The sequence below is a fragment of the Coturnix japonica genome, unplaced genomic scaffold (genome assembly GCF_054131305.1).
Source record: "Coturnix japonica strain WE unplaced genomic scaffold, WE-NBRP24 Scf066, whole genome shotgun sequence".
Classification (NCBI taxonomy): domain Eukaryota; kingdom Metazoa; phylum Chordata; class Aves; order Galliformes; family Phasianidae; genus Coturnix; species Coturnix japonica.
Window position 1 is genome coordinate 290,163 of NW_028188969.1, and position 72,089 is coordinate 362,251.

The following is a 72,089-nucleotide window of genomic DNA, read 5'->3' on the forward strand; positions in this document are numbered from 1 at the left end:
GGCGAGCCGCATAGGCAGCGACCTCAAGCAGCCGCCGCCGAGCACCACGGCCCGCTCGGAGCCGGGTAGACCGTGCCGACCTAGTCGAGCCGCATAGGCAGCGACCTCTAGCAGCCGCCGCCGAGCAGCACGGCACGCCCTGAGCCGGGTAGACCGTGCCGACCTAGGCGAGCCGCATAGGCAGCGACCTCTAGCAGCCGCCGCCGAGCACCACGGTTCGCTCGGAGCCGGGTAGACCGTGCCGACCTAGTCGAGCCGCATAGGCAGCGACATCTAGCAGCCGCCGCCGAGCACCACGGCCCGCTCGGAGCCGGGTAGACCGTGCCGACCTAGTCGAGCCGCATAGGCAGCGACCTCTAGCAGCCGCCGCCGAGCAGCACGGCACGCCCAGAGCCGGGTAGACCGTGCCGACTTAGGCGAGCCGCATAGGCAGCGACCTCTAGCAGCCGCCGCCGAGCAGCTCCTGCCCCATAGATCTGACACACATCATATGTAAAGCAGCTGCTTCCCAATAGATATGACCCACAGCAGCTTCAGCCCCAAGGATGTGACCCACATCAGACCCACAGCAACTCCTGCCCCAAAGATCTGACTAAAAACTGCCCCTTAGCATCTCCTGCCCCATAGATCTGACCCACATCAGCCCCACAGCAGCTCCTACAACATAGATCTGACCCACATCTGCCACACAGCAGCTCCTGCCCCATAGCTCTGACCCACATCTGCACCACAGCAGCTCCTCCCCATAGATCTAACACCCATCAGCCTCACAGCAGCTCCTGCCCCATAGATATGCCCTATATCTGCCCCACAGCAGCTCCTGCACCATAGATCTGACCCACATCTGCAACACAGCAGCTCCTGCTCCATAAATCTGACCAACATCAGGCCCACATCTGTTCCTGCCCCATAGATCTGACCCACAGCAGCTCCTGCCCCATAGATCTGACCCACATTTGCCACACAGCAGCTCCTGCCCCATAGATCTGACACACATCATATGTAAAGCAGCTGCTGCCCAATAGATATGACCCACAGCAGCTTCAGCCCCAAGGATCTGACCCACATGTGCCCCACAGCAACTCCTGCCCCATAGATCTGACTAAAATCTGCCCCAAAGCATCTCCTGCCCCTGAGGTCTGACCCACATCAGCCCCACAGCAGCTCCTACACCATAGATCTGACCCACATCTGCCACACTGCAGCTCCTGCCCCATAGCTCTGACCCACATCTGCACCACAGCAGCTCCTCCCCATAGATCTAACACCCATCAGCCTCACAGCAGCTCCTGCCCCATAGATAAGCCCTACATCTGCCCCACAGCAGCTCCTGCACCATAGATCTGACCCACATCTGCAACACAGCAGCTCCTGCTCCATAAATCTGACCAACATCAGGCCCACATCTGTTCCTGCCCCATAGATCTGACCCACAGCAGCTCCTGCCCCATAGATCTGACCCAAATCAGCCCCGCAGCAGCTCCTGGCCCATAGATCTGACCCACATGTGCCCCACAGCAGCTCTAAACTCATAGATCTGACCCACATCAGTCCAACAGCAGATTTTGCACCATAGATATGTCCCTCATCTGCCCCACAACCACTCCTGCCCCATAGATCTGACCTACATCATCCCCTCTGCAGCTTCTGCCCCATAGGTCTGACCCACATGTGCCCCACAGTAGCTCCTGCCCCATAGATCTGACCCCCATCAGCCCCACAACAGCTCCTGCCCCATAGATCTAACCCACATCAGCCCCACAGCAGCTCCGGCCCCATAGATCTGACACACATCATATGTAAAGCAGCTGCTGCCCAATAGATATGACCCACAGCAGCTTCAGCCCCAAGGATCTGACACACATCAGCCCCACAGCAGCTCCTGCCCCATAGATCTGACCCACATCTGTCGCACAGCAGCACCTGCCCCATAGATCTGACCCACATCAGCCTCACAGCAGCTCCTACACCATAGATCTGACCCACATCTGCCACACAGCAGCTCCTGCCCCATAGCTCTTACCCACATCTGCACCACAGCAGCTCCTCCCCATAGATCTAACACCCATCAGCCTCACAGCAGCTCCTGCCCAATAGATAAGCCCTACATCTGCCCCACAGCAGCTCCTGCACCATAGATCTGACCCACATCTGCAACACAGCAGCTCCTGCTCCATAAATCTGACCAACATCAGGCCCACATCTGTTCCTGCCCCATAGATCTGACCCACAGCAGCTCCTGCCCCATAGATCTGACCAACATTTGCCACACAGCAGCTCCTGCCCCATAGATCTGACCCAAATCTGCCCCACAGCAGATCCTGCCAAATAGATCTTAACCACAGCAGCTCCTGCCCCATAGATCTGACCCACATGTGCCCCACAGCAGCTCCAAACTCATAGATCTGACCCACATCAGTCCAACAGCAGATTTTGCACCATAGATATGTCCCTCATCTGCCCCACAGCAACTCCTGCCCCATAGATCTGACCTACATCATCCCCTCTGCATCTTCTGCCCCATAGGTCTGACCCACATGTGCCCCACAGTAGCTCCTGCCCCAGAGATCTGACCCACATATGCCCCACAACAGCTCCTGCCCCATAGATCTAACCCACATCAGCCCTACAGCAGCTCCTGCCCCATAGATCTGACACACATCATATGTAAAGCAGCTCCTGCGCCATAGCTCTGACCCACATCTGCACCACAGCAGCTCCTCCCCATAGATCTAACACCCATCAGCCTCACAGCAGCTCCTGCCCCATAGATGTGCCCTACATCTGCCCCACAGCAGCTCCTGCACCATAGATCTGACCCACATCTGCAACACAGCAGCTCCTGCTCCATAAATCTGACCAACATCAGGCCCACATCTGTTCCTGCCCCATAGATCTGACCCACAGCAGCTCCTGCCCCATAGATCTGACCCACATCAGCCCCACAGCAGCTCCTGCCTCATAGATCTGACCCAAATCCGCCCCACAGCAGCTCCTGCCCATAGATCTGACCCACATGTGCCCCACAGCAGCTCCAAACTCATAGATCTGACCCACTACAGTCCAACAGCAGATTTTGCACCATAGATATGTCCCTCATCTGCCCCACAGCAACTCCTGCCCCATAGATCTGACCTACATCATCCCCTCTGCAGCTTCTGCCCCATAGGTCTGACCCACATGTGCCCCACAGTAGCTCCTGCCCCATAGATCTGACCCCCATCAGCCCCACAACAGCTCCTGCCCCATAGCTCTAACCCACATCAGCCCCACAGCAGCTCCTGCCCCATAGATCTGTCACACATCATATGTAAAGCAGCTGCTGCACAATAGACATGACCCACAGCAGCTTCAGCCCCAAGGATCTGATCCACATAAGCCCCACAGCAGCTCCTACACCATAGATCTGACCCACATCTGCCACACAGCAGCTCCTGCCCCATAGCTCTGACCCACATCAGCCCCACAGCAGCTCCTCCCTATAGATCTAACACCCATCAGCCTCACAGCAGCTCCTGCCCCATAGATAAGCCCTACATCTGCCCCACAGCAGCTCCTGCACCATAGATCTGACCCACATCTGCAACACAGCAGCTCCTGCTCCATAAATCTGACCAACATCAGGCCCACATCTGTTCCTGCCCCAGAGATCTGACCCACAGCAGCTCCTGCCCCATAGATCTGACCCACATTTGCCACACAGCAGCTCCTGCCCCATAGATCTGACCCAAATCTGCCCCACAGCAGATCTTGCCAAATAGATCTTAACCACAGAAGCTCCTGCCCCATAAATCTGACCCACATCAGCCCCACAGCAGCTCCTACACCATAGATCTGACCCACATCTGCCACACACCATCTCCTACCCCATAGATCTTACCCACTTCTGCCCCACATCAGCTCCTGCCCCATAGCTCTGACCCACATGTGCCCCACAGCAGCTCCAAACTCATAGATCTGACCAACATCAGTCCAACAGCAGATATTGCACCATAGATATGTCCCTCATCTGCCCCACAGCAACTCCTGCCCCATAGATCTGACCTACATCATCCCCTCTGCAGCTTCTGCCCCATAGGTCTGACCCACATGTGCCCCACAGTAGCTCCTGCCCCATAGATCTGACCCCCATCAGCCCCACAACAGCTCCTGCCCCATAGATCTAACCCACATCAGCCCCACAGCAGCTCCTGCCCCATAGATCTGACCCACATCAGACCCACAGCAGCTGCTGACGCATAGATCTGACCCACATCTGCCCAACAGCAGCTCCTGCCCCATAGACCTGACCCACATGTTCCCCACAGCAGCTCCTGCCCTATAGATCTGACCCACAGCATCTCCTGCCCCATAGATCTAACCCACATCAGCCCCACAGCAGCTCCTGCCCCATAGATCTGACACACATCATATGTAAAGCAGCTGCTGCCCAATAGATATGACCCACAGCAGCTTCAGCCCCAAGGATCTGACCCACATCAGCCCCACAGCAGCTCCTGCCCCATAGATCTGACTCACATCTGTCGCACAGCAGCTCCTGCCCTATAGATCTGACCCGCATCAGCCCCACAGCAGCTCCTGCCCCATAGATCTGACCCACATGTTCCCAAGAGCAGCTCTGCCCCATTGATTTGACCCACATCAGCCCCACAGTAGCTCCTCCCCATAGATCTGACCCCCATCAGCCCCACTGCAGCTCCGGCCCCATAGATCTGACACACATCATATGTAAAGCAGCTGCTGCCCAATAGATATGACCCAAAACAGCTCCTGCCCCATAGATCTAACCCACAGCAGCCCCACAGCAGCTCCTACCCCATAGATCTGACGTACATCATCTCCACTGCAGCTCCTGCCCCATAGATCTGACCCAAATCTGCCCCACAGCAGATCCTGCCAAATAGATCTTAACCACAGCAGCTCCTGCCCCATAGATCTGACCCACATCAGCCCCACAGCAGATCCTACACCATAGATCTGACCCACATCTGCCCCACAGCAGCTCCTGCCCCATAGCTCTGACCCACATCTGCACCACAGCAGCTCCTCCCAATAGATCTAACACCCATCAGCCTCACAGCAGCTCCTGCCCCATAGAAATGCCCTACATCTGCCCCACAGCAGCTCCTGCACCATAGATCTGACCCACATCTGCAACACAGCAGCTCCTGCTCCATAAATCTGACCAACATCAGGCCCACATCTGTTCCTGCCCCATAGATCTGACCCACAGCAGCTTCTGCCCCATAGATCTGCTCACATCTGCCCCACAGCAGCTCCTGCCCCTTAGACCTGACCCACATGTTCCCCACAGCAGCTCCTGCCCCAGAGATCTGACCCACAGCATCTCCTGCCCCATAGATCTGACCCCCATCAGCTCCACAACAGCTCCTGCCCCTTAGATCTAACGCACATCAGCCCCACAGCAGCTCCTGCCCCATAGATCTTACCCAAATCAGCCCCGCAGCAGCTCCTGCCCCATAGATCCGACCCCATCAGCCCCACAACTGCTCCTACCACATAGATCTAACCCACATAAGCCCCACAGGAGCTCCTGACTCATAAATCTGACCCACAGTAGCTCCTGCCCCATAGATCTGACCCCCATCAGCCCCACAACAGCTCCTGCCCCATAGATCTAACCCACATCAGCCCCACAGCAGCTCCTGCCCCATAGATCTGACCCAAATCAGCCCCGCAGCAGCTCCTGCCCCATAGATCAGACCAACATCAGCCCCACAGTAGCTCCTGCCCCATAGATCTGACCCACATCAGCCCCACAGCAGCTCCTGCCCCATAGATCTGACCCACAGCATCTCCTGCCCCATAGATCTGACCCACATCAGCCCCACAACAGCTCCTGCCCCATAGATCTGACCCACATCAGCCCCACAGCAGCTCCTGCCCCATAGATCTGACCCCCATCAGCCCCGCAGCAGCTCCTGCCCCAAAGATCAGACCAACATCAGCCCCACAGCAGCTCCTGCCCCATAGATCTGACCCACATCAGCCCCACAACAGCTCCTGCCCCATAGATCTGACCCACATCAGCCCCACAGCAGCTCCTGCCCCATAGATCTGACACACATCATATGTAAAGCAGCTGCTGCCCAATAGATATGACCCACAGGAGCTTCAGACCCAAGGACCTGACCCACATCAGCCCCACAGCAGCTCCTGCCCCATAGATCTGAACCACATCTGTCGCACAGCAGCTCCTGCCCTATAGATCTGACCCACATCATCCCCACAGCAGCTCCTGCCCCATAGATCTGACCCACATGTTCCCTAGAGCAGCTCTGCCCCATTGATTTGACCCACATCACCCCCACAGTAGCTCCTGCCCCAGAGATCTGACCCCCATCAGCCCCACTACAGCTCCGGCCCCATAGATCTGACACACATCATATGTAAAGCAGCTGCTGCCCAATAGATATGACCCACAACAGCTCCTGCCCCATAGATCTAACCCACAGCAGCCCCACAGCAGCTCCTGCCCCATAGATCTGACGTACATCATCTCCACTGCAGCTCCTGCCCCATAGATCTGACCCAAATCTGCCCCACAGCAGATCCTGCCAAATAGATCTTAACCACAGCAGCTCCTGCCCCATAGATCTGACCCACATCAGCCCCACAGCAGCTCCTACACCATAGATCTGACCCACATCTGCCACACACCATCTCCTACCCCATAGATCTTACCCACTTCTGCCCCACAGCAGCTCCTGCCCCATAGCTCTGACCCACATCTGCAACACAGCAGCTCCTGCTCCATAAATCTGACCAACATCAGGCCCACATCTGTTCCTGCCCCATAGATCTGACCCACAGCATCTCCTGCCCCATAGATCTGACCCACATGTTCCCAAGAGCAGCTCTGCCCCATTGATTTGACCCACATCAGCCCCAGAGTAGCTCCTGCCCCATAGATCTGACCCCCATCAGCCCCACTGCAGCTCCGGCCCCATAGATCTGACACACATCATATGTAAAGCAGCTGCTGCCCAATAGATATGACCCACAACAGCTCCTGCCCCATAGATCTAACCCACAGCAGCCCCACAGCAGCTCCTGCCCCATAGATCTGTCCCACATCAGACCCACAGCAGCTCCTGGCCCATTGATCTGACCCACATGTGCCCCACAGCAGCTCCAAACTCATAGATCTGACCCACATCAGTCCAACAGCAGATTTTGCACCATAGATATGTCCCTCATCTGCCCCACAGCAACTCCTGCCCCATAGGTCTGACCCACATGTGCCCCACAGCAGCTCCTGCCATATAGATCTGACCCACATATGCCCCACAGCAGCTCCTGCCCCATAGATCTGACCCACATCAGCCACACAGCAGCTCCTGACTCATAAATCTGACCCACAGTAGCTCCTGCCCCATAGATCTGACCCACATCAGCCCCACAGCAGCTCCTGCCCCATAGATCTGACCCACATGTTCCCAAGAGCAGCTCTGCCCCATTGATTTGACCCACTTCAGACCCACAGTAGCTCCTGCCCCATAGATCTGACCCCCATCAGCCCCACTGCAGCTCCGGCCCCATAGATCTGACACACATCATATGTAAAGCAGCTGCTGCCCAATAGATATGACCCACAACAGCTCCTGCCCCATAGATCTAACCCACAGCAGCCCCACAGCAGCTCCTGCCCCATAGATCTGACGTACATCATCTCCACTGCAGCTCCTGCCCCATAGATCTGACCCAAATCTGTCGCACAGCAGATCCTACCAAATAGATCTTAACCACAGCAGCTCCTGCCCCATAGATCTGACCCACGACAGCCCCACAGCAGCTCCTGACTCATAAATCTGACCCACAGTAGCTCCTGCCCCATAGATCTGACCCCCATCAGCCCCACAACAGCTCCTGCCCCATAGATCTAACCCACATCAGCCCCACAGCAGCTCCTGCCCCATAGATCTGACCCAAATCAGCCCCGCAGCAGCTCCTGCCCCATAGATCAGACCAACATCAGCCCTACAGTAGCTCCTGCCCCATAGATCTGACCCACATCAGCCCCACAGCAGCTCCTGCCCCATAGATCAGACCAACATCAGCCCCACAGCAGCTCCTGCCCCATAGATCTGACCCACATCAGCCCCACAGCAGCTCCTGCCCCATAGATCTGACCCAAATCAGCCCCGCAGCAGCTCCTGCCCCATAGATCAGACCAACATCAGCCCCACAGCAGCTCCTGCCCCATAGATCTGACCCACATGTTCCCAACAGCAGCTCTGCCCCTTTGATTTGACCCACTTCAGACCCACAGTAGCTCCTGCCCCATAGGTCTGACCCCCATCAGCCCCACTGCAGCTCCGGCCCCATAGATCTGACACACATCATATGTAAAGCAGCTGCTGCCCAATAGATATGACCCACAACAGCTCCTGCCCCATAGATCTAACCCACAGCAGCCCCACAGCAGCTCCTGCCCCATAGATCTGACGTACATCATCTCCACTGCAGCTCCTGCCCCATAGATCTGACCCAAATCTGTCGCACAGCAGATCCTACCAAATAGATCTTAACCACAGCAGCTCCTGCCCCATAGATCTGACCCACGACAGCCCCACAGCAGCTCCTACACCATAGATCTGACCCACATCTGCCACACACCATCTCCTACCCCATAGATTTTACCCACTTCTGACCCACAGCTGCTCCTGCCCCATAGCTCTGACCCACAACTGCACCACAGCAGCTCCTCCCCATAGATCTAACACCCATCAGCCTCACAGCAGCTCCTGCCCCATAGATATGCCCTACATCTGCCCCACAGCAGCTCCTGCACCATAGATCTGACCCACATCTGCAACACAGCAGCTCCTGCTCCATAAATCTGACCAACATCAGGCCCACATCTGTTCCTGCCCCATAGATCTGACCCACAGCAGCTCCTGCCCCATAGATCTGACCCACATCTGCCCCACAGCAGCTCCTGCCCCATAGATCTGACCCACAGCATCTCCTGCCCCATAGATCTGACCTCCATCAGCCCCACAACAGCTCCTGCCCCATAGATCTGACCCACATCAGCCCCACAGCAGCTCCTGCCCCATAGATCTGACCCACATGTGCCCCGCAGCAGCTCCTGCCCCATAGATCAGACCAACATCAGCCCCACAGCAGCTCCTGCCCCATAGATCTGACACACATCATATGTAATGCAGCTGCTGCCCATTAGATATGACCCACAGCAGCTTCAGCCCCAAGGATCTGACCCACATCAGCCCCACAGCAGCTCCTGCCCCATAGATCTGACCCACATCTGCCCCAAAGCATCTCCTGCCTCATAGATCTTTCCCACATCAGCCCCACAGCAGATCCTGCCCCATAGATCTGACACACATCTGTCGCACAGCAGCTCCTGCCCCATAGATGAGACCAACATCAGCCCCACAGTAGCTCCTGCCCCATAGATCTGACCCCCATCAGCCCCACAGTAGCTCCTGCCCCATAGATCTGACCCCCATCAGCCCCACAACAGCTCCTGCCCCATTGATCTGACACACATCATATGTAAAGCAGCTGCTGCCCAATAGATATGACCCACAGCAGCTTCAGCCCCAAGGATATGACCCACATCAGCCCCACAGCAGCTCCTGCCCCATAGATCTGACCCACATGTTCCCAAGAGCAGCTCTGCCCCATTGATTTGACCCACATCAGCCCCACAGTAGCTCCTGCCCCATAGATCTGACCCCCATCGGCCCCACTGCAGCTCCGGCCCCATAGCTCTGACCCACATCAGCGCCACAGCAGCTCCTCCCCATAGATCTAACACCCATCAGCCTCACAGCAGCTCCTGCCCCATAGATAAGCCCTACATCTGCCCCACAGCAGCTCCTGCACCATAGATCTGACCCACATCTGCAACACAGCAGCTCCTGCTCCATAAATCTGACCAACATCAGGCCCACATCTGTTCCTGCCCCATAGATCTGACCCACAGCAGCTCCTGCCCCATAGATCTGACCCAAATATTCCCCACAGCAGATCCTGCCAAATAGATCTTATCCACAGCAGCTCCTGCCCCATAGATCTGACCCACATCAGCCCCACAGCAGCTCCTACACCATAGATCTGACCCACATCTGCCCCACAGCAGCTCCTGCACCATAGATCTTACCCACATCTGCAACACAGCAGCTCCTGCTCCATAAATCTGACCAACATCAGGCCCACATCTGTTCCTGCCCCATAGATATTACCCACATCAGACCCACAGCAGCTCCTGCCCCATAGATCTGACCCACATCAGCCCCACAGCAGCTCCTGCCCCATAGATCTGACCCACATCAGCCCCACAGCAGCTCCTGCCCCATAGATATGACCCACATGTTCCCAAGAGCAGCTCTGCCCCATAGGTCTGACCCACATATGCCCCACAGCAGCTCCTGCTCCATAGATCTGACCCACATCAGCCACACAGCAGCTCCTGACTCATAAATCTTACCCACAGTAGCTCCTGCCCCATAGATCTGACCCCCATCAGACCCACAACAGCTCCTGCCCCATAGATCTAACCCACATCAGCCCCACAGCAGATCCTGCCCCATAGATCTAACCCACATCAGCCCCACAGCAGCTCCTGCCCCATATATCTGACCCACATGTTCCCAAGAGCAGCTCTGCCCCATTGATTTGACCCACATCAGCCCCACAGTAGCTCCTGCCCCAGAGATCTGACCCCCATCAGCCCCACTACAGCTCCGGCCCCATAGATCTGACACACATCATATGTAAAGCAGCTGCTGCCCAATAGATATGACCCACAACAGCTCCTGCCCCATAGATCTAACCCACAGCAGCCCCACAGCAGCTCCTGCCCCATAGATCTGACGTACATCATCTCCACTGCAGCTCCTGCCCCATAGATCTGACCCAAATCTGCCCCACAGCAGATCCTGCCAAATAGATCTTAACCACAGCAGCTCCTGCCCCATAGATCTGACCCACATCAGCCCCACAGCAGCTCCTACACCATAGATCTGACCCACATCTGCCACACACCATCTCCTACCCCATAGATCTTACCCACTTCTGCCCCACAGCAGCTCCTGCCCCATAGCTCTGACCCACATCTGCAACACAGCAGCTCCTGCTCCATAAATCTGACCAACATCAGGCCCACATCTGTTCCTGCCCCATAGATCTGACCCACAGCAGCTCCTGCCCCATAGATCTGACCCACATCTGACCCACAGCAGCTCCTGCCCCATAGATCTGACCCACAGCATCTCCTGCCCCATAGATCTGACCCCCATCAGCCCCACAACAGCTGCTGCCCCATAGATCTGACCCACATGTGCCCCACAGCTGCTCCTGCCCCATAGATCTGAACCACAGCAGTTCCTAACCCATAGATCAGACCCAAATCTTCCCTACATCAGCTCCTGCCCATAGATCTGACCCACATCAGCCGCACAGCAGCTCCTACCCCATAGATCTCACCCACATCAGCCCCACAGCTGCTCCACGGCACGGTTTCCCCGGCTCGGTGCGGCTCGCGAGCTTTGCGGCGCCGGCTATGCGTTTTTGCCTGCGGAGACGCCACGGGAGCGACATTTGGCTGATTCCGAGGAACGTCCGAGCCGAGCGGTGCCCGCCGGGAGCGGTTGGACCGTGCCGGCGCACTTGAGCGGGGTCCGTTCGAGCCGGAAATCCGGACTGCGGGCAGGCCGCGTAGCGAGGGATGGCGAAAGAGCGGCGGGAAGCCGCAACCGAAAAAATCCACAGCCCGGCGCTCAACCGCGCTCGCCTGCGCCCGCTCGTTGCCGCCTCTGGAGACGAGCACGCGCTCGCTCCTGCAGACGAAAACGGAAGGCGTAAGAAAAAACGGCTTCGGAAAAGAACGGCGCCGACTACCGGCACCGGCGCCGAGGGTAAGCGGCGCTCTACGTCGACGTAGCGGTAGGTAAGAAACTACAGCGACCCCCCAGCAAGCTCCGAAGCTTTAGCGCCCCCCCATCTCACAGGGCTGCAAAGCCTAGCCGAAAGCGGGTAGACCTGGCAGCTACACGCAAGAGGCACGGGCAGCGACCCCTAGCCGCCGCCGCCGAGCACCACGGTCCGCTCGGAGCCGGGTAGACCGTGCCGACCTAGTCGAGCCGCATAGGCAGCGACCTCTAGCAGCCGCCGCCGAGCAGCACGGCACGCCCTGAGCCGGGTAGACCGTGCCGACCTAGGCGAGCCGCATAGGCAGCGACCTCTAGCAGCCGCCGCCGAGCAGCTCCTGCCCCATAGATCTGACACACATCATATGTAAAGCAGCTGCTTCCCAATAGATATGACCCACAGCAGCTTCAGCCCCAAGGATGTGACCCACATCAGACCCACAGCAACTCCTGCCCCAAAGATCTGACTAAAAACTGCCCCTTAGCATCTCCTGCCCCATAGATCTGACCCACATCAGCCCCACAGCAGCTCCTACAACATAGATCTGACCCACATCTGCCACACAGCAGCTCCTGCCCCATAGCTCTGACCCACATCTGCACCACAGCAGCTCCTCCCCATAGATCTAACACCCATCAGCCTCACAGCAGCTCCTGCCCCATAGATATGCCCTATATCTGCCCCACAGCAGCTCCTGCACCATAGATCTGACCCACATCTGCAACACAGCAGCTCCTGCTCCATAAATCTGACCAACATCAGGCCCACATCTGTTCCTGCCCCATAGATCTGACCCACAGCAGCTCCTGCCCCATAGATCTGACCCACATTTGCCACACAGCAGCTCCTGCCCCATAGATCTGACACACATCATATGTAAAGCAGCTGCTGCCCAATAGATATGACCCACAGCAGCTTCAGCCCCAAGGATCTGACCCACATGTGCCCCACAGCAACTCCTGCCCCATAGATCTGACTAAAATCTGCCCCAAAGCATCTCCTGCCCCATAGATCTGACCCACATCAGCCCCACAGCAGCTCCTACACCATAGATCTGACCCACATCTGCCACACTGCAGCTCCTGCCCCATAGCTCTGACCCACATCTGCACCACAGCAGCTCCTCCCCATAGATCTAACACCCATCAGCCTCACAGCAGCTCCTGCCCCATAGATAAGCCCTACATCTGCCCCACAGCAGCTCCTGCACCATAGATCTGACCCACATCTGCAACACAGCAGCTCCTGCTCCATAAATCTGACCAACATCAGGCCCACATCTGTTCCTGCCCCATAGATCTGACCCACAGCAGCTCCTGCCCCATAGATCTGACCCAAATCAGCCCCGCAGCAGCTCCTGGCCCATAGATCTGACCCACATGTGCCCCACAGCAGCTCTAAACTCATAGATCTGACCCACATCAGTCCAACAGCAGATTTTGCACCATAGATATGTCCCTCATCTGCCCCACAACCACTCCTGCCCCATAGATCTGACCTACATCATCCCCTCTGCAGCTTCTGCCCCATAGGTCTGACCCACATGTGCCCCACAGTAGCTCCTGCCCCATAGATCTGACCCCCATCAGCCCCACAACAGCTCCTGCCCCATAGATCTAACCCACATCAGCCCCACAGCAGCTCCGGCCCCATAGATCTGACACACATCATATGTAAAGCAGCTGCTGCCCAATAGATATGACCCACAGCAGCTTCAGCCCCAAGGATCTGACACACATCAGCCCCACAGCAGCTCCTGCCCCATAGATCTGACCCACATCTGTCGCACAGCAGCACCTGCCCCATAGATCTGACCCACATCAGCCTCACAGCAGCTCCTACACCATAGATCTGACCCACATCTGCCACACAGCAGCTCCTGCCCCATAGCTCTGACCCACATCTGCACCACAGCAGCTCCTCCCCATAGATCTAACACCCATCAGCCTCACAGCAGCTCCTGCCCAATAGATAAGCCCTACATCTGCCCCACAGCAGCTCCTGCACCATAGATCTGACCCACATCTGCAACACAGCAGCTCCTGCTCCATAAATCTGACCAACATCAGGCCCACATCTGTTCCTGCCCCATAGATCTGACCCACAGCAGCTCCTGCCCCATAGATCTGACCAACATTTGCCACACAGCAGCTCCTGCCCCATAGATCTGACCCAAATCTGCCCCACAGCAGATCCTGCCAAATAGATCTTAACCACAGCAGCTCCTGCCCCATAGATCTGACCCACATGTGCCCCACAGCAGCTCCAAACTCATAGATCTGACCCACATCAGTCCAACAGCAGATTTTGCACCATAGATATGTCCCTCATCTGCCCCACAGCAACTCCTGCCCCATAGATCTGACCTACATCATCCCCTCTGCAGCTTCTGCCCCATAGGTCTGACCCACATGTGCCCCACAGTAGCTCCTGCCCCAGAGATCTGACCCACATATGCCCCACAACAGCTCCTGCCCCATAGATCTAACCCACATCAGCCCTACAGCAGCTCCTGCCCCATAGATCTGACACACATCATATGTAAAGCAGCTCCTGCCCCATAGCTCTGACCCACATCTGCACCACAGCAGCTCCTCCCCATAGATCTAACACCCATCAGCCTCACAGCAGCTCCTGCCCCATAGATATGCCCTATATCTGCCCCACAGCAGCTCCTGCACCATAGATCTGACCCACATCTGCAACACAGCAGCTCCTGCTCCAAAAATCTGACCAACATCAGGCCCACATCTGTTCCTGCCCCATAGATCTGACCCACAGCAGCTCCTGCCCCATAGATCTGACCCACATCAGCCCCACAGCAGCTCCTGCCTCATAGATCTGACCCAAATCAGCACCACAGCAGCTCCTGCCTCATAGATCTGACCCAAATCAGCCCCACAGCAGCTCCTGGCCCATTGATCTGACCCACATGTGCCCCACAGCAGCTCCAAACTCATAGATCTGACCCACATCAGTCCAACAGCAGATTTTGCACCATAGATATGTCCCTCATCTGCCCCACAGCAACTCCTGCCCCATAGATCTGACCCACATCATCCCCTCTGCAGCTTCTGCCCCATAGGTCTGACCCACATGTGCCCCACAGTAGCTCCTGCCCCATAGATCTGACCCCCATCAGCCCCACAACAGCTCCTGCACCATAGATCTTTCCCACATCAGCCCCACAGCAGATCCTGCCCCATAGATCTGACCCACATATGTCGCACAGCAGCACCTGCCCCATAGATCTGACCCACATCTGTCGCACAGCAGCTCCTGCCCCATAGATCAGACCAACATCAGCCCCACAGTAGCTCCTGCCCCATAGACCTGAACCCCATCAGCCCCACAGTAGCTCCTTCCCCATAGATCTGACCCCCATCAGCCCCACAACAGCTCTTGCCCCATAGATCTAACCCACATCAGCCCCACAGCAGCTCCTGCCCCATAGATCTGACCCAAATCAGCCCCGCAGCAGCTCCTGCCCCATAGATCAGACCAACATCAGCCCCACAGTATCTCCTGCCCCATAGATCTGACACACATCATATGTAAAGCAGCTGCTGCCCAATAGATATGACCCACAGCAGCTTCAGCCCCAAGGATCTGACACACATCAGTCCCACAGCAACTCCTGCCCCATAGATCTGACCCACATCTGCCCCAAACCATCTCCTGCCCCATAGATCTTTCCCACATCAGCCCCACAGCAGCACCTGCCCCATAGATCTGACCCACATATGCCCCACAGCAGCTCCTGCCCCATAGATCTGACACACATCAGCCACACAGCAGCTCCTGACTCATAAATCTGCCCCACAGCAGCTCCTGCCCCATAGATCTGACCCAAATCTGACCCACAGCAGCTCCTGCCCCATAGATCTGACCCAAATTTTCCCCAAAGCAGCACCTAACCCATAGATCTGACCCACATGTGCCCCACAGCTGCTCCTGCCCCATAGATCTGAACCACAGCAGTTCCTAACCCATAGATCTGACCCAAATCTTCCCTACATCAGCTCCTGCCCATAGATCTGACCCACATCAGCTGCACAGCAGCTCCTACACCATAGATCTAGACCACATCAGCCCCACAGCAGCTCCTGCACCATAGATCTGACCCACATGTGCAACACAGCAGCTCCTGCTCCATAAATCTGACCAACATCAGGCCCACATCTGTTCCTGCCCTATAGATCTGACCCACAGCAGCTCCTGCCCCATAGGTCTGACCCACATTAGCCCCACAGCAGCTCCTGCCCCATAGATCTGACCCAAATCAGGCCCGCAGCAGCTCCTGGCCCATAGATCTGACCCACATGTGCCCCACAGCAGCTCCAAACTCATAGATCTGACCCACATCAGTCCAACAGCAGATTTTGCACCATAGATATGTCCCTCATCTGCCCCACAGCAGATCCTGCCCCATAGATCTGATTCACATATGTCGCACAGCAGCACCTGCCCCATAGATCTGACCCACATCAGCCCCACAACAGCTCCTGCCCCATAGATCTAACCCACATCAGCCCCACAGCAGCTCCTGCCCCATAGATCTGTCACACATCATATGTAAAGCAGCTGCTGCCCAATAGATATGACCCACAGCAGCTTCAGCCCCAAGGATCTGACACACATCAGCCCCACAGCAACTCCTGCCCCATAGATCTGACCCACATCTGCCCCAAAGCATCTCCTGCCCCATAGATCTTTCCCACATCAGCCCCACAGCAGCTCCTACACCATAGATCTGACCCACATCTGCCACACAGCAGCTCCTGCCCCATAGCTCTGACCCACATCTGTACCACAGCAGCTCCTCCCCATAGATCTAACACCCATCAGCCTCACAGCAGCTCCTGCCCCATAGATAAGCCCTACATCTGCCCCACAGCAGCTCCTGCACCATAGATCTGACCTACATCATCCCCTCTGCAGCTTCTGCCCCATAGGTCTTACCCACATGTGCCCCACAGCAGCTCCTGCCATATAGATCTGACCCACATATGCCCCACAGCAGCTCCTGCCCCATAGATCTGTCCCACATCAGCCACACAGCAGCTCCTGACTCATAAATCTGACCCACAGCAGCTCCTGCCCCATAGATCTGACCCAAATCTGACCCACAGCAGCTCCTGCCCCATAGATCTGACCCACATTTTCCCCAAAGCAGCACCTAACCCATAGATCTGACCCACATGTGCCCCACAGCTGCTCCTGCCCCATAGATCTGAACCACAGCAGTTCCTAACCCATAGATCAGACCCAAATCTTCCCTACATCAGCTCCTGCCCATAGATCTGACCCACATCAGCTGCACAGCAGCTCCTACACCATAGATCTGACCCACATCTGCAACACAGCAGCTCCTGCTCCATAAATCTGACCAACATCAGGCCCACATCTGTTCCTGCCCCATAGATCTGACCCACAGCAGCTCCTGCCCCATAGATCTGACCCACATCAGCCCCACAGCAGCTCCTGCCCCATAGATCTGACCCACATCAGACCCACGGCAGCTGCTGACCCATAGATCGTACCCACATCTGCCCCACAGCAGCTCCTGCCCCATAGACCTGACCCACATGTTCCCCACAGAAGCTCCTGCCCCATAGATCTGACCCACATCTGTCGCACAGCAGCTCCTGCCCCATAGATCTGACCCACATCTGTCGCACAGCAGCTCCTGCCCTATAGATCTGACCCACATCAGCCCCACAGCAGCTCCTGCCCCATAGATCTGACCCACATGTTCCCAAGAGCAGCTCTGCCCCATTGATTTGACCCACATCAGCCCCACAGTAGCTCCTGCCCCAGAGATCTGACCCACATCAGCCCAACTGCAGCTCCGGCCCCATAGATCTGACACACATCATATGTAAAGCAGCTGCTGCCCAATAGATATGACCCACAACAACTCCTGCCCCATAGATCTAACCCAAAGCAGCCCCACAGCAGCTCCTGCCTCATAGATCTGACCCACATCTGCACCACAGCAGCTCCTCCCCATAGATCTAACACCCATCAGCCTCACAGCAGCTCCTGCCCCATAGATATGCCCTACATCTGCCCCACAGCAGCTCCTGCACCATAGATCTGACCCACATCTGACACACAGCAGCTCCTGCTCCATAAATCTGACCAACATCAGGCCCACATCTGTTCCTGCCCCATAGATATGACCCACATCAGCCCCACAGCAGCTCCTGCCCCATAGATCTGACCCACATCAGACCCACAGCAGCTGCTGACCCATAGATCTGACCCACATGTGCCACACAGCAGCTCCAAACTCATAGATCTGACCCACATCAGTCCAACAGCAGATTTTGCACCATAGATATGTCCCTCATCTGCCCCACAGCAACTCCTGCCCCATAGGTCTGACCCACATGTGCCCCACAGCAGCTCCTGCCATATAGATCTGACCCACATATGCCCCACAGCAGCTCCTGCCCCATAGATCTGACCCACATCAGCCACACAGCAGCTCCTGACTGTCACGGGTTACTTAGATTTACCTATGCCCGTGACAGGGGAAGCCACCCCACGCCCCCCCCCCGGGGCCTGGAAAGGAGGGGGAAAAGGGGAGTGGGATAAAACAGCAACAATCTAAGGAGGAAAAACTTATTTTACTAAATATGATATCGAAATACAAGATAACACAATATAATATAATTAAGGCTAACAAATCGAACGAAACAGAGAGAGAGAGAGTCTCCGAAAACCGAGAGGCCTACTGTGAACTCTAGGCGACACAGCTGGAACGCTTCCCACTCTCCGAGAAGTTCGAGAGAAGAAGGAGGGCACTCCAGCCTGGGAACGAGATTATATAGAGTCCTGGTCCCGTGACTTATTGTTACTCCTGTTGTTCTCTGGGATATGTAGTCTTCTTCTGTGGACTGCACATTCAACAGAAGTATCCATACTTGACATGATGTTATGATGTGGAATACTGATAGCAAAATTACAAAATTACAAAACCATGACATTCCACCCCTTATTCTACATTATTACATCATGGTTAATATATACATATATATACATATATATACACGTATGTAAAATTGTGATAGCTAAATAGTAGAATTGCATGTAACATAACTAAATGTACAACTATAATAACTAAAATACACTACACATGCAAACATATATATATATATATAGATACATAAAATTATTGACTGCACTCCCCCAGCATCAAATTCCCTTGTGGCACACATTGAACATCCCCATCCTTCTGCATTACCCACCAAGTGCACCCAGGTCCCTGGGCAAAGACAGTTCCACGGATAGGTTTGCCCTTTCCAGAAGCTGGAAGGACCCAAACAGCTTTTCCCAACATGTTCTTTACATGTATAACAGGGACCTTATCTCCTTCTACAGTGTGTAGGGGGCTAGATTGACTAGGACCATCACGATTGACAGATCCTCTAGTATTGACCAGCCAAGTGGCTTCTGCCAGATTCTTCTCCCAGTGCTTAAATGTTCCACCACCCATTGCTTTCAACATAGTTTTCAACAACCCATTATATCGTTCAATTTTACCAGAAGCTGGTGCATGGTAGGGAATATGATAAATCCACTCAATGCCATGATCTTTGCTCGAGCTGGGAAGCGTGTGCGTTTAACAGCTGAGACTTTTGATGATGCAGGTGGGGAGTAGGACTGGACTAGTTTGATCAGATCCTTCATTAGACCTGGTGGCCCGTACGAGGATTGACCTTCATCAGTTGTTTCTGATACTATTACAGGATCATTACAATTAGTTGATGGAAACAATTTCTTGCACATTTCATCTACTCGGTTTTCTAGCCGTGAGATGGCAGAAACTGCGGCATGCAGTTGGGGGAGCTGCTGATCGATGGTTTGAAGCATTATAATCAGCTCAACAACTCGGGGCCATCTGTCCACGAATCCTTTAGATCCTGATACCAATGACTGTGCAATTCTCTCTGGTGCTGTACTTGTGATTTTCTGCCACATGTCAGGATCGGCCCTCACTCTCTCAGGGTCAAGTTCGCTTGGATCAGGGCTGTACAACATTTTCGCCATGGCCAATTCCCTCAGGCGCTGAATACCTTTTTGGACGGTATTCCAACTATCAAATTTAGGCTTCAAAGCATCCTTATAGGGGTACCTTTCTCTCACGGCTTCTAACAGCCGCAACCAGAGAGTGGCAGCTCCATCCGAACATCTGCTAATCCCTCTGTCGATACCTGCATCTTGGGCAATGCTTCCTAGTTGGCGAGCTTCATTACCATCTAGAGACAAGCTGTTGGCCCCGTTGTCCCAGCAGCGAAGCAACCAAGCAAGGATACCTTCATCTTGACGCCGTGTGAACTCCTTTCTTGAGCCTTGGATTTCAGTCAGCTTCAGAGGTCGACAATAGGTGATTTCCTCCTCATCATCAGTCTCTTCTTCATGCCTCTTGGTTTTTGCCTTTGCTTTTTTCGGTACTGCTCCATGCCCGGCACCTGGGTCTTCTGCAGCCCCCCCCTGTGCTTCTCCTTCTTTTCGTTCTAGACGCGTGGACACCCGTTTCCATTTCTTGCCTTCCACAGGGGCAACTGATATTGCTACTGATGCCTCCTGTGACTGATCAGAATTAACTTGGGCTTGAATCTCAGATCGGAAACTCTCTCTCTCCAGAATAGTATGATACAAAGCACGGTATGCATAAGCCAAACCCCACATAAGGTTTACCTCCTTAGATCTCTGACCCAAATACTCACTTAATTTCTTAGGGTCCCTTAGGTGTTCAAGAGTGAAATCCCATGACACTGCGGGTCCCCATGCTTCTAAGACTTTTCCTAAACCTTTCCATATTCCCTGCCAGTCATCATTCTCTGGTTCTGGAGGGGACTTCCGCATAGAACGAATGCATAGGAACATATATGCATGCATTGATAGTGATAACATGAGTGCAAGTATGAACCCTATCTCAGTTATTGAAAAGCGTGTGGAAATCTGAGAGTACAACCCAAATAAAAAGGGTTTTTTTAGGCTGTACAATGAATTAAACATGGTGGTTTTTGTAAAATTGCCTGTTCCATCTGGGATGCAAGTATTTGTAAAATTGCCTGTTCCATCTGGGATGCAAGTGTTTGTAAGATTCACAATTCCATCTGAGGTGTAGATGCCAAAATTCTGACCATACCACATCTCGTAAAAGTACCAGGCAGGTGTCTCCATCAGTATCCACCTTATTAGGCTATATATCTGCACAATTCCACAACACCAAATTATGGTGTTAATAGTTGACCAATACTTTAAGAAGATCATAATTGCTTTCAATCCCTTAAACAGAGCAACTGGGATGAAGAGTGGATTCATAGCTGGCAGGCTCTGTAAAAGTCAGAGCTAGCTAGCTTTGCTCTAAGGGAGAAAGAAATCCCTTTGTTTTCTACACAAAAGTTAGATAGCAATGCTGAGAATGTGCAGCAGCCCTTAATGTTGACAATTTGTCTGGTATTTCAAGGTCACGTTCTCTGTGAGCAGCTACGGAAAGATAACACTCCCAACACTCCCGTAACGAAGCTCTTTAAGAGCAAAGAGAGAGTTGTTCTAAAAGCTAAAAAGCTCTATGCCCGCATTCTCCACCAAAAAATCTGTCACGGGTTACTTAGATTTACCTATGCCCGTGACAGGGGAAGCCACCCCACGCCCCCCCCCCGGGGCCTGGAAAGGAGGGGGAAAAGGGGAGTGGGATAAAACAGCGACAATCTAAGGAGGAAAAACTTATTTTACTAAATATGATATCGAAATACAAGATAACACAATATAATATAATTAAGGCTAACAAATCGAACGAAACAGAGAGAGAGAGAGTCTCCGAAAACCGAGAGGCCTACTGTGAACTCTAGGCGACACGGCTGGAACGCTTCCCACTCTCCGAGAAGTTCGAGAGAAGAAGGAGGGCACTCCAGCCTGGGAACGAGATTATATAGAGTCCTGGTCCCGTGACTTATTGTTACTCCTGTTGTTCTCTGGGATATGTAGTCTTCTTCTGTGGACTGCACATTCAACAGAAGTATCCATACTTGACATGATGTTATGATGTGGAATACTGATAGCAAAATTACAAAATTACAAAACCATGACATTCCACCCCTTATTCTACATTATTACATCATGGTTAATATATACATATATATACATATATATACACGTATGTAAAATTGTGATAGCTAAATAGTAGAATTGCATGTAACATAACTAAATGTACAACTATAATAACTAAAATACACTACACATGCAAACATATATATATATATATAGATACATAAAATTATTGACTGCACTCCCCCAGCATCAAATTCCCTTGTGGCACACATTGAACATCCCCATCCTTCTGCATTACCCACCAAGTGCACCCAGGTCCCTGGGCAAAGACAGTTCCACGGATAGGTTTGCCCTTTCCAGAAGCTGGAAGGACCCAAACAGCTTTTCCCAACATGTTCTTTACATGTATAACAGGGACCTTATCTCCTTCTACAGTGTGTAGGGGGCTAGATTGACTAGGACCATCACGATTGACAGATCCTCTAGTATTGACCAGCCAAGTGGCTTCTGCCAGATTCTTCTCCCAGTGCTTAAATGTTCCACCACCCATTGCTTTCAACATAGTTTTCAACAACCCATTATATCGTTCAATTTTACCAGAAGCTGGTGCATGGTAGGGAATATGATAAATCCACTCAATGCCATGATCTTTGCTCGAGCTGGGAAGTGTGTGCGTTTAACAGCTGAGACTTTTGATGATGCAGGTGGGGAGTAGGACTGGACTAGTTTGATCAGATCCTTCATTAGACCTGGTGGCCCGTACGAGGATTGACCTTCATCAGTTGTTTCTGATACTATTACAGGATCATTACAATTAGTTGATGGAAACAATTTCTTGCACATTTCATCTACTCGGTTTTCTAGCCGTGAGATGGCAGAAACTGCGGCATGCAGTTGGGGGAGCTGCTGATCGATGGTTTGAAGCATTATAATCAGCTCAACAACTCGGGGCCATCTGTCCACGAATCCTTTAGATCCTGATACCAATGACTGTGCAATTCTCTCTGGTGCTGTACTTGTGATTTTCTGCCACATGTCAGGATCGGCCCTCACTCTCTCAGGGTCAAGTTCGCTTGGATCAGGGCTGTACAACATTTTCGCCATGGCCAATTCCCTCAGGCGCTGAATACCTTTTTGGACGGTATTCCAACTATCAAATTTAGGCTTCAAAGCATCCTTATAGGGGTACCTTTCTCTCACGGCTTCTAACAGCCGCAACCAGAGAGTGGCAGCTCCATCCGAACATCTGCTAATCCCTCTGTCGATACCTGCATCTTGGGCAATGCTTCCTAGTTGGCGAGCTTCATTACCATCTAGAGACAAGCTGTTGGCCCCGTTGTCCCAGCAGCGAAGCAACCAAGCAAGGATACCTTCATCTTGACACCGTGTGAACTCCTTTCTTGAGCCTTGGATTTCAGTCAGCTTCAGAGGTCGACAATAGGTGATTTCCTCCTCATCATCAGTCTCTTCTTCATGCCTCTTGGTTTTTGCCTTTGCTTTTTTCGGTACTGCTCCATGCCCGGCACCTGGGTCTTCTGCAGCCCCCCCCTGTGCTTCTCCTTCTTTTCGTTCTAGACGCGTGGACACCCGTTTCCATTTCTTGCCTTCCACAGGGGCAACTGATATTGCTACTGATGCCTCCTGTGACTGATCAGAATTAACTTGGGCTTGAATCTCAGATCGGAAACTCTCTCTCTCCAGAATAGTATGATACAAAGCACGGTATGCATAAGCCAAACCCCACATAAGGTTTACCTCCTTAGATCTCTGACCCAAATACTCACTTAATTTCTTAGGGTCCCTTAGGTGTTCAAGAGTGAAATCCCATGACACTGCGGGTCCCCATGCTTCTAAGACTTTTCCTAAACCTTTCCATATTCCCTGCCAGTCATCATTCTCTGGTTCTGGAGGGGACTTCCGCATAGAACGAATGCATAGGAACATATATGCATGCATTGATAGTGATAACATGAGTGCAAGTATGAACCCTATCTCAGTTATTGAAAAGCGTGTGGAAATCTGAGAGTACAACCCAAATAAAAAGGGTTTTTTTAGCCTGTACAATGAATTAAACATGGTGGTTTTTGTAAAATTGCCTGTTCCATCTGGGATGCAAGTATTTGTAAAATTGCCTGTTCCATCTGGGATGCAAGTGTTTGTAAGATTCACAATTCCATCTGAGGTGTAGATGCCAAAATTCTGACCATACCACATCTCGTAAAAGTACCAGGCAGGTGTCTCCATCAGTATCCACCTTATTAGGCTATATATCTGCACAATTCCACAACACCAAATTATGGTGTTAATAGTTGACCAATACTTTAAGAAGATCATAATTGCTTTCAATCCCTTAAACAGAGCAACTGGGATGAAGAGTGGATTCATAGCTGGCAGGCTCTGTAAAAGTCAGAGCTAGCTAGCTTTGCTCTAAGGGAGAAAGAAATCCCTTTGTTTTCTACACAAAAGTTAGATAGCAATGCTGAGAATGTGCAGCAGCCCTTAATGTTGACAATTTGTCTGGTATTTCAAGGTCACGTTCTCTGTGAGCAGCTACGGAAAGATAACACTCCCAACACTCCCGTAACGAAGCTCTTTAAGAGCAAAGAGAGAGTTGTTCTAAAAGCTAAAAAGCTCTATGCCCGCATTCTCCACCAAAAAATCTGTCACGGGTTACTTAGATTTACCTATGCCCGTGACAGGGGAAGCCACCCCACGCCCCCCCCCCGGGGCCTGGAAAGGAGGGGGAAAAGGGGAGTGGGATAAAACAGCGACAATCTAAGGAGGAAAAACTTATTTTACTAAATATGATATCGAAATACAAGATAACACAATATAATATAATTAAGGCTAACAAATCGAACGAAACAGAGAGAGAGAGAGTCTCCGAAAACCGAGAGGCCTACTGTGAACTCTAGGCGACACGGCTGGAACGCTTCCCACTCTCCGAGAAGTTCGAGAGAAGAAGGAGGGCACTCCAGCCTGGGAACGAGATTATATAGAGTCCTGGTCCCGTGACTTATTGTTACTCCTGTTGTTCTCTGGGATATGTAGTCTTCTTCTGTGGACTGCACATTCAACAGAAGTATCCATACTTGACATGATGTTATGATGTGGAATACTGATAGCAAAATTACAAAATTACAAAACCATGACACTGACTCATAAATCTGACCCACAGTAGCTCCTGCCCCATAGATCTGACACCCATCAGCCCCACAACAGCTCCTGCCCCATAGATCTAACCCACATCAGCCCCACAGCAGCTCCTGCCCCATAGATCTGACCCAAATCAGCCCCGCAGCAGCTCCTGCCCCATAGATCAGACCAACATCAGCCCCACAGTAGCTCCTGCCCCATAGATCTGACCCACATCAGCCCCACAGCAGCTCCTGCCCCATAGATCAGACCAACATCAGCCCCACAGCAGCTCCTGCCCCATAGATCTGACCCACATCAGCCCCACAGCAGCTCCTGCCCCATAGATCTGACACAAATCAGCCCCGCAGCAGCTCCTGCCCCATAGATCAGACCAACATCAGCCCCACAGCAGCTCCTGCCCCATAGATCTGACCCACAGCAGCCCCACAGCAGCTCCTGCCCCATAGATATGCCCTACATCTGCCCCACAGCAGCTCCTGCACCATAGATCTGACCCACATCTGCAACACAGCAGATCCTGCTCCATAAATCTGACCAACATCAGGCCCACATCTGTTCCTGCCCCATAGATCTGACCCACAGCAGCTCCTGCCCCATAGATCTGACCCACATCTGCCCCACAGCAGCTCCTGCCCCATAGATCTGACCCACAGCAGCTCCTGGCCCATAGATCTGACCCCCATTAGCCCCACAATAGCTCCTGCCTTATAAATCTGACACACATCAGCCCCACAGCAGCTCCTGCCCCATAGATCTGACCCCCATCAGCCCCGCAGCAGTACCTGCGCCATAGATCAGACCAACATCAGCCCCACAGCAGCTCCTGCCCCATAGATCTGACACACATCATATGTAAAGCAGCTGCTGCCCATTAGATATGACCCTCAGCAGCTTCAGCCCCAAGGATCTGACCCACATCAGCCCCACAGCAGCTCCTGCCCCATAGATCTGACCCACATCTGCCCCAAAGCATCTCCTGCCCCATAGATCTTTCCCACATCAGCCCCACAGCAGATCCTGCCCCATAGATCTGACACACATATGTCGCACAGCAGCACCTGCCCCATAGATCTGACCCCCATCAGCCCCACAACAGCTCCTGCCCCATAGATCTGACACACATCATATGTAAAGCAGCTGCTGCCCAATAGATATGACCCACAGCAGCTTCAGCCCCAAGGACCTGACCCACATCAGCCCCACAGCAGCTCCTGCACCATAGATCTGACCCACATCAGCCCCACAGCAGCTCCTGCCCCATAGATCTGACCCAAATCTGACCCACAGCAGCTCCTGCCCCATAGATCTGACCCACATGTGCCCCACAGCAGCTGCTGAACCATAGATCTGACCCAAATCAGCCCCGCAGCAGCTCCTGGCCCATAGATCTGACCCACATGTGCCCCACAGCAGCTCCAAACTCATAGATCTGACCCACATCAGTCCAACAGCAGATTTTGCACCATAGATATGTCCCTCATCTGCCCCACAGCAACTCCTGCCCCATAGATCTGACCTACATCATCCCCTCTGCAGCTTCTGCCCCATAGGTCTGACCCACATGTGCCCCACAGTAGCTCCTGCCCCATAGATCTGACCCACATATGCCCCACAACAGCTCCTGCCCCATAGATCTAACCCACATCAGCCCCACAGCAGCTCCTGCCCCATAGATCTGACACACATCATATGTAAAGCAGCTGCTGCCCAATAGATATGACCCACAGCAGCTTCAGCCCCAAGGATCTGACCCACATCAGCCCCACAGCAACTCCTGCCCATAGATCTGACCCACATCTGCCCCAAGGCATCTCCTGCCCCATAGATCTTTCCCACATCAGCCCCACAGCAGATCCTGCCCCATAGATCTGACCCACATATGTCGCACAGCAGCACCTGCCCCATAGATCTGACCCACATCTGTCGCACAGCAACTCCTGCCCCATAGATCAGACCACCATCAGCCCCACAGTAGCTCCTGCCCCATAGATCTGAACCCCATCAGCCCCACAACAGCTCCTGCCCCATAGATCTAACCCACATCAGCCCCACAGCAGCTCTGCCCCATAGATAAGCACTACATCTGCCCCACAGCAGCTCCTGCCCCATAGCTCTGACCCACATCTGCACCACAGCAGCTCCTCCCCATAGATCTAACACCCATCAGCCTCACAGCAGCTTCTGCCCCATAGATAAGCCCTACATCTTCCCCACAGCAGCTCCTGCACAATAGATCTGACCCAAATCTGCCCCACAGCAGATCCTGCCAAATAGATCTTAACCACAGCAGCTCCTGCCCCATAGATCTGACCCACATCAGCCCCACAGCAGCTCCTACACCATAGATCTGACCCACATCTGCCACACACCATCTCCTACCCCATAGATCTTACCCACTTCTGCCCCACAGCAGCTCCTGCCCCATAGCTCTGACCCACATCTGCACCACAGCAGCTCCTCCCCATAGATCTAACACCCATCAGCCTCACAGCAGCTCCTGCCCCATAGATATGCCCTACATCTGCCCCACAGCAGCTCCTGCACCATAGATCTGACCCACATCTGCAACACAGCAGCTCCTGCTCCATAAATCTGACCAACATCAGGCCCACATCTGTAACTGCCTAATAGATCTGACCCAAAGCAGCTCCTGCCCCATAGATCTGACCCACATCAGCCCCACAGCAGCTCCTGCCCCATAGATCTGACCCACATATGTCGCACAGCAGCACCTGCCCCATAGATCTGACCCACATCTGTCGCACAGCAGCTCCTGCCCCATAGATCAGACCAACATCAGCCCCACAGTAGCTCCTGCCCCATAGACCTGAACCCCATCTGCTCCACAGTAGCTCCTTCCCCATAGATCTGACCCAAATCAGCCCCGCAGCAGCTCCTGCCCCATAGATCAGACCAACATCAGCCCCACAGTATCTCCTGCCCCATAGATCTGACACACATCATATGTAAAGCAGCTGCTGCCCAATAGATATGACCCACAGCAGCTTCAGCCCCAAGGATCTGACCCACATCAGCCCCACAGCAACTCCTGCCCCATAGATCTGACACACATCAGCCCCACAGCTGCTCCACGGCACGGTTTCCCCGGCTCGGTGCGGCTCGCGAGCTTTGCGGCGCCGGCTATGCGTTTTTGCCTGCGGAGACGCCACGGGAGCGACATTTGGCTGATTCCGAGGAACGTCCGAGCCGAGCGGTGCCCGCCGGGAGCGGTTGGACCGTGCCGGCGCACTTGAGCGGGGTCCGTTCGAGCCGGAAATCCGGACTGCGGGCAGGCCGCGTAGCGAGGGATGGCGAAAGAGCGGCGGGAAGCCGCAACCGAAAAAATCCACAGCCCGGCGCTCAACCGCGCTCGCCTGCGCCCGCTCGTTGCCGCCTCTGGAGACGAGCACGCGCTCGCTCCTGCAGACGAAAACGGAAGGCGTAAGAAAAAACGGCTTCGGAAAAGAACGGCGCCGACTACCGGCAGCGGCGCCGAGGGTAAGCGGCGCTCTACGTCGACGTAGCGGTAGGTAAGAAACTACAGCGACCCCCCAGCAAGCTCCGAAGCTTTAGCGCCCCCCCATCTCACAGGGCTGCAAAGCCTAGCCGAAAGCGGGTAGACCTGGCAGCTACACGCAAGAGGCACGGGCAGCGACCCCTAGCCGCCGCCGCCGAGCACCACGGTCCGCTCGGAGCCGGGTAGACCGTGCCGACCTAGGCGAGCCGCATAGGCAGCGACCTCTAGCAGCCGCCGCCGAGCACCACGGCCCGCTCGGAGCCGGGTAGACCGTGCCGACCTAGGCGAGCCGCATAGGCAGCGACCTCTAGCAGCCGTCGCCGAGCACCACGGCCTGCCCTGAGCCGGGTAGACCGTGCCGACCTAGGCGAGCCGCATAGGCAGCAACCTCTAGCAGCCGCCGCCGAGCACCACGGCCCGCTCGGAGCAGGGTAGACCGTGCCGACCTAGTCGAGCCGCATAGGCAGAGACCTCTAGCAGCCGCCGCCGAGCAGATCCTGCCCCATAGATCTGACACACATCATATGTAAAGCAGCTGCTGCCCAATAGATATGACCCACAGCAGCTTCAGCCCCAAGGATCTGACCCACATCAGAACCACAGCAACTCCTGCCCCATAGATCTGACTAAAATCTGCCCCAAAGCATATCCTGCCCCATAGATCTGACCCACATCAGCCCCACAGCAGCTCCTACACCATAGATCTGACCCACATCTGCCCCACAGCAGCTCCTGCCCCATAGCTCTGACCCACATCTGCACCACAGCAGCTCCTCCCCATAGATCTAACACCCATCAGCCTCACAGCAGCTCCTGCCCCATAGATATGCCCTACATCTGCCCCACAGCAGCTCCTGCACCATAGATCTGACCCACATCTGCAACACAGCAGCTCCTGCTCCATAAATCTGACCAACATCAGGCCCACATCTGTTCCTGCCATATAGATATTACCCACATCAGCCCCACAGCAGCTCCTGCCCCATAGATCTGACCCACATCAGACCCACAGCAGCTGCTGACGCATAGATCTGACCCACATCTGCCCAACAGCAGCTCCTGCCCCATAGACCTGACCCACATGTTCCCCACAGCAGCTCCTGCCCTATAGATCTGACCCACAGCATCTCCTGCCCCATAGATCTAACCCACATCAGCCCCACAGCAGTACCTGCCCCATAGATCTGACACTCATCATATGTAAAGCAGCTGCTGCCCAATAGATATGACCCACAGCAGCTTCAGCCCCAAGGATCTGACCCAAATCAGCCCCACAGCAGCTCCTGCCCTATAGATCTGACCCACATCTGTCGCACAGCAGCTCCTGCCCTATAGATCTGACCCGCATCAGCCCCACAGCAGCTCCTGCCCCATAGATCTGACCCACATGTTCCCAACAGCAGCTCTGCCCCATTGATTTGACCCACATCAGCCCCACAGTAGCTCCTGCCCCATAGATCTGACCCCCATCAGCCCCACTGCAGCTCCGGCCCCATAGATCTGACACACATCATATGTAAAGCAGCTGCTGCCCAATAGATAGACCCACAACAACTCCTGCCCCATAGATCTAACCCACAGCAGCCCCACAACAGCTCCTACCCCATAGATCTGACGTACATCATCTCCACTGCAGCTCCTGCCCCATAGATCTGACCCAAATCTGCCCCACAGCAGATCCTGCCAAATAGATCTTAACCACAGCAGCTCCTGCCCCATAGATCTGACCCACATCTGTCGCACAGCAGCTCCTGCCCTATAGATCTGACCCGCATCAGCCCCACAGCAGTTCCTGCCCCATAGATCTGACCCACATGTTCCCAACAGCAGCTCTGCCCCATTGATTTGACCCACATCAGCCCCACAGTAGCTCCTGCCCCATAGATCTGACCCCCATCAGCCCCACTGCAGCTCCGGCCCCATAGATCTGACACACATCATATGTAAAGCAGCTGCTGCCCAATAGATATGACCCACAACAGCTCCTGCCCCATAGATCTAACCCACAGCAGCCCCACAGCAGCTCCTGCCCCATAGATCTGACGTACATCATCTCCACTGCAGCTCCTGCCCCATAGATCTGACCCAAATCTGCCCCACAGCAGATCCTACCAAATAGATCTTAACCACAGCAGCTCCTGCCCCATAGATCTGACCCACATCAGACCCACAGCAGCTGCTGACCCATAGATCTGACCTACATCTGCCCCACAGCAGCTCCTGCCCCATAGACCTGACCCACATGTTCCCCACAGCAGCTCCTGACCCATAGATCATACCAACATCAGCCCCACAGTAGCTCCTGCCCCATAGATCTGACCCCACCAGCCCCACAACAGCTCCTGCCCCATAGATCTGACCCACATACACCCCACAGCAGCTCCTGCCCCATAGATCTGACACACATCATATGTAAAGCAGCTGCTGCCCAATAGATATGACCCACAGCAGCTTCAGCCCCAAGGATCTGACCCACAACAGCCCCACAGCAGCTCCTGCCCCATCAATCTGACCCACATCTGCCCCAAAGCATCTCTTGCCCCATAGATCTTTCCCACATCAGCCCCACAGCAGCTCCTGCCCCATAGATCTAACCCACATCAGCACCACAACAGCTCCTGCCCCATAGATCTGACCCACATCAGCCTCACAGTAGCTCCTGCCCCATAGATCTGACACACATCAGCCCCACAGCAGATCCTGCCCCATAGATCTAACCCACATCAGCCCCACAGCAGCTCCTGCCCCATAGATCTGACCCACATCTGCCACACAGCAGCACCTGCCCCATAGATCTAACCCACATCAGCCCCACAGCAGCTCCTGCCCCATAGATCTGACCCACATCTACACCACAGCAGCTCCTCCCCATAAATCCAACACCCATCAGCCTCACAGCAGCTCCTGCCCCATAGATATGCCCTACATCTGCCCCACAGCAGCTCCTGCACCATAGATCTGACCCACATCTGAAACACAGAAGCTCCTTCTCTATAAATCTGACCAACATCAGGCCCACATCTGTTCCTGCCCCATTGATCTGACCCACAGCAGCTCCTGCCCCATAGATCTGACCCACATTTGCCACACAGCAGCTCCTGCCCCATAGATCTGACCCACATCAGCCCCACAGCAGCTCCTGCCCCATAGATCTGACCCAAATCTGCCCCACAGCAGATCCTGCACCAGAGATCTGACCCATATCTGCCCCACAGCAGCTGCTGACCCATAGATCTGTCCCACAACAGCCCCACAGCAGATCCTGCCATATAGATCTGACCCACATATGTCGCACAGCAGCTCCTGCCCCATAGATCTGACCCACATCAGCCCCACAGCAGCTCCTGCCCCATAGATCAGACCCACATGTTCCCAAGAGCAGCTCTGCCCCATTGATTTGACCCTCAGCAGCCCCACAGCAGCTCCTGCCCCATAGATCTGACCCACATCAGACCCACAGCAGCTGCTGACCCATAGATCTGACTCACATCTGCCCCACAGCAGCTGCTGCCCCATAGATCTGACCCACATCAGCCCCACAGCAGCTCCTGCCCCATAGATCTGACCCACATCAGACCCACAGCAACTCCTGCCCCATAGATCTGACTAAAATCTGCCCCAAAGCATCTCCTGCCCCTTAGATCTGACCCACATCAGCCCCACAGCAGCTCCTACACCATAGATCTGACCCACATCTGCCCCACAGCAGCTCCTGCCCCATAGCTCTGACCCACATCTGCACCACAGCAGCTCCTCCCCATAGATCTAACACCCATCAGCCTCACAGCAGCTCCTGCCCCATACATAAGCCCTACATCTGCCCCACAGCAGCTCCTGCACCATAGATCTGACCCACATCTGCAACACAGCAGCTCCTGCTCCATAAATCTGACCAACATCAGGCCCACATCTGTTCCTGCCCCATAGATCTGACCCACAGCAGCTCCTGCCCCATAGATCTGACCCACATCAGCCCCACAGCAGCTCCTGACCCATAGATCTGACCCAAATCAGCCCCGCAGCAGCTCCTGGCCCATAGGTCTGACCCACATGTGCCCCACAGCAGCTCCAAACTCATAGATCTGACCCACATCAGTCCAACAGCATATTTTGCAACATAGATATGTCCCTCATCTGCCCCACAGCAACTCCTGCCCCATAGATCTGACCTACATCATCCCCTCTGCAGCTTCTGCCCCATAGGTCTGACCCACATGTGCCCCACAGTAGCTCCTGCCCCATAGATCTGACCCCCATCATCCCCACAACAGCTCCTGCCCCATAGATCTAACCCACATCAGCCCCACAGCAGCTCCTGCCCCATAGATAAGCCCTACATCTGCACCACAGCAGCTCCTGCCCCATAGCTCTGACCCACATCTGCACCACAGCAGCTGCTGCTCCATAAATCTGACCAACATCAGGCCCACATCTGTTCCTGCCCCATAGATCTGACCCACAGCAGCTCCTGCCCCATAGATCTGACCCACATTTGCCCCACAGCAGATCCTGCCCCATAGATCTGACCCATATCTGCCCCACAGCAGATCCTGCCAAATAGATCTTAACCACAGCAGCTCCTGCCCCATAGATCTGACCCACATCAGCCCCACAGCAGCTCCTACACCATAGATCTGACCCACATCTGCCACACACCATCTCCTACCCCATAGATCTTACCCACTTCTGCCCCACAGCAGCTCCTGCCCCATAGCTCTGACACACATCTGCACCACAGCAGCTCCTCCCCATAGATCTAACACCCATCAGCCTCACAGCAGCTCCTGCCCCATAGATATGCCCTACATCTGCCCCACAGCAGCTCCTGCACCATAGATCTGACCCACATCTGCAACACAGCAGCTCCTGCTCCATAAATCTGACCAACATCAGGCCCACATCTGTACCTGCCCCATAGATCTGACCCACAGCAGCTCCTGCCCCATAGATCTGACCCACATCAGCCCCACAGCAGCTCCTGCCCCATAGATCTGACCCACATATGTCGCACAGCAGCACCTGCCCCATAGATCTGACCCACATCAGACCCACAGCAGCTGCTGACCCATAGATCTGACTCACATCTGCCCCACAGCAGCTGCTGCCCCATAGATCTGACCCACATCTGAAACACAGAAGCTCCTGCTCTATAAATCTGACCAACATCAGGCCCACATCTGTTCCTGCCCCATAGATCTGACCCACAGCAGCTCCTGCCCCATAGATCTGACCCACATTTGCCACACAGCAGCTCCTGCCCCATAGATCTGACCCACATCAGCCCCACAGCAGCTCCTGCCCCATAGATCTGACCCAAATCTGCCCCACAGCAGATCCTGCACCAGAGATCTGACCCATATCTGCCCCACAGCAGCTGCTGACCCATAGATCTGTCCCACAACAGCCCCACAGCAGATCCTGCCATATAGATCTGACCCACATATGTCGCACAGCAGCTCCTGCCCCATAGATCTGACCCACATCAGCCCCACAGCAGCTCCTGCCCCATAGATCAGACCCACATGTTCCCAAGAGCAGCTCTGCCCCATTGATTTGACCCTCAGCAGCCCCACAGCAGCTCCTGCCCCATAGATCTGACCCACATCAGACCCACAGCAGCTGCTGACCCATAGATCTGACTCACATCTGCCCCACAGCAGCTGCTGCCCCATAGATCTGACCCACATCAGCCCCACAGCAGCTCCTGCCCCATAGATCTGACCCACATCAGACCCACAGCAACTCCTGCCCCATAGATCTGACTAAAATCTGCCCCAAAGCATCTCCTGCCCCTTAGATCTGACCCACATCAGCCCCACAGCAGCTCCTACACCATAGATCTGACCCACATCTGCCCCACAGCAGCTCCTGCCCCATAGCTCTGACCCACATCTGCACCACAGCAGCTCCTCCCCATAGATCTAACACCCATCAGCCTCACAGCAGCTCCTGCCCCATACATAAGCCCTACATCTGCCCCACAGCAGCTCCTGCACCATAGATCTGACCCACATCTGCAACACAGCAGCTCCTGCTCCATAAATCTGACCAACATCAGGCCCACATCTGTTCCTGCCCCATAGATCTGACCCACAGCAGCTCCTGCCCCATAGATCTGACCCACATCAGCCCCACAGCAGCTCCTGACCCATAGATCTGACCCAAATCAGCCCCGCAGCAGCTCCTGGCCCATAGGTCTGACCCACATGTGCCCCACAGCAGCTCCAAACTCATAGATCTGACCCACATCAGTCCAACAGCATATTTTGCAACATAGATATGTCCCTCATCTGCCCCACAGCAACTCCTGCCCCATAGATCTGACCTACATCATCCCCTCTGCAGCTTCTGCCCCATAGGTCTGACCCACATGTGCCCCACAGTAGCTCCTGCCCCATAGATCTGACCCCCATCATCCCCACAACAGCTCCTGCCCCATAGATCTAACCCACATCAGCCCCACAGCAGCTCCTGCCCCATAGATAAGCCCTACATCTGCACCACAGCAGCTCCTGCCCCATAGCTCTGACCCACATCTGCACCACAGCAGCTGCTGCTCCATAAATCTGACCAACATCAGGCCCACATCTGTTCCTGCCCCATAGATCTGACCCACAGCAGCTCCTGCCCCATAGATCTGACCCACATTTGCCCCACAGCAGATCCTGCCCCATAGATCTGACCCATATCTGCCCCACAGCAGATCCTGCCAAATAGATCTTAACCACAGCAGCTCCTGCCCCATAGATCTGACCCACATCAGCCCCACAGCAGCTCCTACACCATAGATCTGACCCACATCTGCCACACACCATCTCCTACCCCATAGATCTTACCCACTTCTGCCCCACAGCAGCTCCTGCCCCATAGCTCTGACACACATCTGCACCACAGCAGCTCCTCCCCATAGATCTAACACCCATCAGCCTCACAGCAGCTCCTGCCCCATAGATATGCCCTACATCTGCCCCACAGCAGCTCCTGCACCATAGATCTGACCCACATCTGCAACACAGCAGCTCCTGCTCCATAAATCTGACCAACATCAGGCCCACATCTGTACCTGCCCCATAGATCTGACCCACAGCAGCTCCTGCCCCATAGATCTGACCCACATCAGCCCCACAGCAGCTCCTGCCCCATAGATCTGACCCACATATGTCGCACAGCAGCACCTGCCCCATAGATCTGACCCACATCAGACCCACAGCAGCTGCTGACCCATAGATCTGACTCACATCTGCCCCACAGCAGCTGCTGCCCCATAGATCTGACCCACATCTGAAACACAGAAGCTCCTGCTCTATAAATCTGACCAACATCAGGCCCACATCTGTTCCTGCCCCATAGATCTGACCCACAGCAGCTCCTGCCCCATAGATCTGACCCACATTTGCCACACAGCAGCTCCTGCCCCATAGATCTGACCCACATCAGCCCCACAGCAGCTCCTGCCCCATAGATCTGACCCAAATCTGCCCCACAGCAGATCCTGCACCAGAGATCTGACCCATATCTGCCCCACAGCAGCTGCTGACCCATAGATCTGTCCCACAACAGCCCCACAGCAGATCCTGCCATATAGATCTGACCCACATATGTCGCACAGCAGCTCCTGCCCCATAGATCTGACCCACATCAGCCCCACAGCAGCTCCTGCCCCATAGATCAGACCCACATGTTCCCAAGAGCAGCTCTGCCCCATTGATTTGACCCTCAGCAGCCCCACAGCAGCTCCTGCCCCATAGATCTGACCCACATCAGACCCACAGCAGCTGCTGACCCATAGATCTGACTCACATCTGCCCCACAGCAGCTGCTGCCCCATAGATCTGACCCACATCTGCCCCACAGCAGCTCCTGCCCCATTGCTCTGACCCACATCTGCACCACAGCAGCTCCTCCCCATAGATCTAACACCCATCAGCCTCACAGCAGCTCCTGCCCCATACATAAGCCCTACATCTGCCCCACAGCAGCTCCTGCACCATAGATCTGACCCACATCTGCAACACAGCAGCTCCTGCTCCATAAATCTGACCAACATCAGGCCCACATCTGTTCCTGCCCCATAGATCTGACCCACAGCAGCTCCTGCCCCATAGATCTGACCCACATTTGCCCCACAGCAGATCCTGCCCCATAGATCTGACCCATATCTGCCCCACAGCAGATCCTGCCCCATAGATCTTAACCACAGCAGCTCCTGCCCCATAGATCTGACCCACATCAGCCCCACAGCAGCTCCTACACCATAGATCTGACCCACATCTGCCACACACCATCTCCTACCCCATAGATCTTACCCACTTCTGCCCCACAGCAGCTCCTGCCCCATAGCTCTGACCCACATCTGCACCACAGCAGCTCCTCCCCATAGATCTAACACCCATCAGCCTCACAGCAGCTCCTGCCCCATACATAAGCCCTACATCTGCCCCACAGCAGCTCCTGCACCATAGATCTGACCCACATCTGCAACACAGCAGCTCCTGCTCCATAAATCTGACCAACATCAGGCCCACATCTGTTCCTGCCCCATAGATCTGACCCACAGCAGCTCCTGCCCCATAGATCTGACCCACATCAGCCCCACAGCAGCTCCTGACCCATAGATCTGACCCAAATCAGCCCCGCAGCAGCTCCTGGCCCATAGGTCTGACCCACATGTGCCCCACAGCAGCTCCAAACTCATAGATCTGACCCACATCAGTCCAACAGCATATTTTGCAACATAGATATGTCCCTCATCTGCCCCACAGCAACTCCTGCCCCATAGATCTGACCTACATCATCCCCTCTGCAGCTTCTGCCCCATAGGTCTGACCCACATGTGCCCCACAGTAGCTCCTGCCCCATAGATCTGACCCCCATCATCCCCACAACAGCTCCTGCCCCATAGATCTAACCCACATCAGCCCCACAGCAGCTCCTGCCCCATAGATAAGCCCTACATCTGCACCACAGCAGCTCCTGCCCCATAGCTCTGACCCACATCTGCACCACAGCAGCTGCTGCTCCATAAATCTGACCAACATCAGGCCCACATCTGTTCCTGCCCCATAGATCTGACCCACAGCAGCTCCTGCCCCATAGATCTGACCCACATTTGCCCCACAGCAGATCCTGCCCCATAGATCTGACCCATATCTGCCCCACAGCAGATCCTGCCAAATAGATCTTAACCACAGCAGCTCCTGCCCCATAGATCTGACCCACATCAGCCCCACAGCAGCTCCTACACCATAGATCTGACCCACATCTGCCACACACCATCTCCTACCCCATAGATCTTACCCACTTCTGCCCCACAGCAGCTCCTGCCCCATAGCTCTGACACACATCTGCACCACAGCAGCTCCTCCCCATAGATCTAACACCCATCAGCCTCACAGCAGCTCCTGCCCCATAGATATGCCCTACATCTGCCCCACAGCAGCTCCTGCACCATAGATCTGACCCACATCTGCAACACAGCAGCTCCTGCTCCATAAATCTGACCAACATCAGGCCCACATCTGTACCTGCCCCATAGATCTGACCCACAGCAGCTCCTGCCCCATAGATCTGACCCACATCAGCCCCACAGCAGCTCCTGCCCCATAGATCTGACCCACATATGTCGCACAGCAGCACCTGCCCCATAGATCTGACCCACATCAGACCCACAGCAGCTGCTGACCCATAGATCTGACTCACATCTGCCCCACAGCAGCTGCTGCCCCATAGATCTGACCCACATCTGAAACACAGAAGCTCCTGCTCTATAAATCTGACCAACATCAGGCCCACATCTGTTCCTGCCCCATAGATCTGACCCACAGCAGCTCCTGCCCCATAGATCTGACCCACATTTGCCACACAGCAGCTCCTGCCCCATAGATCTGACCCACATCAGCCCCACAGCAGCTCCTGCCCCATAGATCTGACCCAAATCTGCCCCACAGCAGATCCTGCACCAGAGATCTGACCCATATCTGCCCCACAGCAGCTGCTGACCCATAGATCTGTCCCACAACAGCCCCACAGCAGATCCTGCCATATAGATCTGACCCACATATGTCGCACAGCAGCTCCTGCCCCATAGATCTGACCCACATCAGCCCCACAGCAGCTCCTGCCCCATAGATCAGACCCACATGTTCCCAAGAGCAGCTCTGCCCCATTGATTTGACCCTCAGCAGCCCCACAGCAGCTCCTGCCCCATAGATCTGACCCACATCAGACCCACAGCAGCTGCTGACCCATAGATCTGACTCACATCTGCCCCACAGCAGCTGCTGCCCCATAGATCTGACCCACATCTGCCCCACAGCAGCTCCTGCCCAATTGCTCTGACCCACATCTGCACCACAGCAGCTCCTCCCCATAGATCTAACACCCATCAGCCTCACAGCAGCTCCTGCCCCATACATAAGCCCTACATCTGCCCCACAGCAGCTCCTGCACCATAGATCTGACCCACATCTGCAACACAGCAGCTCCTGCTCCATAAATCTGACCAACATCAGGCCCACATCTGTTCCTGCCCCATAGATCTGACCCACAGCAGCTCCTGCCCCATAGATCTGACCCACATTTGCCCCACAGCAGATCCTGCCCCATAGATCTGACCCATATCTGCCCCACAGCAGATCCTGCCAAATAGATCTTAACCACAGCAGCTCCTGCCCCATAGATCTGACCCACATCAGCCCCACAGCAGCTCCTACACCATAGATCTGACCCACATCTGCCACACACCATCTCCTACCCCATAGATCTTACCCACTTCTGCCCCACAGCAGCTCCTGCCCCATAGCTCTGACACACATCTGCACCACAGCAGCTCCTCCCCATAGATCTAACACCCATCAGCCTCACAGCAGCTCCTGCCCCATAGATATGCCCTACATCTGCCCCACAGCAGCTCCTGCACCATAGATCTGACCCACATCTGCAACACAGCAGCTCCTGCTCCATAAATCTGACCAACATCAGGCCCACATCTGTACCTGCCCCATAGATCTGACCCACAGCAGCTCCTGCCCCATAGATCTGACCCACATCAGCCCCACAGCAGCTCCTGCCCCATAGATCTGACCCACATATGTCGCACAGCAGCACCTGCCCCATAGATCTGACCCACATCAGACCCACAGCAGCTGCTGACCCATAGATCTGACTCACATCTGCCCCACAGCAGCTGCTGCCCCATAGATCTGACCCACATCAGCCCCACAGCAGCTCCTGCCCCATAGATCTGACCCACATCAGACCCACAGCAACTCCTGCCCCATAGATCTGACTAAAATCTGCCCCAAAGCATCTCCTGCCCCTTAGATCTGACCCACATCAGCCCCACAGCAGCTCCTACACCATAGATCTGACCCACATCTGCCCCACAGCAGCTCCTGCCCCATTGCTCTGACCCACATCTGCACCACAGCAGCTCCTCCCCATAGATCTAACACCCATCAGCCTCACAGCAGCTCCTGCCCCATACATAAGCCCTACATCTGCCCCACAGCAGCTCCTGCACCATAGATCTGACCCACATCTGCAACACAGCAGCTCCTGCTCCATAAATCTGACCAACATCAGGCCCACATCTGTTCCTGCCCCATAGATCTGACCCACAGCAGCTCCTGCCCCATAGATCTGACCCACATCAGCCCCACAGCAGCTCCTGACCCATAGATCTGACCCAAATCAGCCCCGCAGCAGCTCCTGGCCCATAGATCTGACCCACATGTGCCCCACAGCAGCTCCAAACTCATAGATCTGACCCACATCAGTCCAACAGCATATTTTGCAACATAGATATGTCCCTCATCTGCCCCACAGCAACTCCTGCCCCATAGATCTGACCTACATCATCCCCTCTGCAGCTTCTGCCCCATAGGTCTGACCCACATGTGCCCCACAGTAGCTCCTGCCCCATAGATCTGACCCCCATCATCCCCACAACAGCTCCTGCCCCATAGATCTAACCCACATCAGCCCCACAGCAGCTCCTGCCCCATAGATAAGCCCTACATCTGCACCACAGCAGCTCCTGCCCCATAGCTCTGACCCACATCTGCACCACAGCAGCTCCTCCCCATAGATCTAACACCCATCAGCCTCACAGCAGCTCCTGCCCCATAGATAAGCCCTACATCTGCCCCACAGCAGCTCCTGCACCATAGATCTGACCCACATCTGCAACACAGCAGCTCCTGCTCCATAAATCTGACCAACATCAGGCCCACATCTGTTCCTGCCCCATAGATCTGACCCACAGCAGCTCCTGCCCCATAGATCTGACCCACATTTGCCCCACAGCAGATCCTGCCCCATAGATCTGACCCATATCTGCCCCACAGCAGATCCTGCCAAATAGATCTTAACCACAGCAGCTCCTGCCCCATAGATCTGACCCACATCAGCCCCACAGCAGCTCCTACACCATAGATCTGACCCACATCTGCCACACACCATCTCCTACCCCATAGATCTTACCCACTTCTGCCCCACAGCAGCTCCTGCCCCATAGCTCTGACACACATCTGCACCACAGCAGCTCCTCCCCATAGATCTAACACCCATCAGCCTCACAGCAGCTCCTGCCCCATAGATATGCCCTACATCTGCCCCACAGCAGCTCCTGCACCATAGATCTGACCCACATCTGCAACACAGCAGCTCCTGCTCCATAAATCTGACCAACATCAGGCCCACATCTGTACCTGCCCCATAGATCTGACCCACAGCAGCTCCTGCCCCATAGATCTGACCCACATCAGCCCCACAGCAGCTCCTGCCCCATAGATCTGACCCACATATGTCGCACAGCAGCACCTGCCCCATAGATCTGACCCACATCAGACCCACAGCAGCTGCTGACCCATAGATCTGACTCACATCTGCCCCACAGCAGCTCCTGCCCCATAGATCTGACCCACATCAGACCCACAGCAACTCCTGCCCCATAGATCTGACTAAAATCTGCCCCAAAGCATCTCCTGCCCCTTAGATCTGACCCACATCAGCCCCACAGCAGCTCCTACACCATAGATCTGACCCACATCTGCCACACTGCAGCTCCTGCCCCATAGCTCTGACCCACATCTGCACCACAGCAGCTCCTCCCCATAGATCTAACACCCATCAGCCTCACAGCAGCTCCTGCCCCATAGATAAGCCCTACATCTGCCCCACAGCAGCTCCTGCACCATAGATCTGACCCACATCTGCAACACAGCAGCTCCTGCTCCATAAATCTGACCAACATCAGGCCCACATCTGTTCCTGCCCCATAGATCTGACCCACAGCAGCTCCTGCCCCATAGATCTGACCCAAATCAGCCCCGCAGCAGCTCCTGGCCCATAGATCTGACCCACATGTGCCCCACAGCAGCTCTAAACTCATAGATCTGACCCACATCAGTCCAACAGCAGATTTTGCACCATAGATATGTCCCTCATCTGCCCCACAACCACTCCTGCCCCATAGATCTGACCTACATCATCCCCTCTGCAGCTTCTGCCCCATAGGTCTGACCCACATGTGCCCCACAGTAGCTCCTGCCCCATAGATCTGACCCCCATCAGCCCCACAACAGCTCCTGCCCCATAGATCTAACCCACATCAGCCCCACAGCAGCTCCTGCCCCATAGATCTGACACACATCATATGTAAAGCAGCTGCTGCCCAATAGATATGACCCACAGCAGCTTCAGCCCCAAGGATCTGACACACATCAGCCCCACAGCAGCTCCTGCCCCATAGATCTGACCCACATCTGTCGCACAGCAGCACCTGCCCCATAGATCTGACCCACATCAGCCCCACAGCAGCTCCTACACCATAGATCTGACCCACATCTGCCACACAGCAGCTCCTGCCCCATTGCTCTGACACACATCTGCACCACAGCAGCTCCTCCCCATAGATCTAACACCCATCAGCCTCACAGCAGCTCCTGCCCTATAGATAAGCCCTACATCTGCCCCACAGCAGCTCCTGCACCATAGATCTGACCCACATCTGCAACACAGCAGCTCCTGCTCCATAAATCTGACCAACATCAGGCCCACATCTGTTCCTGCCCCATAGATCTGACCCACAGCAGCTCCTGCCCCATAGATCTGACCCACATTTTCTACACAGCAGCTCCTGCCCCATAGATCTGACCCAAATCTGCCCCACAGCAGATCCTGCCAAATAGATCTTAACCACAGCAGCTCCTGCCCCATAGATCTGACCCACATGTGCCCCACAGCAGCTCCAAACTCATAGATCTGACCCACATCAGTCCAACAGCAGATTTTGCACCATAGATCTGTCCCTCATCTGCCCCACAGCAACTCCTGCCCCATAGATCTGACCTACATCATCCCCTCTGCAGTTTCTGCCCCATAGGTCTGACCCACATCTGCCCCAAATAATCTCCTGCCCCATAGATCTTTCCCACACCAGCCCCACAGCAGATCCTGCCCCATAGATCTGACCCACATATGTCGCACAGCAGCACCTGCCCCATAGATCTGACCCACATCTGTCGCACAGCAGCTCCTGCCCCATAGATCAGACCTCCATCAGCCCCACAGTAGCTCCTGCCCCATAGATCTGACCCCCATCAGCCCCACAACAGCTCCTGCCTCATAGATCTAACCCACATCAGCCCCACAGCAGCTCCTGCCCCATAGATCTGACCCACATCTGCCACACAGCAGCTCCTGCCCCATAGATCTTACCCACTTCTGCCACACAGCAGCTCCTGCCCCATAGCTCTGACCCACATGTGCCCCACAGCAGCTGCTGAACCATAGATCTTACCCAAATCAGCCCCGCAGCAGCTCCTGGCCCATAGATCTGACCCACATGTGCCCCACAGCAGCTCCAAACTCACAGATCTGACCCACATCAGTCCAACAGCAGATTTTGCACCATAGATATGTCCCTCATCTGCCCCACAGCATCTCCTGCCCCATAGATCTGACCTACATCATCCCCTCTGCAGCTTCTGCCCCATAGGTCTGACCCACATGTGCCCCACAGTAGCTCCTGCCCCATAGATCTGACCCACATATGCCCCACAACAGCTCCTGCCCCATAGATCTAACCCACATCAGCCCTACAGCAGCTCCTGCCCCATAGATCTGACACACATCATATGTAAAGCAGCTCCTGCCCCATAGCTCTGACCCACATCTGCACCACAGCAGCTCCTCCCCATAGATCTAACACCCATCAGCCTCACAGCAGCTCCTGCCCCATAGATATGCCCTATATCTGCCCCACAGCAGCTCCTGCACCATAGATCTGACCCACATCTGCAACACAGCAGCTCCTGCTCCATAAATCTGACCAACATCAGGCCCACATCTGTTCCTGCCCCATAGATCTGACCCACAGCAGCTCCTGCCCCATAGATCTGACCCACATCAGACCCACAGCAGCTGCTGACGCATAGATCTGACCCACATCTGCCCAACAGCAGCTCCTGCCCCATAGACCTGACCCACATGTTCCCCACAGCAGCTCCTGCCCTATAGATCTGACCCACAGCATCTCCTGCCCCATAGATCTAACCCACATCAGCCCCACAGCAGCTCCTGCCCCATAGATCTGACACACATCATATGTAAAGCAGCTGCTGCCCAATAGATATGACCCACCGCAGCTTCAGCCCCAAGGATCTGACCCACATCAGCCCCACAGCAGCTCCTGCCCCATAGATCTGACCCACATCTGTCGCACAGCAGCTCCTGCCCTATAGATCTGACCCGCATCAGCCCCACAGCAGCTCCTGCCCCATAGATCTGACCCACATGTTCCCAAGAGCAGCTCTGCCCCATTGATTTGACCCACATCAGCCCCACAGTAGCTCCTGCCCCATAGATCTGACCCCCATCAGCCCCACTGCAGCTCCGGCCCCATAGATCTGACACACATCATATGTAAAGCAGCTGCTGCCCAATAGATATGACCCACAACAGCTCCTGCCCCATAGATCTAACCCACAGCAGCCCCACAGCAGCTCCTGCCCCATAGATCTGACGTACATCATCTCCACTGCAGCTCCTGCCCCATAGATCTGACCCAAATCTGCCCCACAGCAGATCCTGCCAAATAGATCTTAACCACAGCAGCTCCTGCCCGATAGATCTGACCCACATCTGCCCCACAGCAGCTCCTGCACCATAGATCTGACCCACATCAGCCGCACAGTAGCTCCTGCCCCATAGATCTGACCCCCATCAGCCCCACTGCAGCTCCGGCCCCATAGATCTGACACACATCATATGTAAAGCAGCTGCTGCCCAATAGATATGACCCACAACAGCTCCTGCCCCATAGATCTAACCCACAGCAGCCCCACAGCAGCTCCTGCCCCATAGATCTGACGTACATCATCTCCACTGCAGCTCCTGCCCCATAGATCTGACCCAAATCTGCCCCACAGCAGATCCTGCCAAATAGATCTTAACCACAGCAGCTCCTGCCCGATAGATCTGACCCACATCTGCCCCACAGCAGCTCCTGCACCATAGATCTGACCCACATCAGACCCACGGCAGCTGCTGACCCATAGATCGTACCCACATCTGCCCCACAGCAGCTCCTGCCCCATAGACATGACCCACATGTTCCCCACAGCAGCTCCTGCCCCATAGATCAGACCAACATCAGCCCCACAGTAGCTCCTGCCCCATAGATCTGACCCCATCAGCCCCACAACAGCTCCTGCCCCATAGATCTGACCCACATACGCCCCACAGCAGCTCCTGCCCCATAGATCTGACACACATCATGTGTAAAGCAGCTGCTGCCTAATAGATATGACCCACAGCAGCTTCAGCCCCAAGGATCTGACCCACTACAGCCCCACAGCAGCTCCTGCCCCATAGATCTGACCCACATCTGCCCCAAAGCATCTCCTGCCCCATAGATCTTTCCCACATCAGCCCCACAGCAGCTCCTGCCCCATAGATCTAACCCACATCAGCCCCACAACAGCTCCTGCCCCATAGATCTGACCCACATCAGCCTCAAAGTAGCTCCTGCCCCATAGATCTGACCCACATCAGCCCCACAGCAGATCCTGCCCCATAGATCTAACCCACATCAGCCCCACAGCAGCTCCTGCCCCATAGATCTGACACACATCTGCCACACAGCAGCTCCTGCCGCATAGATCTGACCCACATCAGCCCCACAGCAGCTCCTGCCCCATAGATCTGACCCAAATCTGCCCCACAGCAGATCCTGCCCCATAGATCTGACCCATATCTGCCCCACAGCAGCTCCTGCCCTATAGATCTGACCCACATCAGACCCACAGCAGCTGCTGACCCATAGATCTGACCCCCATCAGCCCCACTGCAGCTCCGGCCCCATAGATCTGCCCACATCTGCAACACAGCAGCTCCTGCTCCATAAATCTGACCAACATCAGGACCAGATCTGTTCCTGCCCCATAGATCTGACACACAGCAGCTCCTGCCCCATAGATCTGACCCACAACAGACCCACAGCAGCTCCTGCCCCATAGATCTGACCCACATCAGACCCACAGAAGCTGCTGACCCATAGAACTGACCCACATCTGCCCCACAGCAGCTCCTGCCCCATAGACCTGACCCACATGTTCCCCACAGCAGCTCCTGCCCCATAGATCTGACACACAGCATCTGCTGCCCCATAGATCTGACCCCCATCAGCCCCACAACAGCTCCTGCCCCATAGATCTAACCCACATCTGCCCCACAGCAGCTCCTGCCCCATAGATCACACCAACATCAGCCCCACAGTAGCTCCTGCCCCATAGATCTGACCCCATCAGCCCCACAACATCTCCTGCCCCATAGATCTAACCCACATCTGCCCCACAGCAGATCCTGCCCCATAGATCTGACCCCCATCAGACCCACAGTAGCTCCTGCCCCATAGATCTGACCCACATCTGTCGCACAGCAGCTCCTGCCCTATAGATCTGACCCACATCAGCCCCACAGCAGCTCCTGCCCCATAGATCTGACCCACATGTTCCCAAGAGCAGCTCTGCCCCATTGATTTGACCCACATCAGCCCCACAGTAGCTCCTGCCCCATAGATCTGACCCCCATCGGCCCCACTGCAGCTCCGGCCCCATAGCTCTGACCCACATCAGCGCCACAGCAGCTCCTCCCCATAGATCTAACACCCATCAGCCTCACAGCAGCTCCTGCCCCATAGATATGCCCTACATCTGCCCCACAGCAGCTCCTGCACCATAGATCTGACCCACATCTGCAACACAGCAGCTCCTGCTCCATAAATCTGACCAACATCAGGCCCACATCTGTTCCTGCCCCATAGATCTGACCCACAGCAGTTCCTGGCCCATAGATCTGACCCCCATCAGCCCCACAACAGCTCCTGCCCCATAGATCAGACCAACATCACCCCCACAGCAGCTCCTGCCCCATAGATCTGTCACACATCATATGTAAAGCAGCTGCTGCCCAATAGATATGACCCACAGCAGCTTCAGCCACAAGGATCTGACACACATCAGCCCCACAGCAACTCCTGCCCCATAGATCTGACCCACATCTGCCCCAAAGTATCTCCTGCCCCATAGATCTTTCCCACATCAGCCCCACAGCAGATCCTGCCCCATAGATCTGACCCACATATGTCGCACAGCAGCTCCTGCCCCATAGATCTGACCCACATCTGCCCCAAAGCATCTCCTGCCCCATAGATCTTTCCCACATCAGCCCCACAGCAGATCCTGCCCCATAGATCTGACCCACATATGTCGCACAGCAGCACCTGCCCCATAGATCTGACCCACATATGTCGCACAGCAGCACCTGCCCTATAGATCTGACCCACATCTGTCGCACAGCAGCTCCTGCCCCATAGATCAGACCAACATCAGCCCCACAGTAGCTCCTGCCCCATAGACCTGAACCCCATCTGCCCCACAGTAGCTCCTGCCCCATAGATCTGACCCCCATCAGCCCCACAACAGCTCCTGCCCCATAGATCTAACCCACATCAGCCCCACAGCAGCTCCTGCCCCATAGATCTGACCCAAATCTGACCCACAGCAGCTCCTGCCCCATAGATCTGACCCACATCTGCACCACAGCAGCTCCTGCCCCATAGATCTAACACCCATCAGCCTCACAGCAGCTCCTGCCCCATAGATATGCCCTATATCTGCCCCACAGCAGCTCCTGCACCATAGATCTGACCCACATCTGCAACACAGCAGCTCCTGCTCCATAAATCTGACCAACATCAGGCCCACATCTGTTCCTGCCCCATAGATCTGACCCACAGCAGATCCTGCCCCATAGATCTGACCCACATCAGCCCCACAGCAGCTCCTGCCCCATAGGTCTGACCCAAATCAGCCCCGCAGCAGCTCCTGGCCCATAGATCTGACCCACATGTGCCCCACAGTAGCTCCTGCCCCATAGATCTGACCCACATATGCCCCACAACAGCTCCTGTTCCATAGATCTAACCCACATCAGCCCCACAGCAGCTCCTGCCCCATAGATCTGACACACATCATATGTAAAGCAGCTGCTGCCCAATAGATATGACCCACAGCAGCTTCAGCCCCAAGGATCTGACACACATCAGCCCCACAGCAACTCCTGCCCCATAGATCTGACCCACATCTGCCCCAAAGTATCTCCTGCCCCATAGATCTTTCCCACATCAGCCCCACAGCAGATCCTGCCCCATAGATCTGACCCACATATGTCGCACAGCAGCACCTGCCCCATAGATCTGACCCACATCAGCCCCACAGCAGCTCCTACACCATAAATCTGACCCACCTCTGCCACACAGCAGCTCCTGCCCCATTGCTCTGACCCACATCTGCACCACAGCAGCTCCTCCCCATAGATCTAACACCCATCAGCCTCACAGCAGCTCCTGCCCCATAGATAAGCCCTACATCTGCCCCACAGCAGCTCCTGCACCATAGATCTGACCCACATCTTCAACACAGCAGCTCCTGCTCCATAAATCTGACCAACATCAGGCCCACATCTGTTCCTGCCCCATAGATCTGACCCACAGCAGCTCCTGCCCCATAGATCTGACCCACATTTGCCACACAGCAGCTCCTGCCCCATAGATCTGACCCAAATCTGCCCCACAGCAGATCCTGCCAAATAGATCTTAACCACAGCAGCTCCTGCCCCATAGATCTGACCCACATGTGCCCCACAGCAGCTCCAAACTCATAGATCTGACCCACATCAGTCCAACAGCAGATTTTGCACCATAGATATGTCCCTAATCTGCCCCACAGCAACTCCTGCCCCATAGATCTGACCTGCATCATCCCCTCTGCAGCTTCTCCCCATAGGTCAGACCAACATGTGCCCCACAGTAGCTCCTGCCACATAGATCTGACCCACATCAGCCCCACAACAGCTCCTGCCCCATAGATCTAACCCACATCAGGCCCACAGCAGCTCCTGCCCCATAGATCTGACACACATCATATTTAAAGCAGCTGCTGCCCAATAGATGTGACCCACAGCAGCTTCAGCCCCAAGGATCTGACACACATCAGCCCCACAGCAACTCCTGCCCCATAGATCTGACCCACATCTGCCCCAAAGCATCTCCTGCCCCATAGATCTTTCCCACATCAGCCCCACAGCAGATCCTGCCCCATAGATCTGACCCACATATGTCGCACAGCAGCACCTGCCCCATAGATCTAACCCACATATGTCGCACAGCAGCACCTTTCCCATAGATCTGACCCACATCTGTCGCACAGCAGCTCCTGCCCCATAGATCAGACCAACATCAGCCCCACAGTAGCTCCTGCCCCAAAGACCTGAACCCCATCTGCCCCACAGTAGCTCCTTCCCCATAGATCTGACCCAAATCAGCCCCGAAGCAGCTCCTGCCCCATAGATCAGACCAACATCAGCCCCACAGTATCTCCTGCCCCATAGATCTGACACACATCATATGTAAAGCAGCTGCTGCCCAATAGATATGACCCACAGCAGCTTCAGCCCCAAGGATCTGACCCACATCAGCCCCACAGCAACTCCTGCCCCATAGATCTGACCCACATCTGCCCCAATGCATCTCCTGCCCCATAGATCTTTCCCACATCAGCCCCACAGCGGATCCTGCCCCATAGATCTGACCCACATATGTCGCACAGCAGCACCTGCCCCATAGATCTGACCCACATCTGTCGCACAGCAGCTGCTGCCCCATAGATCTGACCCACATATGTGGCACAGCAGCACCTGCCCCATAGATCTGACCCACATCTGTCGCAAAGCAGCTCCTGCCCCATATATCTGACCCACATCTGTCGCACAGCAGCTCCTGCCCCATAGATCAGACCAACATCAGCCCCACAGTAGCTCCTGCCCAATAGATCTGACCCCCATCAGCCCCACAGTAGCTCCTGCCCCATAGATCTGACCCCCATCAGCCCCACAACAGCTCCTGCCCCATAGATCTAACCCACATCAGCACCACAGCAGCTCCTGCCCCATAGATCTGACACACATCATATGTAAAGCAGCTGCTGCCCAATAGATATGACCCACAGCAGCTCCTGCCCTATAGATCTGACCCACATCAGCCCTACAGCAGCTCCTGCCTCATAGATCTGACCCACATGTTCCCAAGAGCAGCTCTGCCCCATTGATTTGACCCACATCATCCCCACAGTAGCTCCTGCCCCATAGATCTGACCCCCATTAGCCCCACTGCAGCTCCTGCCCCATAGATCTGACACACATCATATGTAAAGCAGCTGCTGCCCAATAGATATGACCCACATCAGCCCTACAGCAGCTCCTCCCCATAGATCAAACACCCATCAGCCTCACAGCAGCTCCTGCCCCATAGATAAGCCCTACATCTGCCCCACAGCAGCTCCTGCACCATAGATCTGACCCACATCTGCAACACAGCAGCTCCTGCTCCATAAATCTGACCAACATCAGGCCCACATCTGTTCCTGCCCCATAGATCTGACCCACAGCAGCTCCTGCCCCATAGATCTGACCCACATTTGCCACACAGCAGCTCCTGCCCCATAGATCTGACCCACATCAGCCCCACAGCAGCTCCTGCCCCATAGATCTGACCCATATCTGCCCCACAGCAGCTCCTGCCCCATAGATCTGACCCACATCAGACCCACAGCAGCTGCTGACCCATAGATCTGTCCCACATCAGCCCCACAGCAGATCCTGCCCCATAGATCTGACCCACATATGTCGCACAGCAGCTCCTGCCCCATAGACCTGACCCACATGTTCCCCACAGCAGCTCCTGCCCCATAGATCTGACACACAGCATCTCCTGCCCCATAGATCTGACCCCCATCAGCCCCACAGCAGCTCCTGCCCCATAGATCTGACCCAAATATTCCCCACAGCAGATCCTGCCAAATAGATCTTAACCACAGCAGATCCTGCCCCATAGATCTGACCCACATCAGCCCCACAGCAGCTCCTACACCATAGATCTGACCCACATCTGCCCCACAGCAGCTCCTGCCCCATAGCTCTGACCCACATCTGAACCACAGCAGCTCCTCCCCATAGATCTAACACCCATCAGCCTCACATCAGCTCCTGCCCCATAGATAAGCCCTACATCTGCCCCACAGCAGCTCCTGCACCATAGATCTGACCCACATCTGCAACACAGCAGCTCCTGCTCCATAAATCTGACCAACATCAGGCCCACATCTGTTCCTGCCCCATAGATCTGACCCAAAGCAGACCCACAGCAGCTGCTGACCCATAGATCTGACCCACATCTGCCCCACAGCAGCTCCTGCCACATAGACCTGACCCACATGTTCCCCACAGCAGCTCCTGCCCCATAGATCTGACCCACAGCATCTTCTGCCCCATAGATCTGACCCACATGTTCCCAAGAGCAGCTCTGCCCCATAGATCTGACCCCCATCGGCCCCACTGCAGCTCCGGCCCCATAGATCTGACACACATCATATGTAAAGCAGCTGCTGCCCAATAGATATGACCCACAGCAGCTCCTGCCCCATAGATCTAACCCACAGCAGCCCCACAGCAGCTCCTGCCACATAGATCTGTCCCACATCAGACCCACAGCAGCTCCTGGCCAATAGATCTGACCCACATGTGCCCCACAGCAGCTCCAAACTCATAGATCTGACCCACATCAGTCCAACAGCAGATTTTGCACCATAGATATGTCCCTCATCTGCCCCACAGCAACTCCTGCCCCATAGGTCTGACCCACATATGCCCCACAGCAGCTCCTGCCCCATAGATCTAACCCACATCAGCCCCACAGCAGCTCCTGCCCCATAGATCTGACCCAAATCAGCCCCGCAGCAGCTCCTTCCCCATAGATCAGACCAACATCAGCCCCACAGTAGCTCCTGCCCCATAGATCTGACCCACATCAGCCCCACAGCAGCTCCTGCCCCATAGATCTGACCCACATGTTCCCAAGAGCAGCTCTGCCCCATTGATTTGACCCACTTCAGACCCACAGTAGCTCCTGCCCCATAGATCTGACCCCCATCAGCCCCACTGCAGCTCCGGCCCCATAGATCTGACACACATCATATGTAAAGCAGCTGCTGCCCAATAGATATGACCCACAACAGCTCCTGCCCCATAGATCTAACCCACAGCAGCCCCACAGCAGCTCCTGCCCCATAGATCTGACGTACATCATCTCCACTGCAGCTCCTGCCCCATAGATCTGACCAAATCTGTCGCACAGCAGATCCTGCCAAATAGATCTTAACCACAGCAGCTCCTGCCCCATAGATCTGACCCACATCAGCCCCACAGCAGCTCCTGCCCCATAGATCTGACCCACATCTGTCGCACAGCAGCTCCTGCCCTATAGATCTGACCCACATCAGCCCCACAGCAGCTCCTCCCCATAGATCTATCACCCATCAGCCTCACAGCAGCTCCTGCCCCATAGATAAGCCCTACATCTGCCCCACAGCAGCTCCTGCACCATAGATCTGACCCACATCTGCAACACAGCAGCTCCTGCTCGATAAATCTGACCAACATCAGGCCCACATCTGTTCCTGCCCCATAGATCTGACCCACAGCAGCTCCTGCCCCATAGATCTGACCCACATTTGCCACACAGCAGATCCTGCCCCATAGATCTGACCCAAATATTCCCCACAGCAGATCCTGCCAAATAGATCTTAACCACAGCAACTCCTGCCCCATAGATCTGACCCACATCAGCCCCACAGCAGCTCCTACACCATAGATCTGACCCACATCTGCCCCACAGAAGCTCCTGCACCATAGATCTTACCCACATCTGCAACACAGCAGCTCCTGCTCCATAAATCTGACCAACATCAGGCCCACATCGGTTCCTGCCCCATAGATATTACCCACATCAGACCCACAGCATCTCCTGCCCCATAGATCTGACCCCCATCAGCAAAACAACAGCTCCTGCCCCTTAGATCTAACGCACATCAGCCCCACAGCAGCTCCTGCCCCATAGATCTTACCCAAATCAGCCCCGCAGCAGCTCCTGCCCCATAGAACAGACCAACATCAGCCCCACAGTAGCTCCTGCCCCATAGATCTGACCCCATCAGCCCCACAACAGCTCCTGCCCCATTGATCTAACCCACATCAGCCCCACAGCAGCTCCTGCCCCATAGATCTGACACACATCATATGTAAAGCAGCTGCTGCCCAATAGATATGACCCACAACAGCTCCTGCCCCATAGATCTGACCCACAGCAGCCCCACAGCAGCTCCTGCCCCATAGATCTGACCCACATCTGCCCCAAAGCATCTCCTGCCCCATAGGTCTGACCCACATATGTCGCACAGCAGCACCTGCCCCATAGATCTGACCCACATCAGCCCCACAGCAGCTCCTGCCCCATAGCTCTGACCCACATCTGCACCACAGCATCTCCTCCCCATAGATCTAACACCCATCAGCCTCACAGTAGCTCCTGCCCCGTAGATAAGCCCTACATCTGCCCCACAGCAGCTCCTGCACCATAGATCTGACCCACATCTGCAACACAGCAGCTCCTGCTCCATAAATCTGACCAACATCAGGCCCACATCTGTTCCTGCCCCATGGATCTGACCCACAGCAGCTCCTGCCCCATAGATCTGACACACATCATATGTAAAGCAGCTGCTGCCCAATAGATATGACCCACAGCAGCTTCAGCCCCAAGGATCTGACACACATCAGCCCCACAGCAACTCCTGCCCCATAGATCTGACCCACGTCTGCCCCAAAGCATCTCCTGCCCCATAGATCTTTCCCACATCAGCCCCACAGCAGATCCTGCCCCATAGATCTGACCCACATATGTCGCACAGCAGCACCTGCCCCATAGATCTGACCCACATCTGTCGCACAGTAGCTCCTGCCCCATAGATCTGACCCCCATCAGCCCCACTGCAGCTCCGGCCCCATAGATCTGACACACATCATATGTAAAGCAGCTGCTGCCCAATAGATATGACCCACAGCAGCTCCTGCCCCATAGATCTTTCCCAGATCAGCCCCACAGCAGATCCTGCCCCATAGATCTGACCCACATCAGCCCCACAGCAGCTCCTGCCACATAGATCTGACCCACATCTGTCGCACAGCAGCTCCTGCCCTATAGATCTGACCCACATCAGCCCCACAGCAGCTCCTGCCCCATAGATCTGACCCACATGTTCCCAAGAGCAGCTCTGCCCCATTGATTTGACCCACATCAGCCCCACAGTAGCTCCTGCCCCATAGATCTGACCCCCATCGGCCCCACAGCAGCTCCGGCCCCATAGCTCTGACCCACATCTACCCCACAGCAGCTCCTCCCCATAGATCTAACACCCATCAGCCTCACAGCAGCTCCTGCCCCATAGATAAGCCCTACATCTGCCCCACAGCAGCTCCTGCACCATAGATCTGACCCACATCTGCAACACAGCAGCTCCTGCCCCATAGATCTGACCCACATTTGCCACACAGCAGCTCCTGCCCCATAGATCTGACCCAAATATTCCCCACAGCAGATCCTGCCAAATAGATCTTAACCACAGCAGCTCCTACACCATAGATCTGACCCACATCAGCCCCACAGCAGCTCCTACACCATAGATCTGACCCACATCTGCCCCACAGCAGCTCCTGCACCATAGATCTTACCCACATCTGCAACACAGCAGCTCCTGCTCCATAAATCTGACCAACATCAGGCCCACATCTGTTCCTGCCCCATAGATATTACCCACATCAGCCCCACAGCAGCTCCTGCCCCATAGATCTGACCCACATCAGACCCACAGCAGCTGCAGACGCATAGATCTGACCCACATCTGCCCAACAGCAGCTCCTGCCCCATAGACCTGACCCACATGTTCCCCACAGCAGCTCCTGCCCCATAGATCTGACACACAGCATCTCCTGCCCCATAGATCTGACCCCCATCAGCCCCACAACAGCTCCTGCCCCTTAGATCTAACGCACATCAGCCCCACAGCAGCTCCTGCCCCATAGATCTTACCCAAATCAGCCCCGCAGCAGCTCCTGCCCCATAGAACAGACCAACATCAGCCCCACAGTAGCTTCTGCCCCATAGATCTGACCCCATCAGCCCCACAACAGCTCCTGCCCCATAGATCTAACCCACATCAGCCCCACAGCAGCTCCTGCCCCATAGATCTGACACACATCATATGTAAAGCAGCTGCTGCCCAATAGATATGACCCACAGCAGCTTCCGCCCCAAGGATCTGACACACATCAGCCCCACAGCAGCTCCTGCCCCATAGATCTGACCCACATCTGCCCCAAAGCATCTCCTGCCCCATAGATCTTTCCCACATCAGCCCCACAGCAGATCCTGCCCCATAGATCTGACCCACATATGTCGCACAGCAGTACCTGCCCCATAGATCTAACCCACATCAGCCCCACAGCAGCTCCTGCCCCATAGATCTGACCCACATGTTCCCAAGAGCAGCTCTGCCCCATTGATTTGACCCACATCAGCCCCACAGCAGCTCCTGCCCCATAGATCTGACCCCCATCAGCCCCACAGCAGCTCCGGCCCCATAGATCTGACACACATCATATGTAAAGCAGCTGCTGCCCAATAGATATGACCCACAGCAGCTTCAGCCCCAAGGATCTGACCCACATCAGCCCCACAGCAACTCCTGCCCCATAGATCTGACCCACAGCAGCCCCACAGCAGCTCCTGCCCCATAGATCTAACCCACAGCAGCCCCACAGCAGCTCCTGCCCCATAGATCTGTCCCACATCAGACCCACAGCAGCTCCTGGCCCATTGATCTGACCCACATGTGCCCCACAGCAGCTCCAAACTCATAGATCTGACCCACATCAGTCCAACAGCAGATTTTGCACCTTAGATATGTCCCTCATCTGCCCCACAGCAACTCCTGCCCCATAGGTCTGACCCACATGTGCCCCACATCAGCTCCTGCCATATAGATCTGACCCACATATGCCCCACAGCAGCTCCTGCCCCAAAGATCTGACCCACATCAGCCACACAGCAGCTCCTGACTCATAAATCTGACCCACAGTAGCTCCTGCCCCATAGATCTGACCCACATGTTCCCAAGAGCAGCTCTGCCCCATTGATTTGACCCACTTCAGACCCACAGTAGCTCTTGCCCCATAGGTCTGACCCCCATCAGCCCCACTGCAGCTCCGGCCCCATAGATCTGACACACATCATATGTAAAGCAGCTGCTGCCCAATAGATATGACCCACAACAGCTCCTGCCCCATAGATCTAACCCACAGCAGCCCCACAGCAGCTCCTGCCCCATAGATCTGACGTACATCATCTCCACTGCAGCTCCTGCCCCATAGATCTGACCCAAATTTGTCGCACAGCAGATCCTGCCAAATAGATCTTAACCACAGCAGCTCCTGCCCCATAGATCTGACCCACGTCAGCCCCACAGCAGCTCCTACACCATAGATCTGACCCACATCTGCCACACACCATCTCCTACCCCATAGATCTTACCCACTTCTGACCCACAGCTGCTCCTGCCCCATAGCTCTGACCCACATCTGCACCACAGCAGCTCCTCCCCATAGATCTAACACCCATCAGCCTCACAGCAGCTCCTGCCCCATAGATAAGCCCTACATCTGCCCCACAGCAGCTCCTGCACCATAGATCTGACCCACATCTGCAACACAGCAGAACCTGCTCCATAAATCTGACCAACATCAGGCCCACATCTGTTCCTGCCCCATAGATCTGACCCACAGCAGCTCCTGCCCCATAGATCTGACCCACATCTGCCCCACAGCAGCTACTGCCCCATAGATCTGACCCACAGCAGCTCCTGGCCCATAGATCTGACCCCCATTAGCAACACAACAGCTCCTGCCCCATCGATATGACCCACATCAGCCCCACAGCAGCTCCTGCCCCATAGATCTGACCCCCATCAGCCCCGCAGCAGCTCCTGCCCCATAGATCAGACCAACATCAGCCCCACAGCAGCTCCTGCCCCATAGATCTGACACACATCATATGTAAAGCAGCTGCTGCCCATTAGATATGACCCACAGCAGCTTCAGCCCCAAGGATCTGACCCACATCAGCCCCACAGCAGCTCCTGCCCCATAGATCTGACCCACATCTGCCCCAAAGCATCTCCTGCCCCATAGATCTTTCCCACATCAGCCCCACAGCAGATCCTGCCCCATAGATCTGACCCACATATGTCACACAGCAGCACCTGCCCCATAGATCTGACACACATCTGTCGCACAGCAGATCCTGCCCCATAGATTAGACCAACATCAGCCCCACAGTAGCTCCTGCCCCATAGATCTGACCCCCATCAGCCCCACAGTAGCTCCTGCCCCATAGATCTGACCCCCATCAGCTCCACAACAGCTCCTGCCCCGTAGATCTAACGCACATCAGGCCCACAGCAGCTCCTGCCCCATAGATCTGACACACATCATATGTAAAGCAGCTGCTGCCCAATAGATATGACCCACAGCAGCTTCAACCCCAAGGACCTGACCCACATCAGCCCCACAGCAGCTCCTGCCCCATAGATCTGACCCACATCAGCCCCACAGCAGCTCCTGCCCCATAGATCTGACCCACATATTCCCAAGAGCAGCTCGGCCCCATTGATTTGACCCACAGCAGCCCCACAGCAGCTCCTGCCCCATAGATCTGACGTACATCATCTCCACTGCAGCTCCTGCCCCATAGATCTCACCCAAATCTGCCCCACAGCAGATCCTGCCAAATAGATCTTAACCACAGCAGCTCCTGCACCATAGATCTGACCCACATCAGCCCCACAGCAGCTCCTACACCATAGATCTGACCCACATCTGCCACACAGCAGCTCCTGCCCCATAGCTCTACCCACATCTGCATCACAGCAGCTCCTCCCCATGGATCTAACACCCATCAGCCTCACAGCGGCTCCTGCCCCATAGATAAGCCCTACATCTGCCCCACAGCAGCTCCTGCCCCATAGATCTGACCCACATTTGCCACACAGCAGCTCCTGCCCCATAGATCTGACCCAAATCTGCCCCACACCAGATCCTGCCAAATAGATCTTAACCACAGCAGCTCCTGCCCCACAGATCTGACCCACATCAGCCCCACAGCAGCTCCTACACCATAGATCTGACCCACATCTGCCACACACCATCTCCTACCCGATAGATCTTACCCACTCCTGCCCCACAGCACCTCCTGCCCCATAGCTCTGACCCACATCTGCACCACAGCAGCACCTCCCCATAGATCTAACACCCATCAGCCTCACAGCAGCTCCTGCCCCATAGATATGCCCTATATCTGCCCCACAGCAGCTCCTGCACCATAGATCTGACCCACATCTGCAACACAGCAGCTCCTGCTCCATAAATCTGACCAACATCAGGCCCACATCTGTTCCTGCCCCATAGATCTGACCCACAGCAGCTCCTGCCCCATAGATCTGACCCACATGTGCCCCACAGCAGCTCCTGCCTTATAGATCTGACCCAAATCAGCCCCGCAGCAGATCCTGGCCCATAGATCTGACCCACATGTGCCCCACAGCAGCTCCAAACTCATAGATCTGACCCTCATCAGTCCAACAGCAGATTTTGCACCATAGATATGTCCCTCATCTGCCCCACAGCAACTCCTGCCCCATAGATCTGACCTACATCATCCCCTCTTCAGCTTCTGCCCCGTAGGTCTGACCCACATGTGCCCCACAGTAGCTCCTGCCCCATAGATCTGACCCCCATCAGCCCCACAACAGCTCCTGCCCCATAGATCTAACCCACATCAGGCCCACAGCAGCTCCTGCCCCATAGATCTGACACACATCTGCAACACAGCAGCCCCTGCTCCATAAATCTGACCAACATCAGGCCCACATCTGTTCCTGCCCCATAGATATTACCCACATCAGCCCCACAGCAGCTCCTGCCCCATAGATCTGACCCACATCAGACCCACAGCAGCTGCTGACGCATAGATCTGACCCACATCTGCCCAACAGCAGCTCCTGCCCCATAGACCTGACCCACATGTTCCCCACAGCAGCTCCTGCCCCATAGACCTGACGCACAGCATCTCCTGCCCCATAGATCTAACCCACATCAGCCCCACAGCAGCTCCTGCCCCATAGATCTGACCCACATCTGTCGCACAGCAGCTCCTGCCCTATATATCTGACCCGCATCAGCCCCACAGCAGCTCCTGCCCCATAGATCTGACCCACATGTTCCCAAGAGCAGCTCTGCCCCATTGATTTGACCCACATCAGCCCCACAGTAGCTCCTGCCCCATAGATCTGACCCCCATCAGCCCCACTGCAGCTCCGGCCCCATAGATCTGACACACATCATATGTAAAGCAGCTGCTGCCCAATAGATATGACCCACAGCAGCTTCAGCCCCAAGGATCTGACCCACATCAGCCTCACAGCAACTCCTGCCCCATAGATCTGACCCACATCTGCCCCAAACCATCTCCTGCCCCATAGATCTTTCCCACATCAGCCCCACAGCAGATCCTGCCCCATAGATCTGACCCACATATGTCGCACAGCAGCACCTGCCCCATAGATCTGACCCACATCAGCCCCACAGCAGCTCCTACACCATAGATCTGACCCACATCTGCCACACAGCAGCTCCTGCCCCATAGCTCTGACCCACATCTGTACCACAGCAGCTCCTCCCAATAGATCTAACACCCATCAGCCTCACAGCAGCTCCTGCCCCATAGATAAGCCCTATATCTGCCCCACAGCAGCTCCTGCCCCATAGATCTAACCCACAGCAGCTCCTGCCCCATAGATCTGACCCACATTTGCCACACAGCAGCTCCTGCCCCATAGATCTGACCCAAATCTGCCCCACAGCAGATCCTGCCAAATAGATCTTAACCACAGCAGCTTTTGCCCCATAGATCTGACCCACATCAGCCCCACAGCTGATCCTGCCCCATAGATCTGACCCACATATGTCGCACAGCAGCACCTGCCCCATAGATCTGACCCACATATGCCCCACAGCAGCTCCTGCCCCATAGATCTGACCCACATCAGCCACACAGCATCTCCTGACTCATAAATCTGACCCACAGCAGCTCCTGCCCCATAGATCTGACCCAAATCTGACTCACAGCAGCTCCTGCCCCATAGATCTGACCCACATTTTCCTCAAAGCAGCACCTAACCCATAGATCTGACCCACATGTGCCCCACAGCTGCTCCTGCCCCATAGATCTGAACCACAGCAGTTCCAAACCCATAGATCAGACCCAAATCTTCCCTACATCAGCTCCTGCCCATAGATCTGACCACCATCAGCTGCACAGCAGCTCCTACACCATAGATCTGACCCACATCTGCCACACACCATCTCCTACACCATAGATCTTACCCACTTCTGCCCCACAGCAGCTCCTGCCCCATAGCACTCACCCACATCTGCACCACAGCAGCTCCTCCCCATAGATCTAACACCCATCAGCCTCACAGCAGCTCCTGCCCCATAGATATGCCCTATATCTTCCCCACAGCAGCTCCTGCCCCATAGATCTGACACACATCATATGTAAAGCAGCTGCTGCCCAATAGATATGACCCACAGCAGCTTCAGCCCCAAGGATCTGACCCACATCAGCCCCACAGCAGCTCCTGCCCCATAGATCTGACCCACATCTGCCCCAAAGCATCTCCTGCCCCATAGATCTTTCCCACATCAGCCCCACAGCAGATCCTGCCCCATAGATCTGACCCACATATGTCGCACAGCAGCACCTGCCCCATAGATCTAACACCCATCAGCCTCACAGCAGCTCCTGCCCCATAGATAAGCCCTACATCTGCCCCACAGCAGCTCCTGCACCATAGATCTGACCCTCATCTGCAACACAGCAGCTCCTGCTCCATAAATCTGACCAACATCAGGCCCAAACCTGTTCCTGCCCCATAGGACTGACCCACAGCAGCTCCTGCCCCATAGATCTGACCCACATTTTCCACACAGCAGCTCCTGCCCCATAGATCTGACCCAAATCTGCACAACAGCAGATCCTGCCAAATAGATCTTAACCACAGCAGCTCCTGCACCATAAATCTGACCCACATCAGCGCCACAGCAGCTCCTATACCATAGATCTGACCCACATCTGCCACACACCATCTCCTACCCCATAGATCTTACCCACTTCTGCCCCACAGCAGCTCCTGCCCCATAGCTCTGACCCACATCTGAACCACAGCAGCTCCTGCCCCATAGATCCGACCCACATCTGCAACACAGCAGCTCCTGCTCCATAAATCTGACCAACATCAGGCCCACATCTGTTCCTGCCCCATAGATATTACCCACATCAGCCCCACAGCAGCTCCTGCCCCATAGATCTGACCCACATCAGACCCACAGCAGCTGCTGACGCATAGATCTGACCCACATCTGCCCAACAGCAGCTCCTGCCCCATAGACCTGACCCACATGTTCCCCACAGCAGCTCCTGTCCTATAGATCTGACCCACACCATCTCCTGCCCCATAGATCTAACCCACATCAGCCCCACAGCAGCTCCTGCCCCATAGATCTGACACACATCATATGTAAAGCAGCTGCTGCCCAATAGATATGACCCACAGCAGCTTCAGCCCCAAGGATCTGACCCACATCAGCCCCACAGCAGCTCCTGCCCCATAGATCTGACCCACATCTGTCGCACAGCAGCTCCTGCCCTATAGATCATACCCGCATCAGCCCCACAGCAGCTCCTGCCCCATAGATCTGACCCACATGTTCCCAAGAGCAGCTCTGCCCCATTGATTTGACCCACATCAGCCCCACAGTAGCTCCTGCCCTATAGATCTGACCCCCATCAGCCCCACTGCAGCTCCGGCCCCATAGATCTGACACACATCATATGTAAAGCAGCTGCTGCCCAATAGATATGACCCACAGCAGCTTCAGCCCCAACGATCTGACCCACATCAGCCCCACAGCAACTCCTGCCCCATAGATCTGACCCACATCTGCCCCAAACCATCTCCTGCCCCATAGATCTTTCCCACTTCAGCCCCACAGCAGATCCTGCCCCATAGATCTGACCCACATATGTCACACAGCAGCACCTGCCCCATAGATCTGACCCACATCAGCCCCACAGCAGCTCCTACACCATAGATCTGACCCACATCTGCCACACAGCAGCTCCTTCCCCATAGCTCTGACCCACATCTGTACCACAGCAGCTCCTCCCCATAGATCTAACACCCATCAGCCTCACAGCAGCTCCTGCCCCATAGATAAGCCCTACATCTGCCCCACAGCAGCTCCTGCACCATAGATCTGACCCACATCTGCAACACAGCAGCTCCTGCTCCATAAGTCTGACCAACATCAGGCCCACATCTGTTCCTGCCCCATAGATCTAACCCACAGCAGCTCCTGTCCCATAGATCTGACCCACATTTGCCACACAGCAGCTCCTGCCCCATAGATCTGACCCACATATGCCCCACAACAGCTCCTGCCCAATAGATCTGACCCACATCAGCCACACAGCAGCTCCTGACTCATAAATCTGACCCACAGCAGCTCCTGCCCCATAGATCTGACCCAAATCTGACCCACAGCAGCTCCTGCCCCATAGATCTGACCCACATTTTCCCCAAAGCAGCACCTAACCCATAGATCTGACCCACATGTGCCCCACAGCTGCTCCTGCCCCATAGATCTGAACCACAGCAGTTCCTAACCCATAGATCAGACCCAAATCTTCCCTACATCAGCTCCTGCCCATAGATCTGACCCACATCAGCTGCACAGCAGCTCCTACACCATAGATCTCGACCACATCAGCCCCACAGCAGCTCCTACACCATAGATCTGACCCACATCTGCCACACACCATCTCCTACCCCATAGATCTTACCCACTTCTGCCCCACAGCAGCTCCTGCCTCATAGCTCTGACCCACATCTGCACCACAGCAGCTCCTCCCCATAGATTTAACACCCATCAGCCTCACAGCAGCTCCTGCCCCATAGATATGCCCTACATTGGCCCCACAGCAGCTCCTGCACCATAGATCTGACCCACATCTGCAACACAGCAGCTCCTGCTCCATAAATCTGACCAACATCAGGCCCACATCTGTTCCTGCCCCATAGATCTAACCCACAGCAGCTCCTGCCCCATAGATCTGACCCACATCAGACCCACGGCAGCTGCTGACCCATAGATCGTACCCACATCTGCCCCACAGCAGCTCCTGCCCCATAGACCTGACCCACATGTTCCCCACAGCAGCTCCTGCCCCATAGATCAGACCAACATCAGCCCCACAGTAGCTCCTGCCCCATAGATCTGACCCCATCAGCCCCACAACAGCTCCTGCCCCATAGATCTGACACACATACGCCCCACAGCAGCTCCTGCCCCATAGATGTGACACACATCATATGTAAAGCAGCTGCTGCCCAATAGATATGACCCACAGCAGCTTCAGCCCCAAGGATCTGACCCACAACAGCCCCACAGCAGCTCCTGCCCCATCAATCTGACCCACATCTGCCCCAAAGCATCTCCTGCCCCATAGATCTTTCCCACATCAGCCCCACAGCAGCTCCTGCCCCATAGATCTAACCCACATCAGCCCCACAACAGCTCCTGCCCCATAGATCTGACCCACATCAGCCTCACAGTAGCTCCTGCCCCATAGATCTTTCCCACATCAGCCCCACAGCAGCTCCTGCCCCATAGATCTGACCCACATCTGCCACACAGCAGCTCCTGCCCCATAGAACTAACCCACATCAGCCCCACAGCAGCTCCTGCCCCATAGATCTGACCCACATCTACACCACAGCAGCTCCTCCCCATAGATCTAACACCCATCAGCCTCACAGCAGCTCCTGCCCCATAGATAAGCCCTACATCTGCCCCACAGCAGCTCCTGCACCATAGATCAGACCCACATCTGCAACACAGCAGCTCCTGCTCTATAAATCTGACCAACATCAGGCCCACATCTGTTCCTGCCCCATAGATCTGACACACAGCAGCTCCTGCCCCATAGATCTGACCCACATTTGCCACACAGCAGCTCCTGCCCCATAGATCTGACCCACATCAGCCCCACAGCAGCTCCTGCCCCATAGATCTGACCCAAATCTGCCCCACAGCAGATCCTGCCCCATAGATCTGACCCATATCTGCCCCACAGCAGCTCCTGCCCCATAGATCTGACCCACATCAGACCCACAGCAGCTGCTGACCCATAGATCTGTCCCACATCAGCCCCACAGCAGATCCTGCCCCATAGATCTGACCCACATATGTTGCACAGCAGCTCCTGCCCCATAGATCTGACCGACATCTGTCGCACAGCAGCTCCTGCCCCATAGATCTGACCCACATGTTCCCAAGAGCAGCTCTGCCCCATTGATTTGACCCACATCAGCCCCAGAGTATCTCCTGCCCCATAGATCTGACCCCCATCAGCACCACTGCAGCTCCGGCCCCATAGATCTGACCCACATCTGCAACACAGCAGCTCCTGCTCCATAAATCTGACCAACATCAGGCCCACATCTGTTCCTGCCCCAGAGATATGACCCACAGCAGCCCCACAGCAGCTCCTGCCCCATAGATCTGACCCACATCAGACCCACAGCAGCTCCTGCCCCATAGATCTGACCCACATCAGACCCACAGCAGCTCCTGCCCCATAGATCTGACCCACATCTGCCCCACAGCAGCTGCTGATCCATAGATCTGACCCACATCAGCCCCACAGCAGCTCCTGCCCCATAGATCTGACCCACAACAGACCCACAGCAGCTCCTGCCCCATAGACCTGACCCACATCAGACCCACAGGAGCTGCTGACCCATTGATCTGACCAACATCAGCCCCACAGCAGCTCCTGCCCCATAGATCTGACCCACATCAGCCCCACAGCAGCTCCTGCCCCAAGGATCTGACCCACATCAGCCCCACAGCAGCTCCTGCCCCATAGATCTGACCCACATGTTCCCAAGAGCAGCTCCTGCTCCATAGGTCTGACCCACATCTGCACCACAGCAGCTCCTCCCCATAGATCTAACCCCCATCAGCCTCACAGCAGCTCCTGCCCCATAGATATGCCCTACATCTGCCCCACAGCAGCTCCTGCACCATAGATCTGACCCACATCTGCAACACAGCAGATCCTGCTCAATAAATCTGACCAACATCAGGCCCACATCTGTTCCTGCACCATAGATCTGACCCACAGCAGCTCCTGCCCCATAGATCTGACCCACATCTGCCCCACAGCAGCTCCTGCCCCATAGATCTGACCCACAGCATCTCCTGCCCCATAGATCTGACCCCCATCAGCCCCACAACAGCTCCTGCCCCATAGATCTGACCCACATCAGCCACACAGCAGCTCCTGCCCCATAGATCTGACACACATCATATGTAAAGCAGCTGCTGCCCATTAGATATGACCCACAGCTGCTCCTGCCCCAAGGATCTGACCCACATCAGCCCCACAGCAGCTCCTGCCCCATAGATCTGACCCACATCTGCCCCAAAGCATCTCCTGCCAGATAGATCTTTCCCACATCAGCCCCACAGCAGATCCTGCCCCATAGATCTGACCCACATATGTCGCACAGCAGTACCTGCCCCATAGATCTGACCCACATCTGTCGCACAGCAGATCCTGCCCCATAGATGAGACCAACATCAGCCCCACAGTAGCTCCTGCCCCATAGATCTGACCCCCCATCAGCCCCACAGTAGCTCCTGCCCCATAGATCTGACTCCCATCAGCCCCACAACAGCTCCTGCCCCATAGATCTGACCCACAGCAGCCCCACAGCAGCTCCTGCCCTATAGATATGCCCTACATCTGCCCCACAGCAGCTCCTGCACCATAGATCTGACCCACATCTGCAACACAGCAGCTCCTGCTCCATAAATCTGACCAACATCAGGCCCACATCTGTTCCTGCCCCATAGATATTACCCACATCAGCCCCACAGCAGCTCCTGCCCCATAGATCTGACCCACATCAGACCCACAGCAGCTGCTGACCCATAGATCTGACCCACATCTGCCCAACAGCAGCTCCTGCCCCATAGACCTGACCCACATGTTCCCCACAGCAGCTCCTGCCCCATATATCTGACCCACAGAAGCTCCTGCCCCATAGATCTGACCCCCATCAGCCCCACAACAGCTCCTGCCCCTTAGATCTAACGCACATCAGCCCCACAGCAGTTCCTGCCCCATAGATCTTACCCAAATCAGCCCCGCAGCAGCTCCTGCCCCATAGAACAGACCAACATCAGCCCCACAGTAGCTCCTGCACCATAGATCGGACCCCATCAGCCCCACAACAGCTCCTGCCACATAGATCTAACCCACATCAGCCCCACAGCAGCTCCTGCCCCATAGATCTGACACACATCATATGTAAAGCAGCTGCTGCCCAATAGATATGACCCACAACAGCTCCTGCTTCATAGATCTGACCACCATCAGCCCTACAGCAGCTCCTGCCCCATAGATCTGACCCACATCTGTCGCACAGCAGCTCCTGCCCCATAGATCTGACCAACATCTGTCGCACAGCAGCTCCTGCCCTATAGATCTGACCCACATCAGCCCCACAGCAGCTCCTGCCCCATAGATCTGACCCACATGTTCCCAAGAGCAGCTCTGCCCCATAGGTCTGACCCACATATGCCCCACAGCAGCTCCTGCTCCATAGATATGACCCACATCAGCCACACAACAGCTCCTGCCCCATAGATCTAACCCACATCAGCCCCACAGCAGATCCTGCCCCATAGATCAGACCAACATCAGCCCCACAGTAGCTCCTGCCCCATAGATCTGACCCCCATCATCCCCACAACAGCTCCTGCCCCATAGATCTAACCCACATCAGCCACACAGCAGCTCCTGCCCCATAGATCTGACCCACATGTTCCCAAGAGCAGCTCTGCCCCATTGATTTGACCCACATCAGCCCCACAGTAGCTCCTGCCCCAGTGATCTGACCCCCATCAGCCCAACTGCAGCTCCGGCCCCATAGATCTGACACACATCATATGTAAAGCAGCTGCTGCCCAATAGATATGACCCACAACAGCTCCTGCCCCATAGATCTAACCCACAGCATCCCACAGCAGCTCCTGCCTCATAGATCTGACCCACATCTGCACCACAGCAGCTCCTCCCCATAGATCTAACACCCATCAGCCTCACAGCAGCTCCTGCCCCATAGATATGCCCTACATCTGCCCCACAGCAGCTCCTGCACCATAGATCTGACCCACATCTGACACACAGCAGCTCCTGCTCCATAAATCTGACCAACATCAGGCCCACATCTGTTCCTGCCCCATAGATATGACCCACATCAGCCCCACAGCAGCTCCTGCCCCATAGATCTGACCCACATCAGACCCACAGCAGCTGCTGACCCATAGATATGACCCACATCTGCCCCACAGCAGCTCCGGCCCCCTAGATCTAACCCATATCAGCCCCACAGCAGCTCCTGCCCCATAGATCTGACCCAAATCAGCCCCGCAGCAGCTCCTGCCTTATAGATCAGACCAACATCAGCCCCACAGTAGCTCCTGCCCTCTTAGATCTGACCCCATCAGCCCCACAACAGCTCCTGCCCCATAGATCTAACCCACATCAGCCCCACAGCAGCTCCTGCCCCATAGATCTGACCCACATCAGCCCCACAGCAACTCCTGCCCCATAGATCTGACCCACATCTGCCCCAAAGCATCTCCTGCCCCATAGATCTAACCCACCTCAGCCCCACAGCAGATCCTGCCCCATAGATCTGACCCACATATGTCGCACAGCAGCTCCTGCCCCATAGATCTGACCCACATCTGTCGCACAGCAGCTCCTGCCCTATAGATGAGACCAACATCAGCGCAACAGTAGCTCCTGCCCCATAGATCTGACCCCCAACAGACGCACAGTAGCTCCTGCCCCATAGATCTGACCCCCATCTGCCCCACAACAGCTCCTGCCTTATAGATCTAACCCACATCAGCCCCACAGCAGCTCCTGCCCCATAGATCTGACCCAAATCAGCCCCGCAGCAGCTCCTGCCCCATAGATCAGACCAACATCAGCCCCACAGTAGCTCCTGCCCCATAGATCTGACCCACATCAGCCCCACAGCAGCTCCTGCCCCATAGATCAGACCAACATCAGCCCCACAGCAGCTCCTGCCCCATAGATCTGACCCACATCAGCCCCACAGCAGCTCCTGCCCCATAGATCTGACACAAATCAGCCCCGCAGCAGCTCCTGCCCCATAGATCAGACCAACATCAGCCCCACAGCAGCTCCTGCCCCATAGATCTTACCCACAGCAGCCCCACAGCAGCTCCTGCCCCATAGATCTGACGTACATCATCTCCACTGCAGCTCCTGCCCCATAGATCTGACCCAAATCTGTCGCACAGCAGATCCTGCCAAATAGATCTTAACCATAGCAGCTCCTGCCCCATAGATCTGACCCACGTCAGCCCCACAGCAGCTCCTACACCATAGATCTGACCCACATCTGCCACACACCATCTCCTACCCCATAGATTTTACACACTTCTGTCCCACAGCTGCTCCTGCCCCATAGCTCTGACCCACATCTGCACCACAGCAGCTCCTCCCCATAGATCTAACACCCATCAGCCTCACAGCAGCTCCTGCCCCATAGATATGCCCTACATCTGCCCCACAGCAGCTCCTGCACCATAGATCTGACCCACATCTGCAACACAGCAGCTCCTGCTCCATAAATCTGACCAACATCAGGCCCACATCTGTTCCTGCCCCATAGATCTGACCCACAGCAGCTCCTGCCCCATAGATCTGACCCACATCTGCCCCACAGCAGCTCCTGCCCCATAGATCTGACCCACAGCAGCTCCTGGCCCATAGATCTGACCCCCATTAGCCCCACAGCAGCTCCTGCCTTATAAATCTGACCCACATCAGCCCCACAACAGCTCCTGCCCCATAGATCTGACCCCCATCAGCCCCACAACAGCTCCTGCCCCATAGATCTGACACACATCATATGTAAAGCAGCTGCTGCCCAATAGATATGACCCACAGCAGCTTCAGCCCCAAGGACCTGACCCACATCAGCCCCACAGCAGCTCCTGCACCATAGATCTGACCCACATCAGCCCCACAGCAGCTCCTGCCGCATAGATCTGACCCACATGTTCCCAAGAGCAGCTCGGCCCCATTGATTTGACCCACAGCAGCCCCACAGCAGCTCCTGCCCCATAGATCTGACGTACATCATCTCCACTGCAGCTCCTGCCCCATAGATCTCACCCAAATCTGCCCCACAGCAGATCCTGCCAAATAGATCTTAACCACAGCAGCTCCTGCACCATAGATCTGACCCACATCAGCCCCACAGCAGCTCCTACACCATAGATCTGACCCACATCTGACACACAGCAGCTCCTGCCCCATAGCTCTGACCCACATCTGCACCACAGCAGCTCCTCCCCATAGATCTAACACCCATCAGCCTCACAGCAGCTCCTGCCCCATAGATAAGCCCTACATCTGCCCCACAGCAGCTCCTGACCCATAGATCTGACCAACATTTGCCACACAGCAGCTCCTGCCCCATAGATCTGACCCAAATCTGCCCCACACCAGATCCTGCCTAATAGATCTTAACCACAGCAGCTCCTGCCCCACAGATCTGACCCACATCAGCCCCGCAGCAGATCCTGGCCCATAGATCTGACCCACATATGTCGCACAGCAGCACCTGCCCCATAGATCTGACCCACATCTGTCGCACAGCAGCTCCTGCCCCATAGATCAGACCAACATCAGCCCCACAGTAGCTCCTGCCCCATAGACCTGAACCCCATCTGCCCCACAGTAGCTCCTTCCCCATAGATCTGACCCAAATCAGCCCCGCAGCAGCTCCTGCCCCATAGATCTAACCCACATCAGCCCCACAGTATCTCCTGCCCCATAGATCTGACACACATCATATGTAAAGCAGCATCTGCCCAATAGATATGACCCACAGCAGCTTCAGCCCCAAGGATCTGACCCACATCAGCCCCACAGCAACTCCTGCCTTATAGATCTGACCCACATCTGCCCCAAACCATCTCCTGCCCCATAGATCTTTCCCACATCAGCCCCACAGCAGATCCTGCCCCATAGATCTGACCCCCATCAGCCCCATAACAGCTCCTGCCCCATAGATCTAACCCACATCAGCCCCACAGCAGCTCCTGCCCCATAGATCTGACCCAAATCTGACCCACAGCAGCTCCTGCCCCATAGATCTGACCCACATCTGCCACACAGCAGCTCCTGCCCCATAGATCTTACCCACTTCTGCCCCACAGCAGCTCCTGCCCCATAGATCTGACCTACATCATCCCCTCTGCAGCTTCTGCCCCATAGACCTGACCCACATGTTCCCCACAGCAGCTCCTGCCCCATAGATCAGACCAACATCAGCCCCACAGTAGCTCCTGCCCCATAGATCTGACCCCATCAGCCCCACAGTAGCTCCTGCCCCATAGATCTGACCCACATACACCCCACAGCAGCTCCTGCCCCATAGATCTAACCCACACCAGCCCCACAGCAGCTCCTGACCCATAGATCTGACCCACATCAGCCCCACAGCAGCTCCTGCCCCATAGATCTGACTCACATATGTCGCACAGCAGCACCTGCCCCATAGATCAGACCAACATCAGCCCCACAGTAGCTCCTTCCCCATAGATCTGACCCAAATCTGACCCACAGCAGCTCCTGCCCCATAGATCTGACCCACATCTGCCACACAGTATCTCCTGCCCCATAGATCTGACACACATCATATGTAAAGCAGCTGCTGCCCAATAGATATGACCCACAGCAGCTTCAGCCCGAAGGATCTGACCCACATCAGCCCCACAGCAGCTCCTGCCCCATAGATCTGACCCACATCTGCCCCAAACCATCTCCTGCCCCATAGATCTTTCCCACATCAGCCCCACAGCAGATCCTGCCCCATAGATCTGACCCCCATCAGCCCCACAACAGCTCCTGCCCCATAGATCTAACCCACAGCAGCCCCACAGCAGCTCCTGCCCCATAGATCTGACCCACATCAGCCACACAGCAGCTCCTGACTCATAAATCTGACCCACAGCAGCTCCTGCCCCATAGATCTGACCCAAATCTGACCCACAGCAGCTCCTGCCCCATAGATCTGACCCACATTTTCCCCAAAGCAGCACCTAACCCATAGATCTGACCCACATGTGCCCCACAGCTGCTCCTGCCCCATAGATCTGAAGCACAGCAGTTCCTAACCCATAGATCAGACCCAAATCTTCCCTACATCAGCTCCTGCCCATAGATCTGACCCACATCAGCCGCACAGCAGCTCCTACCCCATAGATCTCACCCACATCAGCCCCACAGCTGCTCCACGGCACGGTTTCCCCGGCTCGGTGCGGCTCGCGAGCTTTGCGGCGCCGGCTATGCGTTTTTGCCTGCGGAGACGCCACGGGAGCGACATTTGGCTGATTCCGAGGAACGTCCGAGCCGAGCGGTGCCCGCCGGGAGCGGTTGGACCGTGCCGGCGCACTTGAGCGGGGTCCGTTCGAGCCGGAAATCCGGACTGCGGGCAGGCCGCGTAGCGAGGGATGGCGAAAGAGCGGCGGGAAGCCGCAACCGAAAAAATCCACAGCCCGGCGCTCAACCGCACTCGCCTGCGCCCGCTCGTTGCCGCCTCTGGAGACGAGCACGCGCTCGCTCCTGCAGACGAAAACGGAAGGCGTAAGAAAAAACGGCTTCGGAAAA